Source organism: Centruroides sculpturatus, unplaced genomic scaffold, assembly GCF_000671375.1.
Source record: "Centruroides sculpturatus isolate CEXI.00-Female unplaced genomic scaffold, Cexi_2.0 scaffold1115, whole genome shotgun sequence".
Taxonomy (NCBI): Eukaryota; Metazoa; Arthropoda; class Arachnida; order Scorpiones; family Buthidae; genus Centruroides; species Centruroides sculpturatus.
Window position 1 is genome coordinate 238,147 of NW_019385567.1, and position 53,855 is coordinate 292,001.

General features: G+C 32.1%; 1 protein-coding gene across 1 annotated transcript; it reads left to right on the forward strand.

Annotated features, from left to right (window-relative positions):
* The first annotated feature begins 1,110 nt into the window (after nt 1-1,110).
* Nucleotides 1,111-31,112, forward strand: LOC111640187 (protein C12orf4 homolog). Its single transcript, XM_023386190.1, has 4 exons — nt 1,111-1,368; nt 11,923-12,068; nt 25,794-25,975; nt 30,957-31,112. Exons 1-4 carry the CDS (start codon nt 1,209-1,211, stop codon nt 31,060-31,062), a joined length of 594 nt encoding a protein of 197 aa, XP_023241958.1. The 5' UTR covers nt 1,111-1,208; the 3' UTR covers nt 31,063-31,112.
* Nucleotides 31,113-53,855: the final 22,743 nt, after the last annotated feature.

Sequence of the window (53,855 nt, forward strand, 5' to 3'; positions counted from 1 at the left end):
TGTATGTGGCCGGCTCACGCGTCGGAAAACCTTCCGATTTATTCGTGTACGCACCAGACGGAAAAACAAAAAATATCGTGTATCCACGAGCACTCCAATAAATAAATAGAATTGAAACAACACTTTGAAATATTTTCCCGATGAAAATGAATAATAATAATAAGTTTCAATAAAAATGATAAAATGAAAATTTAATTTTATCATAACGAGTTTGCTTGCATTTCGTTTCTTCTGAGATCGCAGCAATGCGCGACGGGTAAGCTAGTTTTCAAATAAAATTAGTGTGTGGAATGAGATTGGCTTTGACGATTTAAATAATTTTAGTAAAGCGGGCAAAAGACACGAAAATCCTAAATTTCGCATCGAATCTTTCGTAAAATTGAAGCAATTTGGAAATCAAAATAGAGTAGAATTTAAGATTAGTACACAATATAAAATAAATATTGAAAATTATAACCAGATAGTTACGGCTAATAGATATATTTTAATTAGTAGATGTTATCGAAACGAGAATTGGCATTTAGAGGGCGTAGAGAATCTATTAAATCTAATATAACAGAGTTAATTATATTGAACTCGCTTATTTATTAAGTGCGTTAGATAATCTGTTAATTAAAAATACATTTAGAGAAGTCTACGGTTTTACTGGCTTATCGAACAAACGAATACGAATGGACCCTAGACCATCGCTGACTGATTGCCCCTGGAAGTCGGCTTGCTACAAAAACACAGCTTCCCTATCATCAAATGTCACGGCACGCCCTGCTGTCTCGTATTCGACAAATACGGCGCTTCCATTGGGAATATACGATACCAATCTTATCGGTTTTTCACACGTAGTATGGAAATTTGTGATAAGATACGTAATGCGGTTATAATAAAATATAAATTTTAATTAATTTAAAGTACGTTCAAATATGAAAATAATCGCGCAATATGTATTTATATTTTAGAAAATACGAGGGATGCGGCGCTTCCACCGCTTCCAAGGACGGCGCGCCACTGTATTTTATCAATTAAAACTTTAAGACATTAAATTTTCATAACTTCGAAAGGATAAAAACTAGGAAACAAAATACGTTCTGTATAGCAGTTTTTACGTAGTTACTTATGGCTGTCGACAGACGGCGCACGATCGCAGCTATGGCAGACGTTATCCGCCCGTTTTAGGGTAGCGGCGTGTGGGCGACGTCGTTGGACATTGTCAAATGGCGGAGTCGCTGCCCAAGCAGTTTTTTTTCCGGTATCGAGTGGCGGGAGAAGAAAAATGTCAGCCGATGGAAGTACCCGTTCCTCTGAGTGCGTCTCCTGCGGAATTTGGCCACCGACAACTGGAAGAACATGGACTGCCTTTTTACGTGCAAGAAGGTAAACATCGTACGTTTGTTTCTTCCGGTAACGACGACTTTCTATAACAGAAAACTCGTCGGAAGAGTTACAGTTAAAAACTTTTCCTCGCATCACCTATTCCTGTTCTTTGTCTGCGTTAATACGGAGGGCTTCGAGCGCCTTTCCCTCCGAGGCTGCCATCGTACGATCCGTTTTTGCCGGCCCGAGCTTACTGCTTGGCCCTACGCGGGGACCGGGAAATAATGCCTTCCGGTAGGCCTATTCGGGCGTTACGGACCTGGAGAAAATCCGGAAAACTCCACTCGACCGGTCTCTCCGGGCAGAATGCGAACCCGCGACCGAACTCCCGGTGTTCGGGGAACGGAACCGCGTGGCTTTCCTGTGATGCTTGTGTTTATACTTTCTAAAGTCAGGGTACTGCTCTCTGGTGTGAAGGACGTGCGTCCAATCCTCTGTCATTTTGTCGTAGTCTGTTATGGCTTTAGATTTTCCTTTGGCTTTTGGTACCGGTGCAAAATATGCTGTCGTCTCTCCGCGGTCCGTCCTAATCGCCGGGAGGACTTGGAGTGTGGTGCCGTTGACGGTGGATTTCTCTGTCGAATCAGGAAAATTTTATTGGCGGAAGGTTCGAAATTGCTACCGTTGTTTTGGTAAGATTCAAACTCCGAACGGGGTTTCGTAGACTCCTCGTACGAGCAAAAAAGCTGAAGGAACTGTACCCGTATGTGTTGCCAGATATTCGCTTCTGAAGGTTTGTTTTTAACGTGTCTGTATACTGCATATTTTCAGCAGTCTGTGTCGTTCGGGCCTGTGACGGCCGGTCTGGATGGACAATCCGCACGTGGTTGTATGCTTTGGTGTGACGATGGCCGGCACCTCAAACGATAGTAGGCACCTCATTATAGTAGTTGGACGATGTGGGGGTGAACCCCCGCATCGTCCAACTACTATAATGTCGAGTACTCCGCAAACTGTCGAGGGCTACTCGAAGCCGGCAAGGTGGCATGGGCTAAATAGTTAAACATGGCGGTGTTGGCCGAGTGATGCGACCTGCAGTCTCTCAAAGGGTCTCGTGTAGAGGAATGGTTCCTTTGGCTTTTTTGCTCCTACGGGTATGCTCTGTGGCTCTGATGAAGACCTGATCGTCTCCTTTGAGCCATTGTTTCTTGTTTTAAACTACACGAATAGCATAAAAACTTGGAGTTAAAGTTTGCACACCAAAGCTTTACTTATGTTAATGTCTTATGATTAAGTTTAAGGTTATGCTTATGTAACTTGTGAATGGTTGCATTAAATGATGCAGGTTTTGGGTTTTATGTTCATGCTTAATTTTTGTCGTGAATGAGCCTCGGTTCTTGTACCGTTAATGGTTGTTTACAGATTGAAATGACACTGCAAGTAGTGCTTTAATTGTTGGCGGAACCAAAAATTTTAAACTTTTGTCAGGAGCATCCTGTTTTTTAATACGGGCAGGCAGAACTTGTCTCGCCAATGGATGGTTCATAATTTGGATTAAATGATGCATTACCTTTGTTTCTTTATTATTGTATGTTTTAATTGTTTATTTGAACAAAGGAAGATATATACTTAAAACACAATATAAATTAGTTTGAAAAATTGGAAAAATTAGGTGATATTTTTGAGAAAAGAAACATACGTGTTTGTAATCATTTATTAAAGTGTATTTTTAAATGTAGATAATATTAAAATAAACTGATACTAGAGTTTATAATGTGTAATACTACTGCTGTTTTTGCTAATATCTCCTGGCTCTTCCTCGTTATAACACTTTTGGAATGTCTGGAATGTATGAAATCGCCACACTTATCACGTGTTTTGGAAGTGCGTGACTTTTTTGAATAGTGGCAGGACTTATGGAAGATTTTGATTTTTTGGTTGTTGGTTCAAGGTTCGCTTTCTGGCTGCCTGTGGTACAGTGCTTTTGAAAATGTTTTTGTCATTTGGTAAGTATTTTTTTGTTTGAGATTGTTTTCCAAAGCATTGTTTTGTTAGTTGAAGGGCTAGATTTTTTGAGAAAGATTTTCTTTTTGGAGCATTATAAAGATGCGAGGACAAGTACACTATCCACAAATTTATGCTTTCTGTATTGAGTGACTGGAAAAAAATTTCTGTTGGTCATCTTTTTGTTACTCTTGACATACTGTGTGCTGCACGCATTTTATCTATGGTATCTGCTCCTCTTTTGTTTTATTGTCATCTAAAATTCTTTCTGGCTTTCCAGTTTCCTCGTCTATTTTCTTACCATTGTGCACTGTGGAAAATATAATTACACACTTGTTCTTTTTAGTAATGTAAGAAAGAAGTGTTGTTTGTTTTTGGAATCCAAATAGTGAAGATCCAACTTCCTTACTTCTTGTAGGAAGAAATTCTGGTAGAATATTTACTTTAATTTTTTCGGAGGGTGTCTAATGTTGTAATTTTGTTTTTCAAGGACTTTTCGGATAATTTGTAACCGGTGTACTAATATCCATCATTAGATTTTGGTTATGTTTCTTGTAGGGTTTCACTAGACATTGAACAATACTGCTAGGTTTGTTTGACACTTTGTATTACACTTCTGGCTGAGTGCCAATATAAATCTCCAGATTTCCTGTATAAAACATTAGTTATATAATTCATCCAAGAATATTGTCCTCTGAGAGCAATCGACAGCTTGTCAATGGTAAGATATTTGCTCAATTCATAGTTTTTCTGCACTTTTCTAAAAATGTATAAAAAATCGATTGAATAGCTGGGAGTTTTTTACTACATCTTCATTGAAGTCTTGTTCTGTGGTCTTCAAACCACATCATACGAAGAAGAAATGGAAACCTTTTTATCAGATCTCTCAATATTTCAATTTTGTTTGTCTGTTGCCTAAAGTTCCATAACATGTGTGATTATCTTTCTTCACTCCAATCAAGAAAAGAGCTCTGAACTCTGCCATAATTTTCTCTTTGCTTGTAGGCTTGCAATTTTGTGTCATTATATTTATTTTTAGACTAATCAATTTGCAAATTAGAACAGGAATTAGTTTTTTCTATCCTATGTTCTGTGAAAAATTTAAAACATTCACTAGACTCATTAGTAATGTTAAGAGTGCACAACTTTACTCTGGTAAGAATTATGAGAATATTCTTCTGAAGAGTTTTGCCAGAATTAGAAACATGACTTTTGTTCTACTTTGTTTTTCCATCCTTACCAACATAAACATCTCTGTCACTACTATGAGCAGTATCCAGCTTGTTACCATCAGAATCCATGCATTAAATTCACTTTTGTGAATAATTTCTAAAATTTCTTCCACACTTAAATCACCTTCACTTTCTTCATCTATCCCGTTTTTGTCATTTTTCTTTTCCTTATCTTCTGAAAGGTCCTGAAGTATGTAAGGAATGCCTTCTACTTGGATGATATTAGGCCTATAAAAATATTGTACTTGAAATTGAAAGTTAATATCTGTAAAGATCAGTTGTAAAAATGAACAAGTCTTTTCATGTTAGTAAAACATATGAAATAATAAACCAAGTATAATATAACAGTTATAAGATACAATATATACATTATAAAATAAATGTTTGCTTTTATTCAAAAACTAAATATTTTTAAATTCTTGATACTACCAAGCATATAAGTAAAAATTTTAAAAGATGACAGAATTACTTAAATGTTTTCCACAGATACCACTATAACACAAGCAGGTGTGATATGGAGTGAGAACAGGTTATACATCTTTCTTCTAACAACATCAAACAGAAACTGAAAACCAAAACATACCCAACTCCTCTATTGTATTGTGCAGTCATCCCTTCGAGAATACTCCTCCCCTCTAGACTGACAACTTGCATTTGGAGTAGGTGGCATACTTAATAAATAGAAAACTGTCATTAGGATGTGTTCGTGCCTGAAAAAAGGTTAAATAAAGAGATGCACACTAATGTTACTAATTTAAATATTCATATAAAGAAATTGCTTTTTGCCCTTGGTATAATTAAATTAATTAAAAATCTACTAATTAGTGTGAGGTAGATAATAAGGACTTATCACACCAGTGATAATAAGCACAAACACCCAGGTATCAATGGAGTACATTTAATAAAAACAAGAAGGGTGTACATTAAAATCAATTACATTAGCAATTAACATGAAATAACTAAAATGCATTTCGGACTGTCGGAATAGTCCCTCTTCAGTTGGTATACATATAAAAAGGTTATAATACTTAAAATTATACAAGACAAAGGAACCATTATAAAGGTGTGAACATTGAACAGTAAATGGGTGTAGAGAAGACAGGCTTAAGGCGGCTTCATAATATTACACGGTAGCTTGATGTAATGGTTACTATTATAAACAGTATTAAAATTAGTGGAATAATAAGGTAATTATTTTACAAAATGAATTATATCTACATACCATAATAGTAGTAAGATGGAGTTTGAAGGTGGCATTACTACAAGATGCAGAGCAGTTATGAGGGAGGTGTGGTACAGGCAACATCTGGAGAACAAGTGGTGACTAACATTTAATGTACACCCCTTCTCGTTTTTATTAAATGTACTCCATTGATACCTGGATGTTTGTGCTTATTATCACTGGAGTGATAAGTCTTTATTATCTACCTCACATTAGTAGATTTTTAATTAATTTAAATAAATTTTTACATACACATGCTTATAGGCTATATTGTACTAGCTGTTACCTGCGACTTTGCCTGAGGAGGTTTTGCAAGCAAACCCCATTTATATTCAGTATTTCAACAACCATAGTAATTGTTATATAACACCTACAACTGAAAATGATGAGAATTGCTCAAAATCAAACAAACTACAGTAGAGCGTCAATTTTCCGAATCAATTGGGGACTGGGGTTGTCCGGATAACTGATATTTCGGATAACTGATTTACGTACGAAAAAATAGTTTAACGTATCCGATGTCGAAATTTTTCTCNACCTAAACCATTGCATAATTACAAATTTCCTTTTAATGACACTGGTCGACATTTTAGCGTAAATTATTACATACGAATTTTAAGCAATGGAGAGCAAGTTTTACGAGACTGGAATCTGATATACAATGTTCCTTGTAGGAACATCGTATATCAGATTCCTTGTACTTGCAGTGATGGAAAAAGTTACATAGGTGAAACCAAGAGAAAAATGAAAGTCAGATTGAAAGAACATATTGCGGACCTGAAATATACTGTAATAGAATTAACTCTGCTTTTCGCGACCACTGTACGTTAAATGATTGCAACATTGATAAAAATAACGTAAACATCCTTCATAAAGAAAGAATAACACACAATCGCAAATTTAAAGAAAGTGTAGCGATTCTTAGAAATAAAAAATGTAAAAATAAATGAAAATTGGCTTAGAATATTAATAATAATTAGTTACGAGGTGGCGTATCCACCACGTAAAAATATGGAAATTAGTACGGTTATGCGCAATAAGATTGCATCGTAATTAAAAAAAAAAGAAAAAACAGAATTGGAAAAATGAGTTTGTGCGATAGAACTTCTATGATGTGAAGAGAAATTGTGAAGAATTCTCGAAAAATTTTCTTTCGGTTTTTCAAAAAAAGGATATTTGGCTTTTTAAAAAGTAGTAATCTAATTTTTTTTAAAAACAAATACCCTTTCTTTGAAAAGTTCAAATTTATGAATGTAGGCAAAATATAGTACAAAACAATGACAGATTTAAAAGTTTTTTTTATTTTAGGTAATTGCCTGATAAAATTGATTTATTTTGCGAATCCTTGAAACGAAGATTGAAAAAATTGGATTTAAGAGATCAATACAATGCAACAAAAAATATTGAATTATTAATGTTAGAGTTGAAGGTCAAGATGTAATTTGCCTCTAAGTAATAAAATCATTTTCAAAGTTTATAAAATTGTTTTTATTATTACTAACGAAAAATTTAAGTAGTTTATACTGTATAATTACAAATATTAACTTATACAATACGAATTGTTTAAATTTTTTTTATAATACACCTGGATATATCTTGCTATTCTGCCATGGTACAGATCCTTCATTACGCAAGTAAATAGCTAATTCGTCACTCAACGATTTTGCGTGTATGGCATGCATATTAGATCCAAAAGAACAATGTAAAGAATTAATATTTCCATTTTGGCGCCATAAACTTGGTTAAAATTAAAATTATCATTATCATAATCGGAGAAGGGGATTGTAAATACTTGCATTTTCTGTCAATAAAACATTGTGTTAAAACAAGGGCAGCAGCAACTATTTTTTTCTATTGTTTTCTCACTATAATTAAGTGGTCTTTTAAAAATTCTAAAGCGCATCGATAGAATTCCAAAAGCATTTTCTACGAGCTCTACTAAGGCGATAGTTAAACACTTTTTGGGGATGAGTGAAAGCTGATTAAACTTTTTTAAAAAGGAAAAGCTTCATCTCCAACAAAGAAATATGGGAATACTTTATTAGAATTGAATAATATATTTTCATTTGAAAGATTTAATTTTTCTTCTAGAAGCTTTTTTGCAAAAGAATTTCTTTGAAAAATCCCACCATCACTTTCACCACTCATGAAACAAAGCTCCACGGAAATAAATTTGTATTCATAATCAGTCACAGCTAATAAAATTTTGTCAAATGACCCATTATAATTATAATTTAAGCTTCCGCAATTTTTACGACATTGAACCAGTACTGTATATGCTTGTCATCAATGCTCCCGCAACAATGTGGTAGCTGCCAACGAGATTCAAAGCCTTTAGCAATTGCTTTCCATTCGTTTTCACTATCTGGCATTTTTATATAATCATTCTTTAAATTGTTCCAAATAACCTATAATAAAAATAATAGCAATTTATAAGTTAATTGCTATTTAAATTTAATAACGATTTTAATTTATACATTCGGGAAAAAAATTATAATTATAATCGAAGAAACCCGTAGTTTATTCGATTATTTTAGCAATTGTCGATCGTCCTATTCTAAATGAGAAACCGAGGCCTCGAATTGTCTCGCCCGTAGCAATAAATCTAAAAACTTATATGTTTTATGATAAAAGTATACTAAAGACCTAACTGATTTTACAAAGTACGAAAGATTAACAAACAGTAATGTTACAGCCAATCTATCTGTAGCAGATATCGCTTCTCTCCATCGAGTATTTCTTTTTCGACAGCAAATATTCGAATAATTCTGGTGACATTCTCAGAAATCTGAAGATTTTAAAATTTATTATTTCGAAATAACGTCAAAAAACGATATGTAAAAAAATACAATTTACCTACTGTATATAGTATTCTCAGTAAATTGTAGTTCCGGAATCAACGAATTATTAAATCCACGTAAATCGCGCTCTCAAAATATTTCCTAATAAAATCATTTCTTCAAATCCTCAACGATTGAGTGGAATAATATCAGATACCGACGGTGCCATTTTACTAAACTACGTATGACGTTTCCTATTCGGCCAGAATTTTTACGTGTGTGTTCTGGCATAAAAGCGTAAAACAGAAACTGAACCGAAAGCCGATTTCTGATTCAGTTTTCTGCCGAACAATTTTACGCGTGCGTGTTCCCGGCCTTAATATTTTGGTGTTTAGCATCCACTGGCTAAACCGAGGTTGGTGCTCTGCAAAGCCATGTGTAAATGACTTTAATCTGGCTGCTTTACACCATTCGGATATCTTCGCCGTGGAAGCTGTCCCGCAGTGGCGTGCCTTCATTAGAAGCGGTGGAAGCGCCGCTTCCCCTGTATTTTATAAAATATAAATACATATTAATTTTAATTATATAAAAATAATCGCGCAATATTTTATTATAACCGCATTACGTATCTTATTACAAATTTCTATACTACACGTGAAAAAAAAATAATAATATCGTTATTGTATATTCGAATATTAGTGGCGGAGTGGAATCTCTGTATTGTCAGATTCCAAAAAGCCAGATTTGGGCACGCGCTTTACAGAGCACCGACCTCACCCGTTTAAGGCTGGTATACACGGTAAGGAAATCCTCAAAGGATGCGCTTAACAGACGAAAAAAACTCGGATATAACTGACTGGATCGAACATAGTAATTTACAAAACTTATTAAAATATCTTCCAACGTATAAAGAATTATTTTTATTTAAAAATGGATAGATAGAAAAAAAATCACGGTTAATCCTCAAAGGATTTCCTTACCGTGTATACCAGCCTTTAGNTTTTTTTATTTTGTACAAGCAAAATAAATATATTGAAAAATATAAAAATAGTAAAAAATTATACTTCAGATGTTAATTTAGTATCAAAAACGTAAAATATTTGAGTAGCCCAAGACATAGCCAAAGATTGAAGCGCCACAGCACTGGCGAAAATTTAAGTTTGCCGACTGGGATTCTTTCAGATGATTGACGTTTTGGAGGATTGACTTTCGGAAAATCAACGCTCTACTGTATTTTCAATTTGATCAATTTTCTGGAATGTTTACAATCCTTCTATAATCAAACCAATATGCAATAACAAATTTGAATTTAAAACTGTTTGAACATTTGGTTAAAAAATCGAAATATGTAAAAGCATTTATAACAATGTCTGAAATGTTATCAATTTAATGCACCTAAGTACTTAATGAAGACTAAACGTAGTTGAAAACAAAAATTGCATCTAAAATAGTACAGTAGAAGCCGTTCTTCCGGTTAAGCCTTAATGTTCTCCTCCCGCTGGGGAATATTGAAAAATTCCTTTTTTGTGTGCATTCCAATTGCATACCCTACTAATACACAGTTAAAAACAAAAAATCGCAATCCAGTTATATAGTGTACAATAATTGAATTGCCATTGTATTGTTTATATGAACTAAGTACCCCTGACAAGATTGAATATTTTTTGTACCTTTACATTGATCAAATAAAGTAAAATATGTTGCATTTAATTGTTAATAGACCTCTTGTGACTCATTGGATTACTTAATACTAAAAATTTATAACAATACCGTAATAGATAATACAGTAGAGCATCGATTATCCGAATCAATGGGGGACTGGGGTTGTTCGGAAAATCAATATTTTGGATAACCGATTATGTACAAAAAAATATATTAACCTATCCCATGTTGAAATTTTTCTCCGTTGCATGCCGCTTTGCGTTGAATTTTCGTCAATGTTAAGCCTAACAAAGACTATTGTATCGTTAAAAAGTATTTTTTATTTTGTACAAACAAAATAAATATATTGGAAAATATAAAAACAATAAAAAATTATACTTCAGAAGTTAATTTAGTATCAGAAACATAAAATATTTGAGTAGCCCAAGACATAGCCAAAGATTGAAGCGCCACAGCGCTGGCAAAAATTTAAATTTGCCGACTGGAATTCTTTCGGATAATTGACTCTCTACTGTAATAGCATTTTATAAATTCATAATGCTGCCTCACATCTCGTTTTACAGATTTTTCCTTTGAAATATACCTCGGACTCTAATTTCAGTTCCACAGGACGAAGTAAAAGCCAATGCTGTAAGTTGTGGCATGGAGATCCTTTTTTAAATATATGCCAAGTAACAGTATATGAATGTGTGCATTGTGGGTAATGCTAGATTCTTTATATTTTCATTTATTCTTAACTTCAAAGATCTGACTATTGATGTTCGAAATATTTATTCTTGGATGTTCAAAAAATCTTTGTTCTATTCAAATAAGACTAATATTCAATTTTTATTTGTATTTTTTCCGAGGAGGGTTGGTAAACTGTGGGTGCACATTCATCAAAGGGTTTAGAAGTGTATAGAGGACAAAGACTGCCATTCTATTTTATGCATATAAATAAAAAACTTTTAAATAATTAGAACTCATATTATTGATAACTCACACAAAAATCTCAATGCTACTGCAGCACTGAATTTATTAATTGTGCAAATGTTTTCAGTCTCGTTTGGGTCGTCATTGGGTAGTGCAGCCATTTTGTCAAAACCGACGTACACAGAATAAATTAAGAGTAAACATTTATTTACAAGAATGATTTGTTGGTGGAGTTATATAAATTTAAAAAAAGTAAGTGGCTACTTAAAACAGTGACGTATGGAATGACGACATTTTCAGAAAAAACAATAACTGTAATCCATTGCTCGATTTTAACATAACATGTTTTATTTTGTTCCTATTGTTGTTTGGGATATAGGATTTTTAAAAATATAGTGGTATTTTGCATCATTTGTTTTCTGTACTTGATAATAACCAAACAGTCTCAGACTTTTAGTAGTATAAATAAAATTTTAATTCCTAAAATTTTATTTTTCTTATGAATCTATATGATTCAAATGACACAATTAATTTTATGTTTAATTTGTTGTTTTTACATATTTTAGATAATTAAATTTATTTTATTTTGTTAATTTATTCAGAGAATTCTTATTTAGTTTGATGTTTAAATTTATTATGCAACAAAATACAGAAACTGGAGGGAATGTCAGAGAATAAATTCACAGCTTAGAAATCAATTTTGCTGGAATTGATTTCTAAGCTGTTTTATTATTTATTTATTTGTTTAAATTTACTATTGTTTAAGTTGTTTTTATATAATTGCAATTTTTTCTAATAACAGATTTATTCAACCAATTAGAGGATTTTGTTTTGAAAGAGACTGATCACTACTACAGTAAACTGGCTAAGGATGTAATTGAAAATTTCCAAACAGAAGAAAGAGATATTAGCCAAATCATAAAAAAGTGGAGTTTTGCTTTTAAAGAGGTACTTTTATTGTTAATTTAAAACTATTTTATTGTTTTATTATTTTGTACATTATGTAAAATATTTTTTATACAGTAGACTTGATAATTCAAAGTTGAAGGAGGGGGGAGATTTTTGAGTTGAGGAAACTACCATTATTTTAATATGATCATTAATATCACAATACAAATAATATAGTTAGACTTAAATACATTATATTTGATTATTTTTTAGATACTTTTCAATATCTGGATATGCTCATTTATGCATTTTGTTCTGTTTTGCCTGATTGTTGTTTGCTGAAATTTTGAAATTTTTTCTTGTTTCTCAAATGTGTAGAGAGAGTGTACCCAATGGAATGTCAAATTCTTTTGCAATTTTTTACTTTCTGGCTGTTATACAGAGGGAAAGTATGGCGACCACCAAAGCACGATCTCCCAGATTTTTACATTTATTGTCTTAGGACACCTTGAAATGTCAAGAAATACAAAAAAAGTTGGGGGTAATTTAACAACTGCTACTTTAAAACTGGTTAATAGGTTAATATTAGACAAAAATAAACACTGCTAAAACCTAACAAACCAGCGAGAAAATCATACACAAAGTGCGAACATTTTAACCTGTGTTAAATGTGCATTGTCACGCAACAAATGGGCATCATCACTTTGTTGCCTGATGATGCCCATTTAACACAGGCAAAAACATTTATTCGTTGTGTATAATTTTCTCGCTAGTTTGTTAGGTTTTTGCAATGTTTATTTTGGGGATAATTTCTGTATGTTTGTGTGTGGGGCATGATTTTGTTCACACTGTTTGAAGCTTAACTTCTGGGTTTTTTGTCAAAAATTTCTGAAATTTTACAGGGAGGTATGTTTATGTGGAGGATCCCCGTGATGTTTTATCACAGGCCCGATATTCCTAGCATTGAGGTTGACACTCCCTTTTTGGAGGAGGTGTCATTCAGGATGGTGAGAAGGTGTGAACAGTGCATATAGGTGATGGTGTTAGACACAGAGGCACAAACTCCATTTACTATTAACACCCATTTATCTATATATATATATAAAAATGGACATGTATGTCCCTATATTTCACTTTTATGCCAAAACTACACATCGCACGTGAATGGTGTTTGTATGTGGTGGTAGCCCCAAGTCTCCATTCGTGCATAGGGGTGGTTGCGTCTCGATAGCTATAAGGGTGCGGGAGATATGAGGCTGAAAGTGGTTGAAAGTGGCTTTCTATTTCGAATGTTTTGTTCGATTTTTTCGAATTTGTTCGAATTAAATTCGAACATAAAATTCGAATTGGTTCGATTATAGAACGATTGAAAACGTTCCAGAAACGTTGAAATTTGTTCGTTTGACTAAACGTAAAAATTCTCTAATTAGTCTGGAAACGGGGGACCTAATTCTTGCATTTTGTGAAAACGGGTAAGATTAGCTATAATGTAATTATCTTAATCTTCACTATCGTTACTTTTTGCCCAGCGAAGTGGGTCCTTGCAGCTAGATTCTAGATTACTTAGAAAAACAGTATTTTATATATATAAAAAACTATACTATTACATACAAATAAAAACCCAGCGAAGCGGGATCTTGCAGCTAGTTAATATATAAAAGACATTTTACAAAAATCAGGAGATTTTCTTTGGTCCTTAAAACTAAATTGACATACAGTATCCAGCGACCAACTTGGAAACCTCACCACAAACATCACATCCAGATGGGATGTGATGTTTGTGGTGAGGTTTCCAAGTTGGTCGCTCTTACCTGGTGGATCAGTGTTCTAAATGGACTGTCCCTGATGGAGAGTGCGAAGAACACACTTTGTTGTTTCTCGTATCCAGGATAAAAGTTTCTCTGTCCCAGCCAAAGAGCTCCTGGACATAGGAAATCTCCTTCTTTTCTCAGTGGGAAGATCTCTGCTGGCCTGGTGAGGTGAAGATGATTTGATTATCCTTGTGAATGAAAAACACCAAAGTAAGAGCTCTTTGTTTTTGAATTTGAGCCTCTTAAAGGTTTTGTATCTGTGATTGGGCACTCTGGTTAGTTGTGATCTTTATCCTCTAACCCTTCGATTGGTCTCTAGTTGTTGCCAGGGCCAGTCGAGACAGAATTTGGAGATCAAACCCCTGCTGTAATTGTTTATTGAATTTTTCACAAATCCACCATTACAGTCAAGTGTTTTTACCTTGGTTGTAAATATCACCAGCTGTACCTGTGTGATATTTAGTTTTATTATACATTCTATTTTCCTGTTTTTGTGATCATTGGAGAAATTGGTTGAATAAATAAATCAAATACTTTCTTACTGGACTACACTATATAAATAAAATCAAAATGATAACTGAGGATGATCGCTTAAAGCATTTGAAAGCGTTTTTAAGATATTAAAATGATTTGCTGGATCATTTAAAGGTTTTGATTTTATTTAAATTGGTCGAATTCCCAACCTGCTCTCACATGATATTTTATTTATCAAAAGCATTTTAATTGAATCAGCTTTCTTTTAAAACAGATTTTGATCTAGGTTTTTGCCTCCAGTCAAGACATCATATTTATTAGGTGATCTATTAAATTTTGGTAGTTGAGGGGGTGGGGAGATAATGGGTGTCACGTGTATCTCCAATAGGGTTGGACTTATTGATGATTTTAGTCATTAGTATTGAATAGCATTTAAAATTTTTCATAAAACTCATCCCTGTCTTCAGAATTAAGGTTTTTGCTATTTTATAATAGTTAAAAATATAAAGTTTTTTAATAAAATATAACAACATATGGGATCACCAAAATTTTAAATGTTGCTGGGAAAATTGAGCAACTCATTGTTGGTTTATTTCTCTTTTGCTTTTCACTAGTCTTCTATGGATACATTTTCTGCTATTGGCAAAATCTTTAGTTTTCTCTTGTTTACTATTTTATCTTACCATATTTTGGAATGAAAATGCTCAAAACACTGATAAACTGGATGCTGTTGGTAATGAAACTGTCAACAAGTAATTCAAACTTTATAGTGAAATTTATACAGTCTATTAAGAATTTATAAGACCACCATATTTTTTTAGTTATCTCAAAACTAACAATGTTTAATGGTCAATTACTATTTCAACAAAGTAAATATGATAAGATAATTGTTTTGACAATTAGTTTGATGATCTTAACTCATTTTAGATATTAGTTTATCAAAAGTCAAATTTTTACCGTTAATAAATTAACAGTGAAAATTTCAGTTTTGAATTTTGACAAAACAAAGATTGAGAAGTAAATGTTTTGTTGATTAATAGTTTATTTTTTGCTCCATTTCTTTTTATCACTTTGAATAGCCTATTTAGCATTTATTCTATCAATTTTTTCAGTAGGTCATTTTCAATATTATTTCATTGGTGCATAATTTCACATTTAAGTTCTTGAACACTTGAAAATTGGCAATTTGATTGTGTATACATTTTAACTTAAACCCCGAAAGGTTTTCAGTGGGATTTGAGTGACAACTTTTTGATGGCCACGGTAAAACATTAATTTTCTTTGTCTTAAGCCAGTCTTGAATTATCTTTGAGTTGACAGTACTACCTTGTTGGTAGTACCATTTTCTTCCTGTAAAATGTGATGTAAATGGGAGCAAATGTTTTTCCAATAACACCTGATAATTTTCAGATTTTAATTTAATACTAACTTTAAAGAATAAGTTAAGCATCGTAATAGAATGTTTCCCAAACCATGACACATTTGTCTAATGAGATGTTCCGTAGGCACCTTTTGCGAATCGTGCCAATATAGAATATTTCCAACTGGGCTATCAAGAATGAACTTATTTTTGTCAGAAAACACCACGTTGCACTTTTTAATCCAAGATATATAGTTGGTCTGTTCTAATCTTGCTTGCTTCTTATACTTTAGTTTTATATAACTTGCACTCTTGTTTTTTCTTAATGTTTTTTAAACAGTTACATGTGAAACTTTTGCCTCAAGTTGTGAAATCTCTCGTGTACAGTACATGTTCTGTTGACTTGCCAGACCGAAAACATATCTATAATTCCATGAGGACCAAGTTATTTTTCTCTGACCAGATATTTTGTTTTGTCTGTAATTTTACTTTTTTTCCAAAACATGTTAATTACTGTTTTTGACCTATGAGGTCAAAAAACAGTATTTAAGGAGACTGTATAAAAACAGTAATTAAGGAGACTGACTATGGATTTTTTTGAGTAACTAGCACCAGCATGATAATAAATTTTCCAGATTCCTTCTCCCAATTCACTTTCTCCTGGCATGGTGTTTAATCACAGTCACTTAAAAATAAACTTAGGAAAACCATTAAAATTTTCTTTGATGTCACAATTAGTCATGTGACATCAAAGAAAATGGACAATTATGTGAATGATAGAAATTTTTCTTAAAGGAAATGTTAAACCATTTTCTCATGGTAGTCTCATAATTTATTAATGGTAAAAATTTGACTTTTGTGAAACTAATAATTAAAATGTGCTAAGATGTTGAACTAATTGTTCAAAATGTGATTGTTTATTGTATTTACTTTGTTCAAAATAATAGACATTTATACATTGTTAGTTTTGAGAAAACTAAAAAAATGTGGTGGTCTTATAGTTTCTTAAGACTGTACAGTATGATTGTTTAGTTTCAAAAAAGGAAATACACATAAATAAACCTGTAAATTTGATTGGCTAATAATTCTGTAAGTTGTCAAATTATAGATATATTGTGTAACAATTTCAAAATGTAACATTTTAAAAACCCCTTAAACGCCCATTGACGAGATAACTCGTCAAGTTTACATAGCGTTACGTAAAATTCGGTAGTTAATTAAGGCCACTTTGACAAAAAAATTTTTTTTTTTTCAATTTTTGGAATGTTTTTTAGTTCCACAAATTTTTGCAAAAATTTTTACCTGCGCGAAAAAATTTTATCGCGATTTTAATGAGCCTTTGATAAGGCTCGATTAAGGCTTATATGTTTTTTAATGGGAGTTTTTTATCAAATTTATTTCATGGTTCCTAAGTTGTAGTGCACGGATTTTCCTTCAGTAAAGTTATTTAAAGCTAGTTTCTGATGTCAAAAACGACCTCCGATAGTTTTTTAATTTTTTTTAATTAATCGATTTTTATATATTAATTTAATTAATTAGGGGGGTCAGAAATCACAATTAAAATCTTAATTTTTTAAAAATATTTAAAAATATACGCATCGCTCATATTCACCCTACTTTAAACCCTTGTCCTCCCAAGACGTATATGAGAATGCTTCGGGAAATCTGACTCCAGCTGTTCTCAAGGTCATCCAGCTGTGTAAACAATGACTCATCGGTGTTAAATTTCACAGAAAGGCAAGACAAAGGAAAATAAAATTTGAAGCTTTTTCTTCAAAATTAATGCATTTCTTTCGTTTCTTTTTAGTTTTAAGTATTTTTTTATGCTTAATTACATCATAATTAACTTTGTATTTAAGAATAAGATTATTACTTTAGAAAAATAGAAATAACAGCAGACACCAAATACTAATAGACAGTTGTGTAACTTACTTTTATTATCAGTGTTACTGAAAAATATGTTCACTTCACCTTTGACAATATGTAACTGTCCTCTTCAGGCAAAACGTTAGAATTCTAGAGATAGAACATTTTCAAATTTCTTCTCGTGCACAAGAACTGAACATAAATAACAAATATGAGATTACAAAAATTATACAATATCCCAAATCTTCTTACTCGAATACTGGAAAGTATATAAATTAACACTCCTAAACCTTATAACTCCAGTAATAAACATTTAATATCAAACTAACGTTTTCGACCATACATTTGGTCTTTCTTCTTCAGGTTTAAAAACCGTTAGATTCGAACATGTGAATGCATAGAACAAAAATTCTAAAATTATTTTCAAAAAATGGAACAGTATCACCGTAATTTAAAAGAATAAAAAGTTATGCATGTGCATTGCCATGTCGACGACATGTTAAATGTGATACATACTTTCCTATAATGACCTATATGTGATCCATACGTTGACATACATATAATGACATAAATGCGATATATACGTTTCTATAGTGACATATATAAATATATCAAATGGAAGTGTGGCTTATAACCGCTAGTGTGGGCATTGCCAGTTCATTCATAGCAGTATTTCCAAGCGTGTGACACATTACCGGCATCATTAGAGTTAATGCAATTGGTGCATAACACGGCCTTGTAAATTTCAAGTGCCTCAAGGTTTCGTAAGTGTTCTACACGGTGAGAAAGTTTAATCAATTTGGCCTCATGTAGGTCAGCTCTTATGCCGGGTTCAGTCGCATATGTTGAAAGGGCGGTGGTGTGCCTTTTATTAACGATATCATAATTGTGTTCCTGCAATCTTTTATTCAATGAGCGTTTTGTAGACCCAATATAAACTAATTCCCTTTGAAACCTGTCATCCCAGAGAGGGACCATGTAAACACCTGGTGCTTGCTTTCTATTTATCTTGTCTTTGCCACTGCGGAGTAGTCCATATACCGTGTTTGGCCTTTTGTATGTAATCTTAGTATTAGTATGGGAGGCAATCTCCCTGTAAATGGAGTTGAGGTGGTGGTTGTACTCAACCACCACACGAGACTGTATGCTACTTATGATGTGTGTTTCGTGTGTCGCTACCCGCGTGTTAGAAGTGTAGTTAGTGGCCATTCTTGTGGAGTATGCGCGGGAAAGGTTGTGTACCAGGCTCCTGCTATATCCGTGCTATAATGCTATGTTCTGAATGCATTCTAACTCCGTCTCAGTGTCCTCAGATCTAGTGTGGTGTGTAAAAGCCCGTTTTATTAGGGCTCGATATTGATATTAAATGTTTATTACTGGAGTTATAAGGTTTAGGAGTGTTAAATTATACAATGTTATGAAAATAAGTGTGGATATACAATGAGTATCACTAATAAAAATAATAGAATTAAATAGCACTATCCAGAACTCTGGTATATCAAGTGTTGGAGAATTATGTTCAAATTTTTTTCCCTAAAATACTGTGGGGATAGAACAACAATGTTCATAAGGGTCCAGTGTTGTTCACGTGAACAACAATGTCCCTTTTAATAACATCAATGTTGCCATACAACTCTCCCACACTTGATATACCAGAGCTCTGGATAGCACTTTCTATACCATTTCTTGCTAAATTTAATATTTATAATTAAATTAATATTAATCACACTACACCTTACACACTTTTCCAGTAGTAGTTTAATGAAAACAAACATTTTCGACCCCCATTCAGGGGTCTGCCTCAGCTTAAAATCATATTAAAATACAAATTAAAGAAAAGAACAGTTCTAATGGTAGAACTATAACTGCTATTTTTAAATTTACAAAATTCAAAAAACAAACGATTCACATATGAAAGTTTTACAAACAAATAATTTATGTATTTTTAAAATGAAAATATTAATATAATTATTTTAATTATAATAATGTAATTATTCTATTTTAAAAAAACAAAATTAAAATAAAATAATTACATATGTTGTTAACAAAAGTTTTTTAAATGAAGCCTATGTCGTTCTCTTGCCTCATCGGGTTATCAACTAGACTGCCGTGCTTTGGTTAATGTCTCTTTCTCCTTGAAATTAATGCATTCACCCTTTCTAGATACTTGGAATGTTTCAAAAGCTTTTGCTGATCAATTACAATTACATAAATAAAGTCAATCCTTGTTGTACCGTACACCATCATGCCTGTTGACTCCTATCAAAGCTAACGTCCTCCTTGGATAATTCAAATACCCCCACATATACCCCCAGTGGGGATGATATTGCTCACTTTGAGAAGCACTGATCTAGATGAAGGAACAATGTTTATAGATACATAATTTATAATTTGTTTAATTGTACTCTCTGCATTTATTACTTCTGACATAATGTAACTTAGATTAATTAACAATACAGTATTACATTAGTGTTTATATGATAGACTGCTTATTAGTTTTGCATATTGTTAAATGTTCAGGCAAGGCTACCAACTACCATCTAATTATAAACTTTTATCACTTATGTTACCGGGAGTTTGATAGGCTCTAAATGTTCCTATAATTTTGGCCTAAAATTGCCTGAAATGCTTTTCCTTTTGTAAAAAATTAAAAAAAAATAAAGTCTACATTTTCCATCAAAAAATGTTTCTATATGATAAGTTGTACATAGCAATTTTGTGCTTTATTCCATATATATACTTTTCTTTTATTCTGTTGGCAAGGCACTGTTTTGGAAACATAAGATATGGACACAAAGTCCTCAATGCTTGATGCACTGAGAGATGGAAGGAAACTGGAACCATCTTATCTTCAAAGAAAATCAGCATGGAAGTTAATCAATTCACAACTTGCATGGGAGTTCCATATCATGGAATATTAACAACAGTGATGCCAAGGAGTTATAATAATGTATTTCTTGACAATGGGCAAGTTAATCATGTTAATGTTTTTGTTACAAAGTTTCTCAAGAGTAAATTAAGTACAGTAATACCCCAAACTTACGTGATAGGTGGGACCGAGCGATAACAGCATAAGTCGGGGTATAATTTCTCAATGTATGTAAAATCCAAGTCGGATGTATGTAAGCTAATAAATGTTCTTGTTAATCTTATCTTGTCTTTTGATTCGTTCACGGTTACAAGAAATCACCACATAGAGTCGCTCGAGTCTCCGTAGATATAACAAACACAGAAATAAATAACACAAAATAAATTGTAGCTATGTGTCGATTCTACGCGACACATCCGACAAATAAGCTGAACAATAGTGTGGAGGGAATGAGTAATCGAGAGTTGCGTGGTGCTCAAACAAAAGACGAATCAACGAGATTTGAAAATCGCGTAACTCCGGGTTTGCGTAAGTCGAAGTATCACTGTACAGTAATACCCCGAACTTACGCGATAGGTGGGACTGAGAGATAACCTCGTAAGTCGGGGTTCGGGGTATAATTTTGCAATTTGTGTAAAATCCAAGTCGGATGTATGTAAGCTAATAAATGTTCTCGTTAATCTTATCTCGTCTTTTGATTCGTTCACGGTTACAAGAAATCACCACATAGAGTCGCTCGAGTCTCCGTAGATATAACAAACACAGAAATAAATAACACAAAATAAATTGTAGCTATGTGTCGATTCTACGCGACACATCCGACAAATAAGCTGAACAATAGTGTGGAGGGAATGAGTAATCGAGAGTTGCGTGGTGCTCAAACAAAAGACGAATCAACGAGATTTGAAAATCGCGTAACTCCGGGTTTGCGTAAGTCGAAGTATCACTGTACAGTAATACCCCGAACTTACGCGATAGGTGGGACTGAGAGATAACCTCGTAAGTCGGGGTTCGGGGTATAATTTTGCAATTTGTGTAAAATCCAAGTCGGATGTATGTAAGCTAATAAATGTTCTCGTTAATCTTATCTCGTCTTTTGATTCGTTCACGGTTACAAGAAATCACCACATAGAGTCGCTCGAGTCTCCGTAGATATAACAAACACAGAAATAAATAACACAAAATAAATTGTAGCTATGTGTCGATTCCGCNGGATTTTATTTAGTTACTTACCACGTGTTCCTTCTTACACCTGGTTCTTTTGGATCCCAAACTATGGTAAACGTATATTTTCAACACAGCCCGATATATTCTTTATATTTACAAAGGCGGGAGACACGTGTTCGCGACAATACAAGGTTTACTTTGAGAGATATCTCCGCAATATTACGACTAACTTAAAGTACCTTAACGTAACTTACATACTAAAGAAGAAGAGTGAAAAATAAGATATACGAAGGGATAAGACAAGTATAAAGAAAAGATTGATGGGGGTACCCGGGTAATTCGACAGTCTCCGATGTTCTCTATTTTGGATCTTGCGCTTAATTCCTTCCTGTACCGTTTCTTGAGAATTCAAGGTATTCTCGAAGCCCTCGATCTGGGTGTCCGTCTTATTTGTCCGTTTTCAGACGACTCCAAGTCTCTCCTTTGTCCCATTCGGCGACAAACTTCGACTTGTTCTTTTCTTCGTCTGCTCTTCTCGGACGCCGACCAGCAAAAATGTCTTTTTTTTTTCCTGACGTCCTCGGGACTTCTTAGTATCCCTTTGTTTTCTCCCTTCGTTCTTAGACAAAGGTTGTCCCCCACCCGTAGAGAAACAATAGGTTAGAAAGTTCTAGAAACTGACGTGAAAGACAAAAGATTTAAAAAAAATAAAACTTATATCTAACCCCTATGTACTGTACATAGACATGGCGTACCGCCACAAAACAACCTTAGTATTTCCAGCAACGAAGTATTTAATAAAAATAATAACGTTTTCGACTATTTTTAATAGTTTTCTTCGGTTAAGCCACTTTAAAACAAAAACAAACGTAAAATAGAATGCAAGCAATACAACGGTTTAAAAATTTGAAATTAATTACAACAAAATAAAAATCAAATAAAACTAAAAACAAAATTAAATTACAATAAAATATTAAGAAAATTAATCGTTGTGGTAAAGAATTAAATAAAATAAAGTATTAAGGAAATTAATTGTTGTGGTAAAAAGATTTCCATGCAAAGGATAGACTTTCTGCATCTTTATGGTTGATGCATCCTTTGTCAATATGGGCCTTGTAAATTTCAAGTTTTTCAATATGTTTAAGTACTTGTTTGTTGGTGGCAGTTCTAATTATGGATGCTTTGTCCCAATGTACGTTAATATCTTGATGTTTAGTGAAGGCTGCAAGGACGGTACTGTCCAAGTTTTTAGTAATGGAATACTTATGCTCTTTAAGCCTCTGTTTTAAAAGTCTCATAGTGGCACCAACGTAAACGAGATCTGAATTAAAATGGCAGTCACTTAAAGGAATAGAATACACTCCTGTAATATTGTTACAGTTTTCTTTCTTCTTATCATTTCGTAGAATTCTATGAATCGTAGGATTACGACAATAAATAATTCTTAAATTATTCTTGTGAGATAATTTTTTAATCGTCGAGTGTAGGAAAGGTATATAGTTGAGAACTACTCTTTGTCCTTGGTTCTTAGTTGTAGGTTGCTTATTTGTTTGATTACAATATTTAGCAATAAGAGCATTAATTTCACTTATATGATATCCCTGTTGTACAGCTATTGTACGTATGTAATTTAATTCTCTGTGTGTGTCAAACATACTCGTACAGTGGGTATACGCCCACTTTATCCATGATCGAAAGGCTGCATTCTTAAAATTTCGAGGATCAAAGAAATTCTTTGGTATAATAATAGGTAGATAGCTAGGCTTTCGATAAATATCTGTCCAAATTTCCGCATATTTAAGTGATTGACAGATCCAGAAAATTTACATTAATGTCACTTTTTTGTTCCATTGATAAAGTCAAACCATATGGGTTGTTATTAATTTTATTAAGGAAACATTGAGCGCTATTACTATTCCTCCAAACAATGAAAACATCATCAACATATCTTGCATATACAAGTATGTCGTTTATAAAGACGGTCAGTACATTACTTTTTAATTGTCATAATACTAGTTTACGTAATAACAGGGATATCGGGCTCCCCATTGGAACCCCTCTTTCTTGTAAATATGTGTTCCCTTCAAATACAAAAAACGAAGTATAACAAATTAGGTGTGCAAGCTCTAAAATGTGTTGGTGAAAACGTTATTATTTTTATAAAATACTTTGTTGCTGGAAATACTAAGGCATTTGATTATTTTAAGTATATGATGTAAGTTAATGGTAATGAACAATGACTATTAACAACATTATAAAAGTTTCATTCTATCTTGTGGCAACAGCCTTGATTCAGGCTCTGCACAAACATTTCATGTTACATTGCATAATGTGTGTATTGTTTTCTGTATGAAAGTCAAATTAAAGTTTGTGTGGGGATGCAGTAAACTTCTATGTTTGTAAAGTACTATATTATTTTTCCGACTTTCCAACGATTATCGACACTACTGTGTGCTGGAAATAGCCGTTCCCTAACGGGTACTTTACGCGGATTCGCGTTAGTGTGCCAGGCCTGGACTTTAAGCGTGCACCGAATTAAATAATGACAAAGTTTGTCAATAACAAAATCAAATATTTAATTAAACTTCTAGTAATAAACTATATACAGTATTTAGTAAAAATCAAACAATAATTTATTCAATGAAATTCAACAAGAATCAATCCGACAAACTCAAATCAATCTATTTCTAACTTAATTCTATTCCCCTTTGGAATTCGACAAAATCAAAGAATTAACTTATAAACAATAATTCTTATAAATTAAAGATCCTAATCGTCACCTCAATATACTAGGAACCTATTTCCTCAAACTCTCAAGACTTTCTATAATCGTCGATCCACAAATCGAATAACTTCAAAATCCTATCGGACACCTCTCTCGTTCACTGCTACGAAGCTCACCAAAGCTCGTTGCTATCAGGAATTCACCTCGTTCGTTTTCACTTGAGTTAGAGGCTTTATAGTGTGAGGTGACGTCACAATTCTGAATGAGCTCACTCTCCTCATTTACATACTTATCTGTAACATTAAATTTTTCTTGTTTATCTGGCAGATTATTTTCCGACAATACTTCGCTAACCTTTTACATTATTCTTTTTAACAATTATCGGGATGCTTTATTCTTTTAAGGTTTAGCGATTCCTAACTGGGTTGTGGGGTCTTCCCCCCCTTTTTCTCGGTGCGGACTTACTTTTTTCCGCTTGGGAAGCGCAAGTGTGCGCGAGTTTTTCTACGGCGCTTTTCTTTCGTCGGTGAGTTGGTTTTTCTTCTATTTTTAAGTTACTAAGGTGAATGGTGAGGAAACCTTCGTCTTAACTAAACATAAGCCCCAAACAAAATATAATGAAAGCAAAATAAGAGTAAAATAAAAATAAAGCTCAGACTTGGTTCCTTACATGTTTTTCCAAATAGGTTTTCAACCATTTAAAAAAATTTTTATTTTACATATTTTTCTAGAACTATGATTTTTAAGAATGCTTAAATAAATGTTATGTTTTCTTTTTAACTTAAGAACACAAATTAATTGAAGTGCTTGTAATTTTCTGTTGTATTTGTGTACAAAGTTAAGTTTAATATCAAAAGATAGTTACTAAAAGGCTATAAAAACTGGAACTGGCATAATAAATGACAAGGAGAAACCATACATTAAATTCCAACAGTATTTAATGTAAAAACACCTCTTTGACTTTTATAGGCTTACTTCAAGTCTTTTCAAGTAGATATTGTTGATATAAGTTAATATATGATTTATTTTTGTTGTTTATCAAAAGATAGTATTATTAAATAGTTTAATATAAAATAGCTTGGTACTAACACCAAATATGGTATAGCAGGATGGAAAGTTCACTGAGTTCAGTGTTATTACTAGTTTTCACCACACGCATAACATCGAAATACATTCCAAAATTAGTGGCTTGTTCTTAACTTTTATTAAAAATTTTAATATGAATAATGTGTGTTCTGTTCTCCTCAGAACATTTCTGTTTGATCTTTTAAAAAATCTTTATTCGCCTGACGACGGCAGATATAAGTCTGTCGAAAGCACCAGTGGTAAAAACTAGTAATAACGCCGAATTCAGTGAACTCCTTATCCTTCTATTCGTTTTATAAAAAAAGTAAAAAATTAGTCATTATACTGAATTTCTGATTGTTTAAAGTTAATGATAGTTTTAAAATAATAATACTAAGTCTTATATGTAACATATACATACATAATATATCTGAACATATCTTTTCAGGAACATGCTCAGTATGCAAAGCCAGAAGAATTATCTAAAGATGCAATTTTTGCATCTATGTATCACAGTCTAATTCATTCTCCAGCTCTTGAAACCATGTTAAATCTTGAACATTCTTATTCCTTGCAAATTGGAGAACTGATTCAGGAACGTGATACAGCATTATCAAAATTGCAGAAAAGGTATATTAAACAATTTATAGCTTTGGAAAATTTTTCAACTTATAATATTTTAAACCTTACTTGTAATTGATTAAATACTAAATTTCGACTTCAAAGTGTAAGAAAGAAATACTGATATATTGCCATTACTGTTAACAATTGGCTTTGTTTTATGGATTCAGTATTCTAATGTTCACAAGGTAATTCATCATATTCCTGTAATTAATTTCATTGTGTTAAAAAATATCTTTAATCATCTTGTAGTATTTAACTGGAAATATCTAAAATTACTTATGCTAAATTTTAAAATACTCACTAATTTAATTTTTTTTTATTAATGATACTAAGTAAATAGTCATTATTATTATTCTGTATGTATCCTTGTTGAAGTGAAAGAATTTTGTAGTTGAACTGAATTGTTGAGCTAAACTGATCAATTTATAAGCATCCAGTATAAGTATGCACTAATATCAGTAAAGTCATTGAGGAGAAATGAAGCTAAGGGTGATCCATATGAGTGTGTGACCCAGAGCAGCAGTCACCAACCGGTGTCCTTGGACCACTGATGATCTGCAAGAAAATTTTGGTGGTCTGTGGAGAAATTTGGACGTTGATCAACTGAAAGTTATGTGACATATTATGAAAGAAATACAAAGTGCTTAAGTGCTTGTGTGAATTTTCAAGGCTCGGGTTGACCCCGTCACATGTTTCTGATGATCGTTTTAGCCCATAAAATTGGTTAGATCTGGGAATTGGGACACTTAACACCACTTAGTTAATTATGCTGACTAAGATGCAAATGAAAAATTGAACTTTTCCACCGTACTGCTTTGGGTGAAGCAGTACGGTGATTTTGCATCATGTCAAAGATAAAACTTGCAGTATTATCAGATAGTGATTCATTCATCAAATAGCAAAACTGTTTAGCTGTTTGCTTATGTATTAAGATTTTACACACTATTTTCTTCCTCTCTTCATCATTTTCACTTTTAATATGCTGATTATGTTCTTCACAATAGTTACAAATATCAGTCTGAGGAGTGCCAAAACCTAGGTTGAAGTCTGTTGTGAAGACTTTATAATAAAAATGATAGTTGCACGTTTTAACTTCTTAGTTATTCTTATATGCCTCGAGAAACATTTTCCACATAACTCTAATGTTCAGTTCTGAGGATAAGAATTTTCTATGTGGGGTCTAAAAATAGAAAGTAAACATAATAGATGAAAATATTACAGTACCAATTAGTTTTAATACCTAAAAGAAGTATAAAGTATTTAAGAGAGATCTATACTACGTAGTACGATCCAAAAGTTCGGGGACTTGGCTTAAAATTTCTTACCTTAAAAAGTTTATATTGCCAATGCATAACCACCTTTAAAGTAATCACCTTGGGCAACGATACACTTTTGCCAGTGCTCGTATAACTTCTGGAAGCACTGCAGAAAGCCATTTTTTGAAACCTCCCATAAGGCCTCCTGCGATGCTGCTCTCACCTCATCTGATGACACAAAACAGCGTCCCTGAAAATGCTTTTTCATTGATGGAAATAAATAAAAATCACACGGGGCTAAGTCCGGTGAATAGGCGGGGTGTGGAAGCACATTAATTCGAGTTGTCATGCAGAAGGTACCAGTCTCCACTTTGCCAGATCTGTGGCCATTTACGATGAATGAATTCTCTCAAACGACATAAAATGTCTAAATAATGCTCCTTGTTTACTGTTCTGCCTTTGGGAATAAATTCTGAATGAACAATTCCTTCAGAATCAAAAAACACCTCCATCATGACTTTTCCTTTGCTTGGTGCATGTTCTGTTAAAATACGCTGGCAACTAGTCTTTGATAAGTGAATAGCCGCAGCAATTTTTTCAAGGGTTTGGCAACGATCTTTGCGAACACATTGAGAGACCAACTCAACATTTTTCTCGTTCTGTGAAGTCAAAGGTCGGCCAGAGCGTTCATTGTCTGCGATGGATTCTTGGCCCTCTTTAAAACGCTGATGCCATTTGTACACCTTTGATTTCGCCATGGTAAAATCACCGTACACCTTTCTTAGCAATTTTAAAGTCTCCGTAGGTGTTTTACCTAAACACTGACAAAATTTAATGTTGTAGCGCTGTTTTTAAAACTCCATTTTTATTACGTCACAAAACAAAGGTAACTATCTCTGAAAGAAAACAACAGCGCTCACAGTTTAATCACGTGACATGGGCGAAATCAACCTGAACACACAGGAAAGGTTTGATAGAATCAATTTCATACACTGTAACTTTGAATACATGCTTTTGTTGTCATACATTACTGTAGTCCCTGAACTTTTGAATCGTACTACGTAATATTATAAAGAGGTAAAGTTTGTAAGTTTGGATGTAGAAGGTAAATCTCCAAAACTACTCATCCGATTTCAAAAATTCTTCCACCAATATTTAGAATGGAACTTTAGGGTGGACATAGGCTGTATATTATTCCGTTAAACATTCATATAAATTAAAAGATATCATCTAGGATTAAGGCTTTCATGACTAACAGATGGCACTAACTCTGCAAGTACGACGACCTAAGTTTGCTTTTCTGTGAGGATGAACTAAAGCAGATCACCTTCTATCTGTCTATATAAATAATGTAATGTTTGTATGTTCCTTCCGATTCCTCTGAAATTTTGACACAACATTGCATTTGAATATGCACGTGTTTTTATATAATATAAGTGTTGAAATTCCTTCCACTAGGGGAGATGAACAGGATTAAGGCTTACCATGAAGAACTCTGCTTCTATTTATACTATTTTAGATGCAGATTTTTGTGTTTTGATAGGGTACATCAAGAGAGTGTACACTAACAAGGGATTTTTCGAAATTCCCCCACAAGGGAAGTGTTATACATTTATAAGAGATACATTTTGAGCGATGTGGTGGGATCTGCTAGTTTATTATAATATAGAAATCCATCAGTTTATAAAGTAAGAAATTGACAGATAAGCTACCTTTTCTCAACAATAATGACCTGAAGTACATTTGAAGCTTTGGATGTGTTTGCATATCAGCACATCTCGGGTATGTTTTGTCCTTTGGTTGAAGCATTTACCTCCTCTCCTTTCTTTCATTGGATATCCCTTAGTAAAATAGAATGCAGCAAGACATTGAACTCATTTAGGGTCAATTCAAAGAATTTGCAAAATGTAGCACAATACACTTTTATGTTATCCTCATGACGTGTTTGAACAAAATATGTTACTGAAAAATTTTGTTGCTAGTTATCCTTTCCTCTTTTTCTTGCAGCATTTGTAATAAAATTATTTTGTTCAACTTTGTTCTTAATATCATAAAACAATGTATGGAATCTTATATAATCTGAATGTTGCAATTTCATTGTCTGACATCACCTATCATTATGTTCACGGAAAAGTGTTGGTCGATCATCATCACTTGCACAACTTTGGACATTTTGTTTATTTTTCTGCCATTCCGACGGCATACGCAACTGCTTTCTAGCATATCAACTAAATATTTTTCAAACTTCTTCAGAAAATGTGGCCATTATTAAAAGAAAAATTAAGAAAATAATCAAATACAATAGCAGTTGGACTTCAGAGAGCAGTCATTACTGTGAAATAGTGATGGGACCAAAATATATTTTGTAATTGGCTGTATGGAAATGCAAAAGTTTGGAAATAAATACAAAACAAAAAAGTTTCATTGGAAACAAAACCAATTTTTTGTCATTTTTTTTCAAAAGAAGAAATATCCATTTCGGAAAAAAAAAGATTGTAATATGATAGAGAAGCATATTATCAATGTGTTGGTATCATGAACTAAAATAAAAATGGAGATATGTCACTTTGGAAATAAACTCTTCAATTTCACTCAAAAATTGTCATATGATAGTTTTTCTCTTCTGTTCAATCAAAGTTTGTTTTAAAACATTTTTTTTTTTTAGTTTATCTCCAATCATATTATGGAAAATTACATACATAATTAAAAATTTTATTATGTCATAAATGTGACATACATATCAACAAAATATGTTCTGAATTAGACTATTGTCATATTGTGCATAGAATGTTTTGTTTTTTTAAAAAAAGCTGCTCAAATAACATTTGAATTATGGAAAAGTAGAGCAAGCGAACAAAAATTTCTGAAAATGATTGAAAACATTTGTGTGATTGTTTTTTACATTAAATCTAGCTACTGGAAACAATATGGAAGTGTCTTTAACTAAATAAAAGTCCCAAAAGTAAAAGATAATGTTTGGACTCAACTCCTTACAACTATAGAGATGGAATTGCTCTTTGTGGTATGGAAATATGCTTTGATGGATAAATTTGGCATAGATAAGATTGTTTATTTTATTTTTATTTTTACTTTTTTCATTTGGGTTATTATTATTTATGCATGCTTGTTATGCAAGCAGAAATCTTGTTTTCATTTTTGAGAGGTTTGAGTGCTTTTGTCTGTGTGCTACTGTCTGCAATTTGATTTCTTGAGGATGGTCTATCAATTAGGCTGAAAATGCTAGGAATTTTGAATAAAGTACTATTGTTCAGAAGTTGAAATGTGAATTGTTTAGATGTTGAATTGTGTATTAACAGAATGATCTGCAAAATTTATTGATAGCAAGAAGAGATCTGCATATAGGAAAAAGTTGGGAACATTAGTTTACAAAAGAAAAACAAGGCAAAAGAAGCCCTGGTTAATATCTATTTTAAAACAGTGACGTTTTTTATGCCTTAAAGATTAAATATTCAATACAAAATTGTTTTATACAGTGTTTTGAATGTGTCAAAAATTATTATACAGAACTTTATTTTTGTAAACTTAAGATTATATTGCAGATTTTAAAATGTGTTATCACCTAGTTTGTTACATTAATTTCTTACTTGATTAAACTAAAACTATGTCAGCATACTCTGTACTATTTGATTTTTTTATGTTAGATATTATGATATGATTTAATTAGTGGTTGAAAATTTGAAAATGCAGTCTAAATTAGATGTTTTCATTAGGCAGTCTGAAGAAATGGAAAATGCAGTACAAAAAGTGGGCATTGTTTATACAGATCGTGACATTAATGAATTAGCAACACAACATTTTGAAGAAAATCAGGTTTGATTTAATAAGAATTAAAACTAATTTTTGAATTATTTATTTTATATTAAAATACAATGGAACCAGGTTAACTTGAATCAGTCAGGAGGGAAAATTTTGGAGTTTCAAGTTAGAAGTTTGAGTAAAAAGCAAGGTTTTGTGTACAAAAATATTATGTGGATAGTTTATTATGGTCAGTGACCATAATAAACTATCCACACAATATTTTTGTGGGAATTATTATGTCAAAACATTGTCAATGTAAACTCTTGTTGTCCAGAAACTCAAACACCAAATGGTTTAGCAACCTGCTGAGAGATGCATTCCTGAGTGGTTGATCCATTTACTTCTGTTTAGTAAGAATATTTTTAAATTGTTATATTTTGTGCCTAGAATTGATCTGTTCATTTATTTTTTATTGCAAACATACTTTTTACAAACTCAACTCTTCAAGACTGTTATATTTTTAAAACTTTTACATAGAATTGGACCATAATTGTTATTTTTTTTTAATTAATTTATCAAAAATTCATATATTGATATTTATTCTGTTGGCTAGTCAGAGATCATCATCAGTAATCAAATAAAGCAAAAAAAAAAAAAAAGAAAAGAGTTTGAAAAAAGCAGGTTTGAATGGCATTTACATTATCTAGGTCACATGCTGTCTGGAAGCTTCCACTCCACCTACTGTCACATAGCACAATATTTATTTTTAGTTGTACATGGTTTCTGCACTTTCTAGGAAGTTTCTGATTAGTTTATTAGATAGATAAATGTAAATGATTTTATTTGATGGAGAATTAAAATTTCAGAGTTAATGAAAATACTATCAAAACTCCATTTGAATTAAACAGTTCAGCAAATTCAAGTTATCCAGTTTGATTTAATATGTTGGATAATTAGGGAAAGAAATTGACTGAGTTATTCTTGTTTAAGTTAACCAGGTTCTATTGTAATAAATTTAATATAAACTATACCCGGGGTTTATACTCTGGATATAATTTGTGTATATAATTAATGATAACTACTCAATATTCAAAACAATCTTATACAGGTTTAATGAATTTATATCTGGACAAGATTGTTTCTAATATTGAGAAGTTTAACATTAAAGTGTTAAACTTACATATAAAGAATTCTTTCACTGGATATGTGGCAATATTCAGCTTACAGAATGATGGCATTGATGCAAGGATAGATTGTTTTGGAATAACATCAATGCTAGTAAAGTGGCTACATGACAACCAGATAACTTTATTAAAGGCTGACAAGAATAGAGCATTACTGTTAATGAGAACTTCTTACATTAGACTTCTGGACAATTATGTTGCAAGTGTACAGTGTGAACTGGCAGATGAGGATTTCTGTAGCCATACTTGGACCAGTGTTACTTTCACCACTGGTTGCCTAAGGACACTGTGACATATTTTTCTAATGTGAGAGTCTGCCTAACTCGTGAGCATGGAACTTTTGAACCTGGGCGACATCCAAGCTGGCATTACACTTGGATTGTGTTATCATCATGGTTAGATCACTATTTCTTCCCACAGACCTCATTGACATGGGTGACCCTACCAGGAGCATATGCTGCAACTAGCATAGCTCTGTAGTTTGTCAGATTTTCTAAGCTCTCTCACCATTGCAAGGTGGTGACTAATGAGATAGTTATTATTATTATGTTGCAAATGTCATGCTCAGCTGATGCTGGTGCCAAGTGCTATGCTGGACTAAAGTCAAGGCATAACTACCCAAATAAGTGCAACACTAAGCTGTGTTGTTGGTGTATGTGTCAATGACTTGTGTTTTCAATTTATTTACTTTCATTGTAACATTTTTCTGTTCAATAAAGTCCTGGTGCAGCTGGTGACCTCCCCTTCCCCTTCTCACTTCTCTTTCACATTTTCATCCCCTTTGGCCTCTGCTGCAAATAGCTTTTCCTTTCGTCTAACACCTTCTCACTTCTTTTCATTCCCTTTAAAGGAAATACCATTGAGTAATGCCTTCTAAACTTCTATATGTAATGTAATGTATGTGTCAATGTCTAGAAACTTCCTAAGGATGTGACATGTTCAATATTGTGGCTTTCTGTAGTGTCACATATATGTTTTTATTAAGGCTTAACATTTCTATACTTTCATATAGTGTATGTGGTATGATTTCAGTGGAAGAGAGACAATAAATACAAAATAATATTGTAAGGAACCAAGTCCGAGCATTATTTTTAGTTACTTTTTATTTTGCTTATTCTATTTTTGTTTGGGGCTTATGTTTTGTTGGGACGAAGGTTTCCTCACCATTCACCTTAGAAACTTAAAAATAGAAGAGAAACCAACTTGCCGACGAAAGAAAAGCGCTGTAGAAAAAACTCACACACACTTGCGCTCCCGAGCAGAAAAAAGTAAGTTAGCACTGAGAAAAGGGGGAGACCCCACAAGCACAACTTAGAAACTTGTTAAACCTTAAAAGAATAAAACATCCTGAAAATTGTCAAAAAGAATAATGTAAAAGGTTAGCGAGTATTGTCGGAAAATAGGCTGCCAGACAAACAGAAAAAAGTTTGTTAGCAAATAAGTATGTAAATGAGGGGAGTGATCGCACTCAGAATTGTGACGTCACCTCATAGTATAAAGACCGAACCTCAAGTGAAGACGGACGAGGTGAGCTTCTGTTAGCAACGAGCTTGGTGAGCTTCGTAGCAGTGAACAAGAGAGGTGTCCGATAGGATCAAATAGTTCCAAGGTGATTTTGAAGTTATTCGATTTGTGGATCGACGATTAGAGAAAGTCTTGAGAGTTGAGGAAAAAGGTTCCTAGTATATTGAGGTGACGATTAGGACCTTTAATTCATAAGAATTATTGTTTATAAGTTAAGTCTTTGAATTTTGTCGAATTCCAAAGTGGAATAGAATTAAGTTAGAAAATAGATCGATTTGAGTTTTGTCAGGTTGATTCTCATTGATTTTCATTGAATAAATTGTTATTTGATTTTTACTAAATTTTGTATATAGTTTATTAATAGAACTTTATTAAATATTATTGAATTGTTTATTGACTAACTTTGTCATTGTTTAATTCGGTGCACGCTTAAAGTCCAGGCCTGGCACATTAACGCGAATCCGTGTAAAGTACCCGTTAGGTAACGACTATTTCCGGCACACAGTTGTGTCAATAATTGTTGTAGAGGGCAGAAAAATAATATAGTACTTTACAACATCCTATCCATCCTCCACAATTGCCTTATTTCTTGGATGACCAAATTATACTTATTGAATTCTTCATTGTGAGCATTTTTCATGTTATGAATTTGTAATGGAGACATCTATTATATAAGCATTCTTATTGCATTTGTCAATGACGATGATGTCAGGTTTATTGTGATGAATTGTTTTATATGTGATTATTGTTCTGTCATAGTATATTTTGTGTTGTTTTCTAATACTGCCTGTAGAGTATATTCATAATATGGTACTGGATGTTTATTAATCTGTGTTTGTGTGCAAGCTCTTCGTGTATTATATTTGCTACTTCATTATGAGTATGTAAATATTTGTTTGTGCTAAGAGCTTGTAATCAGAGGCTATATGTTGTATTGTTTCAAGCAGAATGTGGCATTTTCTGCAAGAGTTATTTGTGAGTCATGCATCCTTCAGAATGTGTTTTCTGTAGGTTTGTGTTTATGACCTGATGTTGAATGACAACCATATAACCCTTAGTCTCTTCAAACAGGCAGCCCTTAGTCAGCCAGTAGTTTGATACAGTTTCGTCAACTTAATCCTGAGCTAGGTCATAGACATTCCTACTATGAAGTGCCTTTGGGCCCAAGCCTTACTTAGCAAAATGGAGTGGAAATACTAGGACTCGTCAAAGGTATTTCCTAGTATGATGGAAGAGAATAGATGAAGTTGGGAGAGTAAGTAGTAGAAAGGAAAAAGTGAAAGGAAGGTTAGTGAAGAGGGAGAGTCTGTTGGCACCTTCATTGCATTTATTTTATGAACAAAATGCAGTACAGTATCCAAGTTACAGATATTGAGACAATACAGAATTTTTTTTCATTCAAATGTATAGATTTACATAGTATAATAGTACAAATATTAAAGAGCAACACTTTGTATTGTCATCATCCTGTGACCTCTAAGCCTAGGTCCAACAGAAGAGATGACAGTGGAGGACATTGGTTAATAATCTAGGGGCCTGATGCTGACAGAGTTGCAAAATTACTAACACGATACACTGTTTACTGGAACAAAAACAATACAAGAATGCTATTACAGAAACAAAACTACATAACATGTAGAATACCAGATAGGTGTGAAAGTCTTAGTCACTGATCTGTGGTTCTAGTGCATTAGTGGTGCAAATGAAGGTCATGAGTTCTTGAAAAACAACTTGGTTCCTCATCAAAACATTCATTGTGCATTGCCAGTTGTATCCCTGAAGAATGATAGCCCTTTTGAGCTTATCATGCTGTTGTGGTGTTTACAATGGAAAATTAGATGCTGAGTGGTTTGGATTGATGTTCCATCACAGTCAGTTGGGGCTATCATGGTGCTAAAGTGGTGTTAATACCTTCTTTTGATCTATATTCTCTGATATGTTGGGATGACTCTTTCATTTGAGAAGTCTGTCGGAGGCCATCAAACTTGGCTGCATGTGTGAAATCCGCGAATCTGACACAGTTGTCAGAAAAAAATATAAACAACTCCGATAGAAAAAAATATTCCTAGTGAGAATTAGATCGGAGGTCACTGTTTGTGATAACAATTAGATGGAAAAGTTGACACATAGGTGTCAAGAATGAACTGTTATTCTCAATATTTGACAATCATGTCACTAAAAATAAAACAAACACCTTTCTCTATTCCAGCACACTTTTAATGCGTTGAAAAACGTTTTCAATCGTTTTAATCGATCATCATCAGTTCAAAATTCGAACTATATAACGAACAAAGCATTCGAAAAAATACAAAAATTTACATCACTTATTTACAACTTAACGCTAAAGCGCATGCACGTACTTATAAAACGTATAGATTAAACCTAAGTAATTAAAAATAAAAATAACAATATTATATATCAATTAATATTATAAAACAATTAATAGCACCCCTATGCGGTTGTAATAGTTAATCTATTTTATCATAAAAGGGCTTCCAGGCTGTTGATAAACTTTTGGCGTCTCTGTAGTTGATGCACTGCGCGGTCGTATGTGCCTTGTGTATTTCAACTTTTTCCAGGTGTTTCACCGCCTGTATCCATCTTGTAGGTTTAATAATCGCTGCCTGATCCCAGTATACTTCAATTCCTTGTTGCTTTGCAAACGCTGCGAGGACCGTGCTATCAAGGCTCCTATTTACTGAGTATTTGTGCTCATCAATCCTTTTCTTTAGGTTCCGCATAGTTGCTCCTATATATACTAGGTCGGAGTTAAATCTATGGTCCTTCATAGGTATCGAGTACACTCCTGTCATGCTATTACGTTCAAATCTTTTCTTATCATTTCTTAGAAGCTTATACACTGTAGGATTACGTCTATAAATTATTTTTACATTTCTATTTCTGGCAACTTTCTTAATAATTTTATTTAGAGACGGATGGTAATTAATTACAATTCTTTCCCTTAGTTCAGTTGCTCTTTGTTGTCGATTCCGTTTTTGCATCCTTGTTATCAGTGCATTGATTGCCTTTCTTCCGTATCCCTGTTGCTCAGCTATGCTCCGTATATACTCCAATTCCTTATAAGTGTCATATATGCTGGTACAATGTGTGTAAGCCCTTGTAATCCATGATCGAAATGCTGCCAATTTGATATGTTCTGGATCTGAAAAATTCTTAGGTATGATGATTGGTTGATAAACTGGCTTACGGTATATATTCGTTTTGATCTCACCTTCTTTGCATGTAATTGTTAAATCTAAGAAATTAACAATATTTTTACTCTCCTGGTCTAGTTCTAATGTTAGACCATACGGGTTACTGTTGATTAAGCTTATAAAACGGTGTGTATTTCTATTATTTTTCCACAAAACGAAGATATCATCTACATACCTCGCATATATTATTATATCATTCTGGAAAGAGGGTAACATATTACTTTCTAGCTTTCTTAGCACCAACTCACAAAGAATGGCTGACATTGGGCTATCCATTGGTACGCCCCGTTCTTGCAGATATGTTTTTCCTTCAAATTCGAAGAACGATGTATGGCAAATCAAATCTTTTTATTTGCTAACATCAAAAATGCTATTAAATACCATAAACACATTTTAGAATTAACTTATTTGATTTGCCATACATTACGTACCAATGGATAGCCCAATGTCAGCCGTTCTTTGTGAGTTGGTGCTAAGAAAGCTAGAAAGTAATACGTTACCCTCTTTCCAGAATGATATAATAATATATGCGAGGTATGTAGATGATATCTTCGTTTTGTGGAAAAATAATAGAAATACACACCGTTTTATAAGCTTAATCAACAGTAACCCGTATGGTCTAACATTAGAACTAGACCAGGAGAGTAAAAATATTGTTAATTTCTTAGATTTAACAATTACATGCAAAGAAGGTGAGATCAAAACGAATATATACCGTAAGCCAGTTTATCAACCAATCATCATACCTAAGAATTTTTCAGATCCAGAACATATCAAATTGGCAGCATTTCGATCATGGATTACAAGGGCTTACACACATTGTACCAGCATATATGACACTTATAAGGAATTGGAGTATATACGGAGCATAGCTGAGCAACAGGGATACGGAAGAAAGGCAATCAATGCACTGATAACAAGGATGCAAAAACGGAATCGACAACAAAGAGCAACTGAACTAAGGGAAAGAATTGTAATTAATTACCATCCGTCTCTAAATAAAATTATTAAGAAAGTTGCCAGAAATAGAAATGTAAAAATAATTTATAGACGTAATCCTACAGTGTATAAGCTTCTAAGAAATGATAAGAAAAGATTTGAACGTAATAGCATGACAGGAGTGTACTCGATACCTATGAAGGACCATAGATTTAACTCCGACCTAGTATATATAGGAGCAACTATGCGGAACCTAAAGAAAAGGATTGATGAGCACAAATACTCAGTAAATAGGAGCCTTGATAGCACGGTCCTCGCAGCGTTTGCAAAGCAACAAGGAATTGAAGTATACTGGGATCAGGCAGCGATTATTAAACCTACAAGATGGATACAGGCGGTGAAACACCTGGAAAAAGTTGAAATACACAAGGCACATACGACCGCGCAGTGCATCAACTACAGAGACGCCAAAAGTTTATCAACAGCCTGGAAGCCCTTTTATGATAAAATAGATTAACTATTACAACCGCATAGGGGTGCTATTAATTGTTTTATAATATTAATTGATATATAATATTGTTATTTTTATTTTTAATTACTTAGGTTTAATCTATACGTTTTATAAGTACGTGCATGCGCTTTAGCGTTAAGTTGTAAATAAGTGATGTAAATTTTTGTATTTTTTCGAATGCTTTGTTTGTTATATAGTTCGAATTTTGAACTGATGATGATCGATTAAAACGATCGAAAACGTTTTTCAACGCATTAAAAGTGTGCTGGAATAGAGAAAGGTGTTTGTTTTATTATTTAATATTTCCAGTAAGCATTTAGTTATTTAATCATGTCACTCCTTTCCCACGACAATCGAATAAAAGCTTGAGCCCCCAGAAACGCAGGGCAATCCAAAGGAAGTTATACTTGTCAATGTGTGCATCTTGTCTTCTGGACCTCCATACAATGGACTCGAACAGACAAAAGGAGAAGATATCGGTAGAAGACAGACCACAGCTTCGAACTTTCATACTTATCACCATACTACAGTTTCTATGCTGGACTACGATTTCTATGAACCATTCAACGCATACCATTCATTTCCTCGTAGAGGTATTTTTATTACAGCATGGTGAACTCTATCTCTCCTAGAATAGGCTTAGCTGCTAAGAGCTGCCCCTTTGTATATTAAATACACTCAAACAAACCTTTATATATGCAGCCGTAATTTAATAGATAAATTCAAACGTTTTCGACCATATTCAATGGCCTTTATCAAGAAAAACTGAAAAATCGAACTTCGAATTAAAAATTTGCATTACCGATACAAGCGTTATTTTTGGAACGTTTTTAAAAAGATATTCTATCGTATATGCGCCATCTCTACATATTGGCTATAAATAGTTAAAATAATACCAGTAAATACATTAAAACACAATAAAGTGTTAAAATAATGCCCGTAAATACATTAAAATACAATAAAATGCACATAGAAACAAGAGTTAAGAGAGTTGCCGCTATGCTATGCATGTTCGCCATACTGCCGATATTTTGCTTGCATCCCGGAAGTTGATAGCTAAACCTTTTTGGCTTGTTTTGCAGATATGCCAGGCTTCGGCGTATCTGAGGTGCTTTTTGTCGCGTACTATTTGTATCAATTTAGCTTGGTCCCACTCCGCTTTGACCTCTTGTGGGTCGGCTAAGACGTACGTCGCCAGCGCTGTGCACAGCTGTTCTTTTCTTATATTTCTCTGATGCTCTAACAGCCTTTGTTTGATGGATCTTCCGGTAGCCCCGATGTAGAACATCATATTCTGCCTTCGTGTGTCTGTAACCGGGATTCTGTAGACTCCTGGAATAATGTTCTTGTCCACAGCATCTTTGTCTCTGCCCTTAGCAACTGATAAATAGTGGGACTCCTTTTGTATATTATTCTTTTCTTTGTAGCAGCTCCTATTTGCCTATATACGTTGCTTAGCGAGGCCTTGTACTCCATCGTTGTGAACTCTTCTGTATTTTGTAGACTTCTCATCTTGCTACGTGTCTTACATAGGCTTTTTATAGCTTTAGTATTAATCCCGTGTCTCTTAGCTAATTTATTGATATAACTGAGCTCTTCGTTTCTGTCCTGGGTACTGCTGCAGTGCGAATAAGCTCGCGTGATGAGCGCCCGGAATGCTGCTAGCTTATACTTAGGCGGGTCGTGTGAATTCCATGGGATAAATATCGGGTTGTACGTAGGCTTTCTGTAGATTTTAGTGAGAAAATTCCCTTTGCTGTCAATTTGTATATATAAATCCAGAAAGTGTATGCATGTATTACTTTCTTGCTCTAGTTCAATTTCGAGGCCGAACTTGTTGTCGTTAACGTTCTTTGTGAATTGCTGTAAGTTGGGTTTGACACTCCATAAAATAACCACGTCATCGACGTACCTTGCATATAGTAGGATTTGCGTTTCGTAACTGGGCACAATGGCATTCTCTAGCGTTCTTAACACCATCTCACATAATGTACCCGCCATTGGGCTTCCCATGGCGACGCCCTTCTGTTGCGTGTACGTGACGCCTTTAAAGTTAAAAATAGAAGAAAAAGTTGCTAGATGCGTTAACTCTAAAATATGCTTTCTCTTCTTTTCTGGATGCTTGATCTTGATATATTTGTCTAATATTTAATCACATTTAACCAACTATGTTAACCTAAGATTTTAATAAATGCTGTCATTTGTTTAACCTGTCTCCTATCTATCAAAGGACACCTGCTGACTTGCTCACCTCCCTTGCCACTCGATAAAAAGCCATTCGAAATAACAACGTGGGCGGTCTTTAGAGACTGTTGCCGAGTAAGTGGTCATTAGGGATTTGATGAAGGAATGATCCAACAAGGAATTTATTTACAATGTTGATGAGACCGGTTTAAATTGGAAGAAACTACCCAACGAATTTTTAGCATGAAGGCATGAAAATACTGCACCAGAGTACAAAACTAGTGAAGAATGTGTCACCATTATGGTGTGTGCCAATGCAGCAGACAGACAGACTCCCACTGCTTGTCATTGGGAAATCACAGATGCTTTAAAAATATCAGAAGTCTTCTGGTTGAATATGACCATCAGAAAAAAGCCAGGATGAATGGAAAAATTTTTAAACGATGGTACGAAGAACAATTCATTTCAGAAGTGAAAAAATATCAAAACTCCATAGATAAAAGAGGAAAAACATTATTACAGTAGAGTGTCGATTTTTCCAAAAGTCAATCATCAGAAAGAATTCCAGTCAGCAAATTTAAATTTTCGCCAGTGCTGTGGCGCTTCAATCTTTGGCTATGTCTTGGGCTACTCAAATATTTTATGTTTTTGATACTAAATTAACATCTGAAGTATAATTTTTTATTGTTTTTATATTTTTCAATATATTTATTTTGTTTGTACAAAATAAAAAAATAAATTTTTAACGATACAATAATCTTTGTTAGGCTTAACATCGATGAAAATTCAACGCAAAGTGACATGCAACGGAGAAAAATTTTGACATCGCATATGTTAAACTATTTTTTCGTACATAATCGGTTATCCGAAATATTAGTTATCCGAACAACCCCAGTCCCCAATTGATTCGGATAATTGACGCTTTACTGTATTAAGATATGATAAGGAACCCCTGGAAATAACACTGGTCCCAGTTGTTTACAACATACTCTTAACAGACCACAGACTTGTGCACGATTTCTGCTATGTTGGACCATCCTGAGATCCATGCAACAACACTTAAATGAACACCAGGATGATGTTATTAAAACTGATTTAGACTATGCTAGACCGAGGTCTACCAAGCTGACACAAACAAATAGCCGGCTTACAAAATATTACTTTATTTAACACAGGCTTTGAGTTCAGCAACTGAGGGCTCATATGAACTCTCAACATAAACTCATTTACACCACCACGTGTCCCGAATAGAATATTCTTAATCCCCTCACTCTCCTTCCTCCTTCGCTTAGCGTAACACAGTCCAGACCTGTTACATTAATGCATGAAGAATGTTTTGTTTAACAGTCTACTCACTAGAAAATCCGGCACCTAAACGATCGGGTGTTGAACCAACGTCTATTCCTAGTTGGGAAATATTTGCTACCGTCGATGTATCGGGCATTATAGCTTCTTTAATTGTACAGTCCACTCGGTTCCTTCTGCGTACAGCACGGATGAACTTTGATTCTGTCCCCTTCTCTCGATGTTTGAATTCTATCTCCTTTCTCCTTCAGTAAGTTTCCTCTTTTCTCGATGGCGTTGTCTGAACTTTTTCGAACGGCAATCCTCCATATATGACAAGGAACAAGAAAAAAAAAGACCTCTGGCTCACATGCGTACCTGCTATATATACTTCTGGTTTTCCAATCCCACCTGACCCCTGCGGTGGCCAATCAAAAGGTCCGGTTTCAAACAAAGAAGGGAGGTAGAGAGTAAGTGGTACACGTGTCTGAACAGACGACAAACACAAAGAAAAAAAACCGACACAATTGAAAAAACTAAAACTTAAGTCTAGTACAAATGGTAATAACTATACAAATAATATTTATATACAATACTAAGAATAACCAATAAGTTGCAGAGCACTACAAAACCAACCCAACCACCGCCTTAGCAGCACATGCCATCACTAATCAAGGTTCTGCAAGTATTGAATGGAACAGAGCTTGAATTGTCCAACTAATAGGGTATTACCAACACATATGGTATGCAGAGGCATTTCATATTTATAAAGTGATGTATATGGGATATTCTATCAATTATAAGGACGTTAATTCTCTGTTGTCAGTTTGGGACAAAAACGGTGGTAATCTCTGTTAAAAGCAATAGCCTATTTGGAGAAAATACATACTTGGAGTCAAACAATAGCTTACCAATCAACTACAGCAAATGCATCTATATCATCTTTTCCAAGAACTCTCCCCTCCAGAGAAGCCCTAATATAAGAATCAATGGTAACAAAATTCCAAGGGTAAAAGAGATTAAATACCTAGGTATAATCCTTGATCAATGTCTTGAATGGACAAAGCATGTTGATTATGTCAGCTCTAAAGCTGGTCAAGTCACCAATATTTTGGGTAGTATTGCCAAAACATCTGGGGATCAGCTCAAAAGGTGCAAACCACATTTACCTACGAGCTATTGATCTTACCAAGCTCGATGCCACACCATTATGGACCTCAGATGCAGACAAGTCTCTCATCCAAAGGAAACTACTAAAGACTTGAAGGATTTCAGCCATTTGGATCTGCAAGGCATATTGCACTGCACCTACATCAGCCCTCTTGGTTATCTCAGAACTCATGCCTATCCATATAAAAGCTAAGGCAAACTACTGGCTCTGGTAAATGACCAATGTAGTCTACACTTATTTTAACATTGCACAACACACTGGTGGTTTGCTCCCTGGCCTCCCAGAGAATGCCTGGGATGTCATCAACAATGACGGCATTGAACAAAAGGTCACTACTAGTGAAAGAAACACCAAGCTTCCTGTTATTCTTAGTGACTTTTGCAGTAATCAGTATTCTCCTTGTGACATAGCTAAGTATATTGATGGCTCAAAAAACAACGTTGATTTGGCATACATCTCTACAATCACAACACTAACACAATCCACAGAGCTGCTTTTAGGCTGGAACCTTATTGCTCTGTCCTGCAGACTGAGTTGCTAGCCATTCAAAAAGTGGTAGACCACATATATGTGAGAAATCAGACTTCAACATAAACAATTTAACATTGTAACATCAACTTTCACACCTGGGAATAAATTATGTTTGGTTCTCAGCAGTAAAAGCGATGCTTTCTCATAACCTTCCGACCTACTATCTTGATTTCTCCAAGTCAATATAGCCAGAAACTGCAAATTTAGGCAGTTGTTGCCAGTTCCTTAACGGAATATCATCCCTTATTTAGTGCCAATGGATATGCCTAATTCTTGCAGATTCATTCATTCATGGGTGTTCTGTCCTAGGACAGGTCCGTGGAAAGCAGTCAAATTATTGAATTCTCCTTCTTCAACATTCTCTATTTCGGGCTTCCTCTTTTATTTCTTTATAAGTTTTGCCTAGTAAAACATCATCTATCAATACTTTTCTTTTTCTTCCTCTTTGTTTCCTTGCATCAATTTTTCCTTCTAATGCCACTCGCATTAATCCTTCTCCTCGCAATATATNGAAGTTCGATTTTTCAGTTTTTCTTGATAAAGACCATTGAATATGGTCGAAAACGTTTGAATTTATCTATTAAATTACGGCTGCATATGTAAAGGTTTGTTTGAGTGTATTTAGTTAAGAAATGCAGTCTCTGACGAGTTAACTTAACTACGATGTAATATTTTCTCACATATTAATTCATATACGATATTCAATCTATATTAATATTAAAACTGAATAATTAGCAGAATAATTAAGCCAGGCACTATATTTATGTATATATTGGAATAAAGAGAGAACAAACTATAAAGATGAGAAAGTCTGATAAACAGGATAAATTAATATCATTGAAAGAAAAAGTTAGGAATATTTTAATTAGAGGTGTAAATATATGTATATGTTACTGTGAAAGACCGAAATTAGTGAATGTCGATATTCTCCGGTGAATGTCGACACATTCAAAATACGTCGGTGAAAGACCGAATATTTAGTTAAATTATTATACATTCGAACAATCGCCGGCGTATGTCGACAAACACAGATAAGTTTTGGTGGAGGTCGAAATGACACCCGAGAAGCCGATGTCGACAGAGAGGCGATAGTCTGTCGCCAAATTCTTCTCCATTTCCTTCTGCTCAAATTGATGATACCGTACGAATACAAGTCCCTGATGTCGACAGTGGCCGCACAGATGCCCGAAATGTGTTGGCGGTTGTTGTTGGAATAGAAGACTCCAACTTTTATAAATTAGCAAACAAAAATATTACCCTCAAACAGCTTTATACCCGTAATCAGTTCGTAATTTGTAAAGAAAAGTTACTTTCCATAGATGAGATTTCTTCTTGAAATATCGCTGAGAGAAGCAGCTGCAGCTATTTGGAAAAGTGGAGGACAAGACTATACACGCTGTCATTGCAAAAAGAAGTGTTCCACGAATAAATGCAGTTGTAAAAGCAAGGGACTCTTGTGTAATTCAAGGTGCCATAACAGTTTAAGTTGTTGCAATAAATAAGATTGTATAATGTTAATCACATAATTTATGTGTAAGTTCATTATTGTATTATTTTCTTTAATGATATAGAATGTACTGTTCGTTTTAGGTTCAACAGTTTATTTACATATACTATTACTTAAGCTTTCTCCTATTTTGACATATTAAAAAGTTGCATTTTTGTCTTAACGTAATAAAAATATTTTTATTCAACATTCACCATCAGCGCATTCTGAATGTCGACATTTGCCGGTGTAAGTGAGAAATAACGATATTTAGGAAATATTTCGGACATACACGAAACGACTGTGTGAATGTTGACATTCGCCAGATTTCGGTCATTCACAGTAACATATATAAATATTGGTGATAAACTTAAATGGACTTCTATAGACTCTTAGGAATTAATAAAGAGAATCAGGAATTTAGATCTAGGATTTAAAAAGAAATCTTAAAAGGAAAGATATGTTTTCTATATAGAGAGAAAGGATTAGATAATTGTATTGAAAGGCTGAATAATAAAATTCGACTTCACTTAAACAATGGAATGATGATGATAATAGTTGATTGTAAATAAAAATATCCAGCACCGAATTGCGTAACTTTCCCGGCAAAATAGTTAACATTTTGTATAGTACCATATGTCATGAGATTTTGTTTTAAGAAAAAAATTATTTTATTATTATAAAATGGCAAAAAGTTTAATTTTGAGGGTAGAGATGAGTCTTATAAAAATATTGTAAATGCTAATAACGAATAAAATCGTCATTTTCTTTAACTACGAAAATTTAACGGCATCAAATTCACCTGATACACAAACCTCCCTACAAAATTTCCGAAATTTTCAACAAAAAACAGAAATTATTAAACTTCAAAGTGAGTGAACAAAATCGTGCTTCCATACACTAACAGCCATACATACAGAAAAACCTCCAACTGTTTTTTGCATTTCTTGACATTTCAACATACCCTTAGTCTAAAAATATAAAAATCTTGGGGGCGGTCAGTTTTTGATCGATCGCCATACTTTTCTTCTGTTATATAACAGCCAGGAAAGTAAAAATAGCAACATTAATATACTATATCTTTAAAGTTAATTAGTCTAAAAAGAAAAATTTACCTCAAATAAGAAATACTGTATATAAGAAGAAAATATTATTTAGTAAAACTTAAAATAGGAACTATTAAATTACATAAATTAATTAACGTCAAGTATTACAGTACTTAAATTATTTTTAATGTAATTAAAGCATTTAATTATTATTATATTTAAATACTTTAGGAAAAAATCGTAAAATTATTATATAATGTTTTGCATATTCATACGTTTTTAAATAATTTTTTCATTTTAAAATGAATTAATGATTCTCAAATTTGCAAACTAACACGGAAAAAACTATGTACAGAATCACCGAAATGACGAAAATTTCCAGTAAACAACATTATTTTTTAATTGAATTTATTTTACTTGTCATTATTTTATTATTATTACGATTCTAAATTACAATTACATTTTTTCTTGGGTTTTTAATATTAAATAAAATTTATTTATTTATTGTTTAATTTTTAGGATATATATTGAACGTAACACAAAAAATATCTGTCTTATAGCAGTAACAAACTGTAGCCTATACGTTTTGTTACAAAAACAAATATTTTCATAGTTACATTTTTTATTTTAAAATAAACGAGTAAACAAACTAACTAATTATTTATTCAAAAGTTATCGATTAAAAAACAACTGAATAAAATTAGATTTTTCTAAACATTTCTCTAGAAAATTACATTCACTTTGTAGATTGTATGGTAAAATTAATTAAAAAACAATACAATGAATGGAAGTTTACAGGCAGAGAACACGATAAATTATAATATAGCTTTTATCAAAACTGAATTGAAATTTTATGTAAACATATAAATAAAATAATTAAATGATTGTATAAATTTATTTTATTTTCAAACTATTACAAAAAGCTTTTAGTATGTAGAAAAATAAAGTATACTATAAAATAAAAATTTTGAAATCATTCATTTGATCTATTTAGTTTCTACATTTAAATTTGCATTGAAAATTTGAAAAATTTCTGACAGAATTCTAAAGAAAAAAAAAGAAAACAGAAAATAAAAGAGGGATTTTTTTAGAATTAAAGATGCCTCTTTATACAATTTTTTCATTACAAAAACTTTTGTATCTAATGTTTAACATGTTTTAGATATATTTAAAGTTGTTTAACATAGCTAAAATTTAATAGAAACGAATATTAATATTAAAATATATTAAATATTTTAGCCTAATGCATAGATAGAATTTAATTTTAATTATTTAATGAATCTAAAACCATATGAATTTCTTATTTCATTTTACAACGCATATAAATTAAAGTTGGCCAATAAAACTTTAATATTAGCTATCATACTGTAACAATGTTAAATTTACTTTCTATAGAAGCTATATAAGATATAACGATAACTTTTTTTAGTATTTAGTTTTTAGATAGAGTACTATAATAATTTCTGCACATAATAACGATATTACAGTACTTGTATATAAAGCATAATCTACTGATTGCACTAGTATTGTATATTACTACCCCATATGTAGTATTATTTTAAATAATTTATTTGCATTTATTTATATGAATAGCACGCACACATACACACACACATATATATATACACAGTATATATTTTCCTGTTTCACAATATTTGTTTGTACAGAGACAAATTATATTATTTTCATAATTGATTAAAGTTACTATAAACTGTATCCTGTTACAGAGATTATTGAAATGCGCTAATTAATTAATTGACGATTTGATTAAATTAATTTGAAAGTAATATATTTTATGAATCATTTCTAACAATTATAATGTTTATCACACTTTAAAAATGACAAGCTTAATAAATGACAATAAGTTTGACATAAAAATTTTGCCAAGAGTTACTGATCTTTCAAAATGTCCTGAGATTATTAATACATTTTGTCAGAATATTTAATAACTGATATTTAATAATTTATATTTATTTATATAATTATATTAACTTTAATGACTTTTTAAATAAAGTGTATTAAGTCTTTTGAGAATATTCTTCAATTAACACGATTGTAAGCAACAGTAAATATTATTGTTTAACGAATAAGAGTTTAGTGCCAAAATCAGTAAAAACCCAGAAAAAATATTTGGTGTACTTGATAAGAAAGATATTGTTAAAATCCCTGTTAGAATCCCAGTTAGTAATTTATTTAACGTATAATTAAAGCATCAATAACAACGACACTTAATTGAAAATCAAGTGCTCAAATTAAAGCGTTGCGAGAAGAAACATGTGTGTTGAGATATTTACTGGAAGATTTGTGATATCTAATTTTGTAATTTATAAAAAAAAACATATAATAAATATCTGGAAACAGAAAGTTACAAGAGAAAGAGAAAAATGAAAAAGTAGCCACCAAGAATATTTTTATGACAATAACTTAGGCAGAAAATAATTTTTCTATTATTATGAAGAAAAAATTAATAATTTTTAAGTTTGTGACTGAGTGTTGAAATAATTTTATATCTTCATTAATACATGGCATTTTTAAAACAAATGCAAGAAAATTCAGATGATTCTTGTCTATCATAGTATTTGTACAATTATAGATAATTAATTTATGGTTAATNAAAGCTTCCTAGGGTTTCTCGACCACCTGGATTTGATCCCGGATTCCCTAAAGCGTTTGGTTGACTTCAATATTATTTCATAATTTTTTTCCTCTTTTCTTAATTAGCGACAGAGATTTAACGTTTATCAATAAATTAGCCTACTTAAATTTCAATTTAAGCTATTTTTATAATTATAATTAAGATTTTATACATATTTGATTTAACTGTATTTAATGTGATAGTAAACGTTTCAATTCACAAACAAACAATTCTTTGTCATCATACTTTATATTTATATTTTAGATAAACACATGTATTTTAAATACATAGTTTGTTTGAATATCACTGGAGGAAAAAAATGCAAAAAACAATAAAAACATTTGATGCTATTTATTACTTACTTCACTAGCAAATATTAAAATATAACATTTTGATAAAATGATCTTTACGTTCTAGTAATTCCAGATTATGGCGATGTTACGTAAGTCTATCTTTTCAGTAAAGTCAAGTGATAGGGATTGTAAATATAATAGCAAAATAGAAAAAAAAGAGAGAGAAATGATTCACTAAGAGAATCAACTCATGGTAATATTTCCTAAATGTTCTAATTTCTTTATCCTTAAAAACTCATCCATTACGAAAAGTGAATTCAATGGGATGTGGCATTGTGGTGAAGTAGTTAAATGATATTGTCTCTAGAGCTACTAGAAGTGTAAAGATTCCATTTTCGATTGGTTGACACCTCTTTTAATGTTGGTCCAAAGATAATTATGGAATGATAAATGAAATATGTGGTTTGTTCAGATTATCATCGTGGCAACTGGACAGATAAGAGATACAGAGATTAAGATCAATAAGAATCGATTTTGTATCTATCTGATGTTAGCCAGGAAGGATGCTCTTCGAGTAAGAACTCACAAAATATTGTAAATTGGGAAGCTTTAATAATACAATAAAAACACAACGAAATAATAAAACAAAATACTTTAAATTCTATGATAACATAAAAATCTCGCCCATCTAAAAATAAAAATTTAGTGATATTTTCTTTTAGTAATTCAAAAATCATATCTAGTTTAACTTTTTATTTTTAAATTTTGATAGAGTAAATATAACAGCAGAAAAATAATAAATATAGAATATAAATAATAAAATAATAAAATAAATATAGAATATAATCAAATCAGATGTTACAACAAAAAGTTGTATTTTAGAATTTTTATTAAATTCTAAAATACGATTTTTTTATTTGAATACAATAAAAAAAATGTAGTATAGAGAATGAGAAGAGTCAGTCTTATATTCAGGAAATTTAAAAAATAAATAAATATATAAATATCTTTATAAAATCATTTCCAATACAAAATGCAAATACAGTTTGTAATAAAACTAAAATAAATAATAATAAAATTTTAAAAATATTATAGAAATATAAAAAGTATTTTTATATATTATTTTAAATATATAAAATTAATGAACAGTTTATACAGAAAAGTATATTTCGGTTTTAAGAATAGAAAAACAAACAAAAGTAGTATTTATGACATTCAGTCTCATATGATTATTTCTGTATTTTAAAAATGGTTTAAACAATTTTCATTAATGCAGAAAAAATATAGCTTACAATACTAATTACAAATAATATGGAATTTTACAAATAAATAAAGAGTAAAAGCAGTAACGACAATGATATTGTATATCATCAAATTATCTAATAACAGAAAATCAACAAATGTATACAAGTACAAGATTTTCAATAATCTTTAGATATAAATCTGATGATTGATATTCCAGATAACATATCTTTATGTGAAATAAACTTTACAAAATTTTCTTGAACTAATGTTGGTAAACATGTCTGTTGATATAAGGGGTTTGCCATTTGGGAAAATGTATTGCTTTGAAAAGCTATTAGATGAGATTTGCGGTTTGTTTGAGTTATGACTCATAACCTAAACAAACCACAAACTTCTCTTATAATGTAAAGGAAGTTTGAATGCGATAAAGTAATCGAAAACTGATTCTGTATGCACAGTTTTGTCTATGAATGAAGACTGAAGCAAGATTATTTTATATTTACATACAGAACTGATGATTCGCTGCAGTCACATATTACACTGTACAAAATCTCAACAATAGTAATTATTTACTTAGTAAAATTGAACATTATAAAAGGACTAAATAACGTCCAGTTCGGATTATCTTTCGATCGTTTGCAATAGTTGTTAGAGTGATGAAATCATACTGTATAATTGTATTATGAATTAACAGTAAGAGCTAATCTGATTGACAGGATCAAAATATTTTTATTATTGTATTAAATAAATTACGGCACATTTGATCCGGTATTAAGACTTGGATCGTTTATTTATAAATAATAAAAATATGAAAGTACTTTTAAATTAAATTATTGAATTTATACGTATTTATTTATTAATAATCCAAAACTTTTATTCCTCATAGATATGGACTCATTTACACATTTATTTCAGTTATTAACATAGATAACTGAAAATCTTTTATATTAATAAGAATGTTAATTAATTAATTATGAAATTATACATTAAATAAATTTAATTTTAATTTTATTAAAACTAAATATTTTCATTAAATAAAGTGCTTTGTTTATTGTTCTCTACAGGGATACGAAAATAATAAAGAATATGTGATTAAAATAAATACAAAAAGTTGCTGGATTTATCATCAATAAACAATTCATTCGAAAATTACAAAACGTTTCAAGCACTTTACATGTAAATTTTAATATTTCTCAAAATACAGAAAATCTAACAAAGCAATATGTTGAAAGGTTCTGGAGATAATATAAAAACTTGAAATTTTTTGCAAACTTTGAAAAGATTATATACGTAATTTGTATTGAAAAAATATCGTGGCACTAAATATAATTAAATTAAATATACTACAAAATTGAAAATTTAAATATTTTGATTTGAAATATATTCGATTTAATTTTTAACTACACTAATAAAAATTAAAATTATAGCATCAATCTACGTGAAATAATTAATTGAAGAGTGACTACAATGTTTTAAGTTAAATATTTGATTTGTTATTTTATCATGATATGCTTAATTCTGTTATTATACTGAAAGAAGGTGTTAATTATCAACTTGTAACACCAAGTAATTTAAATATTTATTTACTTTATTATTTAACTTAAAATCAACAATACATGTAAATGCATAAAGTAATTTTTGTAAACATAATCGAAAGACGATACAAGTATTTATTTTATTGTTAAAAGTATTTAACTTATTTCTGTATATTTAGAACAACATTACAATTTAACAGCTTTTCACAGACAAAGCAGCTTAGTTCTTTAACATTTATCCTGTTACATTCTTGTTAGATAGATTTATCTTTATAGAATTATATCATACATATTGTAGTATTCTCTATATATTCTATTATATAAATATTAAATAATATAGAAATATATAAGTCANGCCTAATGCATAGATAGAATTTAATTTTAATTATTTAATGAATCTAAAACCATATGAATTTCTTATTTCATTTTACAACGCATATAAATTAAAGTTGGCCAATAAAACTTTAATATTAGCTATCATACTGTAACAATGTTAAATTTACTTTCTATAGAAGCTATATAAGATATAACGATAACTTTTTTTAGTATTTAGTTTTTAGATAGAGTACTATAATAATTTCTGCACATAATAACGATATTACAGTACTTGTATATAAAGCATAATCTACTGATTGCACTAGTATTGTATATTACTACCCCATATGTAGTATTATTTTAAATAATTTATTTGCATTTATTTATATGAATAGCACGCACACATACACACACACATATATATATACACAGTATATATTTTCCTGTTTCACAATATTTGTTTGTACAGAGACAAATTATATTATTTTCATAATTGATTAAAGTTACTATAAACTGTATCCTGTTACAGAGATTATTGAAATGCGCTAATTAATTAATTGACGATTTGATTAAATTAATTTGAAAGTAATATATTTTATGAATCATTTCTAACAATTATAATGTTTATCACACTTTAAAAATGACAAGCTTAATAAATGACAATAAGTTTGACATAAAAATTTTGCCAAGAGTTACTGATCTTTCAAAATGTCCTGAGATTATTAATACATTTTGTCAGAATATTTAATAACTGATATTTAATAATTTATATTTATTTATATAATTATATTAACTTTAATGACTTTTTAAATAAAGTGTATTAAGTCTTTTGAGAATATTCTTCAATTAACACGATTGTAAGCAACAGTAAATATTATTGTTTAACGAATAAGAGTTTAGTGCCAAAATCAGTAAAAACCCAGAAAAAATATTTGGTGTACTTGATAAGAAAGATATTGTTAAAATCCCTGTTAGAATCCCAGTTAGTAATTTATTTAACGTATAATTAAAGCATCAATAACAACGACACTTAATTGAAAATCAAGTGCTCAAATTAAAGCGTTGCGAGAAGAAACATGTGTGTTGAGATATTTACTGGAAGATTTGTGATATCTAATTTTGTAATTTATAAAAAAAAACATATAATAAATATCTGGAAACAGAAAGTTACAAGAGAAAGAGAAAAATGAAAAAGTAGCCACCAAGAATATTTTTATGACAATAACTTAGGCAGAAAATAATTTTTCTATTATTATGAAGAAAAAATTAATAATTTTTAAGTTTGTGACTGAGTGTTGAAATAATTTTATATCTTCATTAATACATGGCATTTTTAAAACAAATGCAAAAAAATTCAGATGATTCTTGTCTACCATAGTATTTGTACAATCATAGATAATTAATTTATGGTTAATGTCCAGAGTCGTAGACTGTCATGGCGGCTCTTCCTGTTTTAGCCTCGAAACCGGACCGCTTTGAAGACGACGTGTCACGTCGTCGTAGAACGTGCGTCCCCACTGTTTCCTTTTCTTTTCTTTGCCGGAATCAGAGGTGAGCCGCATGGCAATCCACGTGTCTGGACTTTAACCAAGAAAAAAAAGAAAAGGAAACAGTGGGGACGCACGTTCTAACCTAACCTATTCTAATAAATTACCACAATTATTACCGATTAAATTATTAGATTAGGTTAGGTTAGGTTAGAACGTGCGTCCCCACTGTTTCCTTTTCTTTTTGCGGAATCAGAGATGAGCCGCCATGAGTCTACGTATATGG

Coding starts and splice junctions, on each gene's coding strand:
- LOC111640187 (XM_023386190.1), top strand. CDS start 1,209: ATGGCGGAGTCGCTGCCCAAGCAGTTTTTTTTCCGGTATCGAGTGGCG. Junction 1,369..11,922: donor GCCTTTTTACGTGCAAGAAG/GTAAACATCGTA, acceptor TTCTAATAACAG/ATTTATTCAACCAATTAGAG. Junction 12,069..25,793: donor GGAGTTTTGCTTTTAAAGAG/GTACTTTTATTG, acceptor ATATCTTTTCAG/GAACATGCTCAGTATGCAAA.